Below are 72,089 nucleotides of genomic sequence, written 5' to 3'. Positions count from 1 at the left end.
GGAGCGTCGCGGCGGCTGCGAGCCGACGCTGCAATCCGCCTGCACGTCTTTCATTAAAAAAATCTCCTTTAACAGTGGAATATCCGGATAAAATGCTGAAACCGACTTCTTCTGAAACTTCTCTGTTCTCTCACGACGTCCTGGATCAATAAAGCCTGAAATGTGGAGGTTTTAAGCTTGAAACAGGCTGATGACGCCGCCTGAGAGCGCTGCGCGACGTCTCGCACCGTGAAAAGTCCTTAAAGCGACAGAATCACCTCAAAATCTCTCATCAGCTGTTAAAATTTTCACTGAAGACCAGCTTAATTTTTCGAACCGTGTCCACTTCGATGTGTCTCACAGGTTTAGAAAAAATTTTGATCAAACAAAGCGCCAGTCTCTCAGCAACTTCTCAGACAAAGGAATTCCGACGAGGGGCTGGACGACTCCTCCCACAAGGAGTGCTCACAGGCGAATGACGTCACCGACAGGCGTGGAAAAACTCACGCATGCGCACGAGGGTTCAAGCATGTCTGAAGTAAAAACATATGAATGAAATCCATATAGTTTTTGAAAAAAATAAAAAGGACCTATACTTTACGGACAGACCTCGTACATGCTAAATGGTCACTGACTGACCTCATGTGCTGTCAAGGTGTGTGCTGCCTCTCACTTTAGCGTTCCCGGATTCAATGTCAACTCAACATTTAGCATTTCCTGTTTCAATGTCGACTGTGCATGGAATTCCCGCAAGATCTCCTGTATTCATGCGAGATCTCCTCTTTCTCTTTTTAAAAAAATTCTTTTCTTTTTTAAAAATTGAGACAAACTAAAAAGTTACACAAAAACCTTACAGAGAAAAAACATACCAGCGCAAAAACAACATAATGAAAAACATGTTAATATCCTCTACTGTAGCTCCAGGAAGTGTTCAACATTTGACATTTCCTGTTTCACTGTGGGCTCAAAATTTGGCACTTCCTGTTTCAGTGTCAACTTGACACTGAATTCCCACGAGATTCCATGAGATCTCCTCTATTGTCAATCCAGGAAGTGTCGATCAGGAAGTGTTCAACGTTTGACATTTCTTGTTTCACTGTGGACTCAAAATTTGGCACTTCCTGTTTGGGACTCCCTGTACCATGTCTGATGTCAATATTGGCAAATTCGGCATATACTGTCACCGGCGACAATATATACAAGCATATTCTTTGCCGAATAAATTTCATTTTACTTGCCACTCAGCAATCAGAACAGTCTGGCTTCACACCTAAGAACACTTGTGTGTGTTTGATTTTTGCAGTGTTCATGTGGTTGACCAGGCTGCTCTCTGGGACACTCCAAAGAAGTCACTGGATATCATAGCTAGTCCATGCACAGGTACTATTTGTGTAGCCAGATTCTCTGAATTTTTTTTTTTTTTTCCCCTGGTGGAAACTGGGGTTTGACCAACCCAGTCTCATGACAGTTCGTGGCAACATTACAAAAAGTACATTAATCTATGGGTTCATGAGGGGGGCACGAAAATAGGGCACTTTTTGTTGCGGGGGCACAAATTTATTTTGTAATGGTGATACAAAATGTGGGGTCTGGGGGGGTTATGGTTAGGGTTAGGGGAGAGTAGACACTTTTGCTGTGGTTATGTTAGAGTTAGGAGAAGGGGAGGATTATCAATAGCAAAATTTAAAAAAATATGTCACGAAAATCAGGTGCGTTTCATGATGGGGCATGTAAAAAAACATGAGACTGGGCTGGATTTGATAGGGATGTGTTTTGCCTCCTAAACCGTTCAGTATTTGTATGGGTGTTGGGTTGGGTTGTGGAGACAAACAGCTTGGGTGTATTTGTCAAGGGAAGGTTTACTGAACTTGACTTCATGGACAGATGCTGTGATCATTGTGGAATCAGTGGATACTCTGCAGAGGAATCGGAGAGTTTGGGTTTGTGATTGTCCTGGATCAAGAGTAAAATCCAAGCCTCAGCCATCAGAAGTGTATCTGTATGCGGTTAAACAACATAAATATATATGTGGCGGCCATAAATGGAGGAATACACTTTATTCACAAATGGCAAAATTGAAGCAGCAATTTAGTTGTAAATGCATTCTGTCTTTGATCTTTTATATCTCAACATCCAGAAGAGACATGACAACAACTGAGGTGTCAACAGAAGAAAGTCTCTTTGATTGAGCATAAATATCCCATTTTGTTTCATAGAAACAAACAAAACTGTAGTCTTTGAAGTTTCTTTGTGAACATGAACTTGCACAGAAGGCACGGACACATAATGTATCATTAGCTACGTGAAAATTCAGTAAGGTATATCTTATATATTATATTCCAATTCTAAGGTGGAACTATGCTAGTATATAAAGGTATATCTAAATAACTAAAAAGGAAGAGTAAAATAGGAGAGTAGAAAAGAGTAGAGTAGAGTCACTTTGGTGCCTGGTCTTGAGAACCAGGGATGGTAGGTTGAAAAGGTTTTTTATCCCATGAGAGCTCTCCCTACCCACCCACATGTTACAAACACCTACAATATTGCTATATCTTTTCAATATGGTACGATCAACACATTTGCGGATGACGCCTTGCTTGTTAGAATTGACCAGTTATAAGTTGCCCAACCCCACACCCCCAAAAATTTTAATAATGTGAAAAATTGGGTTGAGGTGTACCCTCTTCCAGGGTACACCCCCTAAATAGAATCAGAACATTTTGTTTATTCCAGTTTATTCACAGGTACCTCTCTCTGTTTCATGTTTCAGAATGGCCAAGGGTTCATTCAGCTCTTTCTAGGCATTTCTCAACCACCACTCATAGTCCAGGGTCCAGGAAGTGTTGGAAAGCCTAGATCTTGATCCAAGATAAACATAACCCCAGACACTCCAACTCCTCTTTTCATTTCGTATAGGATGCAACCATGACATCTACTGACTGACGTCAGGAAAACAATCAAGTGGAGGAAAGAAGGAAGCTCCCTCCTTTGTCATAGAGTAGATCACTTTTGTGTTTCTCTGTGCTTTGGTGACAGACCTGTTAACCTGTTTGTTTTTGTATCTCCAGAACCAATCTTCTGCTGTCTCCTTGCATTTTGAGGCCTTATCCTGTTGCTTGAACTGTTTTAGAACCAAAATTAACAATTACTGCAGCAGATAACTGAAACAATCGTTCAAATGGTGATACAAGCAATACATTTGGCACAAATACTCCTTAGACTTTACTCTTGACCTTATTTTTATTACCTAAATTTTCAATAGGTGACCAGGTAGGGGTCAATTGAAGAATTACACAGGGGTCAAATTTAAAAATGCTCCAATCATATTGAAAGGTATTCCACAGTATTTGTCTGATCATAAAGATTCCACAAAGGTATAGTTTGGGCTTTCTATGACTGAATTCTATGGAGTTATGGGGTAAAAATAGCAAAAATGGTGACAAATGTCAATATCAGTTTATACAGGGGTCAAAAGTGAAAGTTGTTTCAGTTTTGGTAAAAAAAAAAAAAAAATGGATCTAAATTATTGGTTGAGCTAATAGGATTAGTAAATGGAATAGTTTTTACTGTGTTAAATGTTTGGTCTCCAAAGTAAAGGTCAAACAATGTTGACATCCACTGGATTCTATGACATGTGACATATGTCACCCTGTAATATAACTAAGCATGACACATGGTGGAAACTATTCCTTTTTAAAACTCTATTTGCTCAACCAATAAGTTGCATCATGTTTTACCAAAATTGGAGCAACTTTAACTTTTTGACCCCTGTACAAACTGAAATTGACCTTTGTTACCATTTTTGCTGTTTTTACCCCATAACTCCAGAACATTCAGTCATAGATAGTCCAAACTATACCTTTTTGGAATCTTTATGATCAGACAAATACTATGGAATATCTTTTAATTTGATTGGAGCATTTTTAATTTTGACCCCTATGTATATATAAAAAAGTTTAGGTGCTGCTTCTAAAAGTGTAATGTCTAAGGAGTATTTCCACATGTGGATGTACAACCTTGATGATTCCAATGATGCTCAAAAGTTTTGAGAGATGTTTTACTTCCTTTTTAAACCTTCGCACTTCTTCTGCAACTTTAAATTTCAAAATTATCTCCATGCAACACACTCCCCTGAATGCATTTTTGGTTTGTGGCTCTCATTACACAGCAGCCTTTGAAGCGAAGGTGAACAGATGAAATGAGGCGCGTTCTTTTTGAACCGTCGTGTCACGCCTTTGTTTTTAATAGCCATGCTGTCTGCAGACAGCACACATATTTGACCCCATAGCACTCATTCATTATATCTAATGAATTTACACTGCACATGTATAAAAAAAAAAAAAAAGAAAAAAAAATGGCTCTATTCTTAGCCGCGAATCTCGTTAATAGTGATAAATTGCTTGTGGAAGGTGCCCACAACGTGACTCAGAATGTGAGATCATTTATACCCCGAGATGACTTGTTCTTTATGGATATTTTATGTCTTGTTATGAGCACTTTGCCACGACAGACTGGTTACAGAGATGCGCTGTAGTTATTCTGCACCACTCACGAGTGACGCCAGAACAAATCAGGCGAGTTAAAGTAAAGAAGAGGGGGAATGTAAAGAACTGAATCAAACATTCTCTATCCAAGGACACTGGAGCTGGAAGGGATGCGATAAGACACGATAAAGCAATTAATGTCAGACAGAGATTAATCACTGCACTCTATTAGCGACACGCTACCGCTGTGCCATTTGATGAACAAGTCAGGGAGTCCAGATACTGCCAACATCTGGTAAGAACAGCACTTTAAATCATTTAGCTCCAACTGGATGGTCGTGTTTACACACCATCCAGATGTCTCAGAAGTTCTGACACTGAGTATAATTGTGGTGATGGTGTTTAACAGAGGTGGGACGAAATCACCATCAAGTCACTCTCAAGTCATGAAATAGCAAGTCGCAAGTCATAATGACCACCAATTGTTTGCAAGCTGAATAGCTCATAGGCTGTGGGAAACAGGAGCCTGGGAGCCGGATACAACCCTCACTTTTCATATAATAGACCAGAGGCCTTAAAGGGTAAGTTCCTGTTGGCACAGTGCTAGTCCTTCTAAAATGGCGTCTGTATTCAGCAGTGGTGGGCACAGCTAACCAAAAGGTTAGCTTCAATAACCATTAAACCGCTAACTGAAAAGTTATCTTTAATAACGCTAACCCGATACACGGCTAAAAATTTTAGCGGAAGTTCCCGCTAACCACTAACTTTTAGTATTGACTCAGTCGCGTCTACATGGGAACACTGTCGGCTACTGAAAAGCCAGTTTTGAGTTTCGTCCGTACCGCAATTAAAAACCAGAAAACAAATGCACGAAAAATACATAAATAAAAATACAGACTTTTGAGCTACTTACGTACCATTTTTGTCCACAGTGTAACTTCTTTCGGCTCTATGTTGCAACAACAGCAGCACTTGTGTGGTTTGACAACCGGATGTCAACCAGATGTGTTAGCTAGCTCTCTGCGTTCATAAACAGGAACTAACATGTATAATTTTAGGGTTTACACATGTTTTTGACTGTAAAAAGTACTCACTTTACCAGTAAAAAAAAAAAAAAATGTTAGCAGAAGCTAATTAGTCCGCTGATGGTTTTCATAATTAGCTGAAAAGCTAATCTGCTAATGAAAATGTTAGCTTTGCTAATTAGCGGTTAAAGAAACAGCGGAACTGTGCCCACCACTGGTATTCAGGGTATTTGAGAGACTTTCCACTGAGTGTCTCTGATCAGAAAGAGACCCCAGAACCTCAGGTAATCTAACACTAAATTCAGTTGCAGGTGTTGCTTTAATTCATAAATCTGGGTTTAGCTTACTGGCTCTTGGGGGTCTAAAATATAATTTAACATTTGACTCTCCGCTCTGCCCAGGATACTACGTATTGCCAATGTCAGAAGAATTAACAAAAAACATGTTATTTTGTTGACGCATATACTTGTAGGTCCCTGGGCCCATATTCTGAATTTTTAGATGCATTTGGTGAGTTTATCTTGAATTTTGCAACCCACATTACCGATAACATTGTGATTGTTGGTGACTTCAACATTCATATAAATAATTAAGCCTTCTGATCCCCTCTGCATATCACTCAAGGACATTATAGATGTATTTGAATTCCAGCAATGCATTCACGGTTCAACTCACATTGGTGGACACACCCTGGATTTGGTCCTCGTTCGTGGTATCACTGTCACAAATACTGACTCCATGCCTCTTGCGTCAGTGGTTTCAGATCACTCACTTATTAAGTTTACATAGGTTTACCAAAATCTTTAGGTCAAAAACTGTAAAATATATGGAAAAGATTTTCAAACAGTGAATAAGTAAATGTACAAGTGGTTTGTCTGCGTGTTTCTGTAGCAGAAGGTTCCAGTTTCAAGACCACCCCTACCCATTCTCAATGTAATGTTGAGTAACAAAGGGCATCTGGTGTAAAACTTAAAATAATGTTCATATGTTTAAGAAAATTAAATATTTCTGGACAATAGTGAGTTGCTGATCACAGAAACAAATCCAGCGAGGACCGGCTGTGTGGGAAGATGGTAATTGGTCAGGTCAAGGCTTTTAACTTGCACTCACATGTTAAAAAAATACTGAGAAAAATAACATCTGACACAAAGGTAAGACTCTGTCACTTCCATTCACTAAAACTGTGACTCCAATCTGAATCCTAATGATGTTATCATCTGCAGTGAGAGGAGAGAAAATAAATTTGAACATTGGGTGAAAACGGGGGCCTATATGGCAGCCCATTTACGTCACCAATCATATGGTTCATCCCGAGTAGCGGCACTACCGCTGTTAGACTCAGTGCCATTGACGTCTTCCAACACCTTTTAACCAAAATAGAACCTGGGCCTTTAGTTTTGTCTGCTACCAGTTAAGGAAGGAAGGAAAGTTTTAAACACCACAGTCAAGTCTTGTCTCAAAACCTGAGCTGTGGAAGGCATTTTGTCACAGGTAGAAAACTTTTTTGAAAATTTATTACGATTAACATCACAAATTTGGGACAAAACACTCGGGACATTCTCTAATACCGATTAAATTTGTAAGAAAAATCCTCACAAATTTAAACACATCAGCTAAAACAACATCTGAGATTTTAAAAAATCACAAATTTGCAACAAAAATCTGCAATTATTTGTAATTTAACACCATAAATTAACAGCATTTGGGGTTGGGAGGGGGTGGTTCATTAAGAACCCACATCACTTCACACCACAGTCAGACCCCATCACATCCCGAAACTAATAACCATAAATACTGTATATTTTGTTTGTTTTTTTTTAAGATGCTGACACACTGTGAAAATGAATCCGTGGGGAAAAAGATAATTTTGATTGAATTATTCATGGATTATAATATTATGCATCAATTAGTGTCTATGTTGCCATTTGCCAGCGCGAAATGGCAACATAATGTTTTCCATCAGGCTGCCCCAACAAATGACCAGTTATATACCATGCAGAATTCAGGGGCAAACGGATTTCTAAATGCTCTATGTCAGTGTTTAAACAGCTTTAATTATTTTATTACAAACCACAGAGTCATTCAGCATTCTGAGTTTTGAAATATTTATAATTGTAGGTTTCGGAACAGAAAATATGATTTAACACATACAAACTTATTTTTCACCACTAGTATTCAAAATCTTAAAACACCAGTATGATCAAAAATAGTGCAACGCTACCATACCCTCAGCCGTATAAGCGTTGTCTTCTTTATAATTTGCAGTTGTTTAATTATTAAGCTCTTAAGATCTTATTGTCTTACGTACAATTCGCTTTGAGTTAGCGGACGTTAGCGTGCACGCTGATGTTCATGAAATGTCTTGTAAATCACTCCAGAGGTGTTATCAGGTTACAAAAGCAGCATTTTCAGTTTTTAGAAGTGTTTATTTCTCACTAGCTTTTACATAGTATATGATAAAGGCGTTATTTAGCCAAAAACAAAGCAAAGTTAGCAGCTAGCAGCACCAGGAAGTGACATCATCAAGCTAACATCCATGAGATCAAACCATAAAAAAAGGAACAGAATGTGACTTTTTATCCTTTTAAAATAGGTCAAAGTTAGCCATCTAATGGCCTTGGATGAAATTGCTTTGGTTGGGAAAGAAATTTGACGCATATGTGTAAAATTTTCAACACGACACATTGGCCTCAATTTCCCAGCATGCCATTCAAGAGTCAAACAGCACTGCTAGCAACACAAACTAGTGTTGGCTTCATAAAAACAAAGATACACAAACACCAAAAATAAAAATAAAAAAGAGGACTAATTGACACAGCTAATAACATATTACACCTGAATGCCAAACTTGGACATATTTCCCACAAAGTTTTGTTGGATATCTGCTGGACACAACGACAACCCTCACACAGTAATACAATTAACAACATTTTACATCAACATTTTGGCCTCAAACAAGCTGTTATAGTTGTCTGTGACATATGTTACAGAAGTAAGTGCTTGGAGTCTTTCGAAGACAGTCTCTTCACCCAAGGCAATCAAATGGATTAATGAGATTATTAACCATCAGATGATAAAGGTAAAACCTCTTAAATCATTCTAAAGTCAGTTTTAAGCAGAAACGAGGCAAAATTCCACGACACTATGCAATGACCGACACGTAGTGAACGCATCAACTAGCAGCTTGATTAGCCACGGTTCTCTGATTGCTTCATCCGTCTTTTATGATGAAATAATGCTGAATTTATGTGGAAATGATTGTTGTACATAAGCTGAGATAGATGATGACTGAAGTGCAGTTTGAAGCAGAAACAAGGTGTTAATCCGTGAACTGCGACTAATGACGCATGCGCAGTGAAGGCAGGGCAGAATTATTTTTTAGGGGGGACCGTTTGGTCTGCGACACCAGATGCCCTTCCTGATGCAACTCCACATTGCATAGAGAAATGTGTGTATTTTTTGCTAAATTTTCTCTGTTTTTAAAGAAATATGTGCTACTTCAGTTTGGGAGTACCATATTTTTCAGAGTGTAAGTCATATCTTTTTACAGTATTCTCATCTCTTTATTTTTTGTTTTGTTTCTTTTGTGCATGGCTGTCATGTACTTTTTTATTCTTGGCATTAATTATTTTATTATTACAGTTCATTTTGTTTAATGCTTTGATTCCTGGGAAATCCTGATATAAATAGTCATTATAATTAGTATTATTAATAAAGAATGCATTTTTATTTTTATTTATTTATTTTATTTGTATATAAGTTGCTCTGGAGTTTAAGTCACATGACATCCCAAACTAGCAAAAAAAAAAAAAAAAACTTGTATACTTACATTATATACTTATACTTCAGAAACTACAATATGTTAATAATTATATATAAGACCCATAATGAGAAATTCTGGCACACTGGACAAGTTTATCCTATTTTATGCAGTTTCTAGTCAAAATCCAGACTTCCATATTATTGTCGAATTCTCAGTGTTTTACTCCATAATAAGTACTTTTCCAAAGAATATAATAAATGATATCATTACAAGCCATTTAAAAACCTCATTTAAATACGAGGCACGCTGGTCCATCGGTCTTGCTGAACGCTTTCATTAACACAGAATTTTCAGCTGATGACTGGCGGGTGCCTTCTCATTAAAAAACTTTTTACTTGAGCCAAATTTGACCTTTAACCCTTTGGTTGCATCACCTGGATCCGCAATGAGGCTCAGCTTTGTGTTTCCCCGTTTGTTTTCAGTGAATTTTTCATTGAGGTCGTGGAGACGTTCAGCCTGCGCTCTGAATCCACTTTTCGCTAAGCGGAGTGTGCTGATCATCCTGCGCGTGCACGTGCACACACACGTGTAAATCCTTCAATCCACCAGTCTAATGCTTTTTTTTTTAAAGGTCACCTTTAGGGTCGCACATCCAGATGGAGAGTGTGATGTAGGAGGATTTTCCTCGAGTTGCTTATTTGTCACATCCACAGGAAGCGACATGCTAGTCAGCGAGATACCCGGTGTGATCTCCAAAGGATTTTGCTGTCAGTACCCTTGACCTGTGACTGTGAGCATGTGCACACATCAGCTTAGATATGCTCATCCCTGGATACCCAAAAGTGGCATGGGTGAAAGCCTATGACTCCTTCCGAGCAGGACACTAGTCCTTCTTGGGTTACTTCCTCAATCAAGGCTACTTGGCATTATGGACGATGCCAGTCTTCAGCCACAGACTGCTCCTTCCCAAGTGCAGGACCAACAGGCTAAAAAAAACTCCTCTGTCCCTCAGGCCATCAGACTGTGCAACTCCTCACTTGGGGGGAGGAGGAGTAACAGGAAGACAGGGGACGGGAATGAGAGGAACAGTAAAAACCAGTAGTGAACAGTATTTATTTATCTGGTATGTATTCTATGTGCTTCTTACCCTGCGTGCTGCTATACAATGCTGCTGGAACCTCAATTTCCCTGAGGGAGTCTTCCCAAGGGATCAGTAAAGTTCTATTTATGTTTTTTTTTTTTTTTGTGCTTCGTGTTGCGTTTGTGTTCCTGGGAATGCGGGGGTTATGTGACTTGGCCTTGCGGTGCTTAAATTCGAAACTGGCTTATCAGTAGTTGACAGCGTAATCCGATGTGGCCGCAACAGAGTCAAAACTAAAAGTTAGCGGTAACGTCTGCTAAATTTTTTGGGTTTTTTTTTGTTTTTTTGCAGTTTATCGGTTTAGCGTTTATCAAAGTTAACTTTTCAGTTAGCAGATCAATGGTTATCAAAGCTAACTTTTTGGTTAGCTGTGCCCACTACTGTTAGTTACCATGCTGTCACTCAACCATAGTCGGCCATATAACCCAATACTGCCACCTTGTGGCAGACAGGATTAACTTCAATTATGTTGTCACAGCTTCAAAATGTGACAAATGTTTGCTGAGATGAATTAACTGCAATGTTTTGACATCCAATTAGAGAAGCAAGACCCTCTTTAAATGTCTCAGAACAAACAAGGTCGAGTGAAGGACGTTTTAACGAGACACATTAGTCGTTGGAAAATGTCAGCCGGTTGCCCTCGGTTGCCGCCAGGACCGTTGCATTGAAACGGTCCTGGCAGTAATAAACACGACTGTACGTAGAAGATTAATGACATCAATCACACTTTCTCATTAGGCCACATGCACACGTTCACAAACGTGCTGCATGTGTCTGCTTTCAGGTTGTCTTTGCGAGACGTGCTCATTTTTCTTTCCATTTTGGTTATTCCACGAGTGGAATAAACTAGCAGCACTTGGAGCCGCGGCAGTAATTATTTACTGTGACTTATTCTATCTCACGGCTCACGGAAATCCGCCTTATTTTTCCAGAGAGGAGCCAGAGCTGTGGGATGAGGAACGAGGAGGCTTTTCACTGCCGTGCTTTGCTCTGTTACTGAAGGCAAATTCTATTAACAAAAATTAAAAAACTCATTTTATCTCAGAAAGGCTGAAATGAATTTGGATTAAATTGTGCACAGCCTTGGTGGCGAGCCGACCTCGTCTTTCAAGCTGCATTAATTTCAGCAACACCTGCTCCTCGTGCACGTGATAAGATTGTTTCCTGCAGCTTAACCAGCAGGGGGCAGACTTGCTACATGCAAATTCTACTACACCTGCTCCTAATCCATCATCAGTCCAACATCCACATGGTCATGTTCTATGCGATTTGACATAAGCAAAGTAAAATTGCTTTTTAGTTTCGATTACTCTCTTGCTGAACTTGCCAGGGCAATTCTGGAGCCTACCTTAGCGTGAGCCACATTTGAGCTAAATCCACTTGAATTACCAAATTCCTTGACCTTGAATTTTTGCTAATGTGACAGAGGCCAGTAGGAGTCAGTAAACCTCACTCTTCAACAGCTAATCAGATTCTCTGGCCACAGAACCAGAGCCCGGGTTTAAGCCAACTGGTCAGAGTGGCCGCCTCCCATACCGCAAAGATCATGAGTTTAAGTCTGGAGGGCAGCAAGTGGGAGGAGTCAACAATACACAATGCAGAAGAGAGAGAGTGCAGCCACTACACTACGAGTAAAATCAGAATCGAATTTATTGCCAAAAAAGTTCTCACATAAAAGGAATTTAATCTGGTGTCATTGATGTATAAACAACAATAATAATAAAAAATACTTATGTAAGAATGAATCGGTGCATAAACAACAACAAGAGCAATCAGAGATTTCTGACATCCGCCAATCCGGATCTGGATCACCTCCAAAATTTAATGGAGTCTTCCATGCCCAAATATCTATCTGTGGTGTAAATTTGATGAGAATCCATGAAATAGTTTTCAAGAAATCCTTCAAAGCCAATATAAAGGGAAATCATGATCCAGAATCCAGATCTGGATCCGGATCACCTTTAAAAAATTCAGTGGAGTCTTCCATGCCCTAATATGTATCTGTGGTGGAAATTTGGTGAGAATCCGTGAAGTAGTTTTGACGTAATCCTTCAAAGCGTATATAAAGTGAAATTTTGATCCAGAATTCGGATCTGGATCCAGATCACCTCCAAAATTCAGTGGAGTCTTCCATGCCCTAATATGTATCTGTGGTGGAAATTTGGTGAGAATCCGTGAAGTAGTTTTGACGTAATCCTTCAAAGCGTATATAAAGTGAAATTTTGATCCAGAATTCGGATCTGGATCCAGATCACCTCCAAAATTCAGTGGAGTCTTCCATGCCCTAATATGTATCTGTGGTGGAAATTTGGTGAGAATCCGTGAAGTAGTTTTGACGTAATCCTTCAAAGCGTATATAAAGTGAAATTTTGATCCAGAATTCGGATCTGGATCCAGATCACCTCCAAAATTCAGTGGAGTCTTCCATGCCCTAATATCTATCTGTGGTGGAAATTTGGTGAGAATCCGTGAAGTAGTTTTGACGTAATCCTTCAAAGCATATATAAAGTGAAATTTTGATCCAGAATTCGGATTTGGATCACCTCCAAAATTTAATGGAGTCTTCCATGGCCTAATATGTATCTGTGGTGGAAATCTGGTGAGAATCCGTGAAGTAGTTTTGACGTAATCCTTCAAAGCGTATATAAAGTGAAAGTTTGATCCAGAATTCGGATCTGGATCCGGATCACCTCCAAAATTCAGTGGAGTCTTCCATGCCCTAATATCTATCTGTGGTGGAAATTTGGTGAGAATCCGTGAAGTAGTTTTGACGTAATCCTTCAAAGCATATATAAAGTGAAATTTTGATCCAGAATTCGGATCTGGATCACCTCCAAAATTTAATGGAGTCTTCCATGGCCTAATATGTATCCATGGTGGAAAATTTGTGAAAATCCGTGCAGTAGTTTTGATGCAATCGTCCTACAAATCAGACAGACAAATAAACGCTCATGATTTTATTTCATCGTTGGAGGATGTAATAAGAGAAAAGGGAGAAAAGAAAAAAAACTTCCGTAAGACATAAAGCAAATAGACAAATGGGCAAAACTATGTTTCCTGTGCAGGCATACAGATGTACAGTACCTGTCAGTGCAGGGATGATCAGCCTGTATTTTATGGGAGTGTGTGTGGGGGGTAAATGGGGGTTTCTGGCATTATTTATAAGTCCAGCTGCGGATGGAAAGAAGCTGTTTTTGTGTCTTGAGGTTTTAGTCCTGATGGATCTCAGCCGTCTGCCAGAGGGGAGGGTGACAAAAAGTTTGTGTCCTGGGTGAGAGGGATCGGCCACTATCTTCCTTGCTTGCCTCAGGGCCCTGGAGGTGTACAGGTCCTGTAGGGATAGCAGATTGTAGTCTATCACCTTCTCTGCTGCATGGATGATACACTGCAGTCTGCTCCCGTCCTTAGCAGTGGCAGAAGCGTACCAGACGGTGATGGAGGAGGAGATGATGGACTCAATGATGGCAGTGTAGAGGTTCACCAGGAATTCTTCAATTCTTAAAAGGAATTCTTCAAAGGCAATTTTCATGTCAACCATCACTTACATACTCGTGCAACTCCAAAGCAACAAAGAAAGATTTCTGTTTCTGCTCTTCATGGGAATAACCCTGCTGCTGCCTTTTGTTGGAAGGGCATTAGAGTGGTCCATATTTTGCAAAGTTTTGAAATTTAATACTCTCACCCCCTGAACAGGTTTCAACTGATGAAAAAACATGCTGTGAAAAATTTTTAGAGGTAGCTCAAAAGCATTGCAATTTTGGTATTTCCTGCTAAATAATGCTATACAAACTAAAGTTTAATGACTCCCAACCCATCCTAAATAACATATCAAAAGTCCTGATGAGTCCTCCTGGCACTCTGCTCTTTAATTCTTCATCTTTTGTAAAAAACCTTGTAACTATTAGAATGACCTAAGCAGTGGGTCACCCCTCTGAATATGGTCTGCTTGAGGTTTCTTCCTCATTGTCACCAGACTGAGTTTTTTTTCTTACCACTGCCGCCTGTGTGCTTGTTCAGGGGAGTTGGTAAGGTTAGATCTTGCCCGTGTGAATAGGTTTGAGGCAGCATTGTTGTGATATGGCTCTGTATAAATAAAACAAATTGAATTGGACACTCTGTTTGCAACACTTGAGATGGATCAGAGCATCTGGGTTGAAATTATCCTGGATCAAGACTAAGATTCAGAGTCTTTAGGGTCCTGGTGTTGCCTGTCTTGCTGTATGGTTGTGAAACTTGGATGTTAACCAGTGACCTAAAGGTGACAAATGGAATGGTCTTTGGTACTAGGACTCTTTGGAGGATCCTTGGATACTTGGATGTGACTTCATTACGTTGTTCATACTTTTCAAGTAATATCCCAATCAGGTTTAATCTATCTAGGCTTCTTGGTTGTTGAGTTATAGAAAAAAAGGGTTCTTGGACCATGTTTTCTTTTTGCTTTGATTTTTTGGATAAACTATTCCAAATCTATTCACCTCTAGGAAGAAGTGCTTTTTAAAAAAAAACATTTTATCCTTAACCTTTGACCAAACATCTCCAAAATCTACATTATATTTCCACCAGGTTTGATCCATCTAGGATTTTTTGGTTGCTGAGATACACAAAATTTGTTTTTAATGATGTTTTCTTTGACCTTTGATCTCTAACCTTTGCCAAAACTACTTCAAAACCTAACCACCGCTAGATACCCATCCAGGTAATATTCCCACCGAGTTTGAAGGAAATCCATCCAGCTGCTTTTGAGTTATATGCACACACACACACACGCTAGTGAAAAATACACCGTTTTGCTGCTTCTCCGATGTAATAATTCCACCTTCATTTACCTTTTGTGAACACTGACAGCAGACCTGTTATTGTGCAGTGCCATCATGTGGCGCTGACACCACAGCACAGTTACATGTTTGTATCTGTGTCAACACATTGCACCAACAATTCCACTGTCATGACTTCTTCCGTGCACGGCATTTACCTGACATGCAGTTTGGATGTCACATCTGCAGCATTTGCTCTGAAAGTTGCATATTTATAGTCCAGCTGTATGCGTGTATCCTATGAACACTAAGCGGATGTTCTCTGCATATCTCACACAATCACTTGATGATGTTGTGCATGTTGTGCGAGCGCACTTGAAAGTGATTTTCCACGTGCTGAGCAGCTCGGATTGCGTACGCTCTGCTATAATCAGTGCACACCATAAATCAGCTGAAGGGTGCCTGCAGGGCTCCAGGGGCTATTTCTGATGCTCCTTCTGACTTTTAGTACTTCGAATGAGGATGATAGTCACCTCACTGACTCGTACACAGAAGCACGTCATGCACCGTGCACACAAACAAAGCTATTCTGCACAAAAACTGCAGTGTACACCTTATCAACAAAGGCTACTGCTAAAATATGCTTAATTTTGAAGATGAGTGATGTTAATGATTATTTTCAGATTACTGTGGGTTTCTATCCCTCTCACACTACTTGTCTGTGTCCTTGGATAAGACACTTCATCTACATTGTCTTTGTCCACCCAGCTGTAAATAATTACCAGCTTGGCAGGGGAAGTAACCTGCGTCAAACTGGCGTCCTGTCCTGGGGGAGCTGTAGTGGACTCTCATCTATTTAGTCCCTATACAGGACTTACTTCTAAACAGTCACAGCTGAGATCTCTAATCAGAAATAGCTGGTCCCCCTTTCAGTCATCAGCTCTCTACCAGCAAAAAAGGTGGATGTTATTTCAAAAATATCAATTCTTACTCGCCTCTCTGCTGCTTGCAGTCGCTGACCTGAACGCTACCTCCTCCACCTTACTGCCAACAGTTGGTCTCTGTCTGACACGTGTGGTTAGGCACAGCCTCTGCCTTCTTCCAAAGGCAGAAATCGAGATCTATGCACCTTTTAGCCGTTGCAAATGGGGCCTACCCCTAAACTATTTGAACATTCTGTGCAATATCACTATGGATTAAAATCTTAATCTTAAATTCAAAACTTTTTCCTGTCTCATGAGTCTTTGCAGTCGAACTGCCCACTCCAGAGAGCTTTACCATACAGTACCATACTGTTTGTATTTCATAATAATTTACATAAATAAAGTATAAAATGTATTTGGGGATGTGGAAATGTTCATGTATCTATCTCCCTGATTTATGTTTAAAATAAAATAGAAGTAAAGTAATTTTTTGTATTAACAAATACCTATGTTTGTGCAATTACTTGTGGGCTCAGAAAATAGAGGGGCTGTGAAATTTTTGACAATATAATATTTTTGTAAAACCCCTTGAATTAAAACATTAAAGCTGACACTCCAACAGTATCTTGATTATTTCATCTTGTCTCCATTATGATGGAGTGCAGAAGCAAAATGACGAAACTGCCGCTGCCCAAATACGTATGGACCTCAGTGTATGTGCGGAGTAATATTTTCTCACATGTGGCTGAAGTGTCTGAATGCAAAAAGAATAGTTAGAAAACACAACGTGTCTGTTTTTCTCAAAAGATAGTTTTCCGAGAGATTTGTGTACCGAAAATTCAACATAAAGCCACGTAAAGAAATATGTCACCAGTGCTCATGTCTTATTATGCAGTTAGACTTTTATTGATTAATAACAAAACAATCTAGGAATTAAAAAAAAATCTATTACTGCAACATGATGTTATTTGCATCAGCCCAAAGTACATCCATCTGTTCTCGCTCTTCATCGATCATCTCCGGCCGTTGCGGCTCACTGCGCACCGCCACCTGTGTCGAACATCTTCTTGCGGCCCTCCATACCTGACATGGCCTCCACATTCTTACGCCAGTCGCCCACTTCGGTAGTCAGCACCTATAGGAGACATGCAAAACGCAAATGCTAATAAAACACATAAAATTAGATAGAGCTTTATTGATCCCTTGGGAAGACTCCCTCAGGGAAATTGAGGTTCCAGCAGCATTGTATAGCAGCATACAGAGTAAGAAGCACACAGCATCAAAAGTGAAAGTAAAAAAGATATACCAGACATACTGGTTTACTGGCTACTACTGTTCCTCTCATTCCTGTCCTCTGTCTTCCTGTTACTCCTCCTCCCCCTGAGTGAGGAGTAACAACGACTTGCTGGGATTCTCTCTCATGGCATAAATATTAATTTTATACGACAAAGCACAGCTGAGATATTGTCAAAACTGCAAAGTTAAGGTCACCTAGTTGGTATGCTAATTGATGGAAACATCGCAGTAGATTATCAGCTTTCCTTTTCAAAGAATGAGCAGTATTATACTATTATCTGAGCAGTATTTGTCTTTTTGCTCATTTTAATGAGTACAAAATTTGATATGTGGCAATTAACTGCAGATTTGCCCTGCAAAGTTTTGTAAGTGTTCTTATTTCTCCCGACAGTGTTCACCAAACATAGCACGTATACAAACTTTGGTTTTGGAATTGGCGAGATCAAATTTGCCTAATATCCATCTCTGGGGTAAAGGTCACTGTTGGTCAAAGGTCTAAATGTAAGGTTTTCAGTGTAAGTTGCATGAGCCGTGGTGCATATAGAGGTATGTTCTTGAATTGTCCAGGAAAGACAAGTTGTTAATCACAAGGGTTAAGGTCATGTCTGTCTGTCTCTCTGTTGACCTGCTCCTCCCAGGTCATTTTTGCTCCCTTTGACCAAAAAAAGTTGAACCCAAAACTATCCTTTAATCCAAATTATTCATCTTTGATCTTACTCACTGATTTTTGATCCTGATTGTTGACATTTGATCATAATTGCTGTCCTTTCACACAGAATATGATCTTTGATACGAATCACTGAACTTTAACCCTGCTTGCTGAACTTTGATCCTGATTACTCTCCTTTGACACTGAATCTGATCTTTGATCCTAATCGCTGAGCTTTAATCCAAAATACTGAACTTTGCTCCTGATTGCTATCTCTTGACACTGAATGTAATCTTTGAGCCTAATCTTTGACCTTTTATCCTGAACTCTGATTCTAATTGCCATCCTTTGACACTGAATCTGATCTTTGATCCTAACCACTGAGCTTTAATCCAGAATGCTGAACTTTGCTCCTGAGCGCTATCTTTTGATACCGAATGTAATCTTTGATCCTAATGACTGAGCTACTAATTGCTGAATTTTGCTCCTGATTGCCATCTTGGACACTGAATCTGATCTTTGAGCCAAATAACAGAGATTTATTCTTGATTGCAGACTTTTCTCCTGATTGCCGTCCTCTGATACTGAATTTGATCTTTGATCCCAATCGCTACACTTTAATCCTGATTGCTGAACTTTGCTCGTGATTGCCATCCTTTGACACTGGATCAAATCTTTGATCTTAATCAGTAAGATTTGATCCCGACTTTGAAGCCTCTTGTTTGCGCCATCTATTCTACGTGGTGTTCCTGTTTCCTAACCTTCGTGAGAGGAACATTTGACATACCGAGGTAACCAAACTTTGAGCATCAAATGAGTGACGTTTTGTGTGGGATGCGGTACCTTGTCCTGTTTGACATCCTCCTTCTTGACAGACTTGAGGTTGCCTCTGAGGTCCATGGAGCTCTTGTGTTTGGAGCCCAGCAGCGCTCTCATCATTTCGTCGGCCGACACCCTCACCTTCCTCAGCGCAGGCTTTTTGAACTTGCCTCCAAGATCCTGCACCTTCAGCTTCAACTCGTGGATCTGAAAATCATCACAACCGTGGAAAACAAACTTCTCCGATCTTCTGTCAAACACTGAAACAGCTGTTTTAAACCAGAAACCTGCGCGGGTGACAAACACTGATGCATCAGATCAACTAAACGAGTAGCAACTCACATCTTTGTTGTGTTTGTTCACTTTGGATTCGCAGTCGTATCGCTCTTCATCCACAACATCAATTTTTTCGTGAAGCTGCTTGCACAGATTCTGAGGAGAAATGAACAGTTGAAGCTTTAAAAATGTATTTTGCTGCAGAAAAAATGCCGGTTTGTTGCTGTGACACTCACTTGTAGCTCATCCAGAGACATTCCAGAGAGCTGCAATGGAGGCAACTTTTCTCCAAGATAGCGAGCTTTTTCTTCCTCCCTTTCCTGCCTCTCTCGCTCCAGATCCTCACAAGCTCTTGTGAGGAGCAGCATCTGATTGGCCAATGCAGATATAAAACATTAAAAATACTAATGATGTAAACAAGAGCAATCTGAGGTTTCTGACGTCCGCCAAGGATTGGCAAGGACTCAGAATAACAGATCCGAATTCCACAATACAATACAAAAACTGATCCAGAATGATCCGACTGATCAAGATGTTGAAATCTGATATTTAATTCACAAGTTGAAACAAAATAGTGTCTTCCTGATCTTGGTTTTACATTGTGATGTTGTATCTTTCTGTTGCACAACCTGGATATTCATCCAGATCACTCCCAACAAATCCTGAGCCAGAAACCGGATCTGGAACACCTCCAGAATTCAGTGGCGTCTTCCATGCCCTAATATCTATCTGTGGTGCAAATTTGGTTAAAATCCGTGAAGTATTTTTGATATAATCCTTCAAAGCCTATATAAAGTGAAATCTTGATCCAGAATCTGGATCCAGATCACCTCCAAAATTTAGTGGAGTCTTCCATGGCCTAATATATGTTTGTGGTGAAAATTTTGTAAATATCCATGTAGTAGTTTTGACGTAATCCTTAAAAGTCTACAAAGGGAAATCCTGATCTAGAATCCGGATCCGGATCACCTCTAAAATTTAATGCCATCTTCCATGGCCAAACTCTAATGTGTGGTGAAACTTTGGTGAAAATCCATTAAGTAGTTTTGACGTTTTTCTTTCAAAGCTTATATAAAGTGAAATCTTGATCCAGGATCCGCATCCAGATCAACTCCCAAATTTAGTGGAGTATTCCATGGCCTAATTGTTTGTGGTGAAAATTTTGTAAAATATTTGTGCAGTAGTTTTGATGTAATCCTTAATGGTCTACAAAGGGATATCCTGATCCAGAATTCAGATCCAGATCACCTCCCAAATTTAATGGTGTCTTCCATGGCCTAATATCTGTTTGTGGTGAAAAGTTTGTAAAAATCCGTGCAGTAGTTTGACGTAATCCTTAAAAGTCTACAAAGGGAAATCTTGATCTAGAATCCGGATCCGGATCCAGATCACCTCTAAAATTTAATGGCATCTTCCATGGCCTATTATCTATCTATGGTGCAAATTTGGTGAGAATCTGTGAAGTAGTTTTTTAAGTTATCCTTAAAAGTCTACAAAGGGAAATCCTGATCCAGAATCTGGATCCAGATCACCTCCCAAATTTAACGGAGTCTTCCATGGCCTAATATCTATTTGTGGTGAAAATTTCGTAAAAATCCGTGCAGTAGTTTTGATGTAATCCTTAATGGTCTACAAAGGGAAATCCTGATCCAGAATTCAGATCCAGATCATCACATCAGGATCTGGATCCAGATCAGCTCTAAAATTTAATGGAGTCTTCCATGGCCTAACACCAATGTGTGGTGAAAATTAGGTGAAAATCCATTAAGTAGTTTTGACGTTATTATTTCAAAACTTGTATAAAGTGAAATCTTGATCCAGAATCCGGATCAGGATCCAGATCACCTCCAAAATTCAGTGGAGTCTTCCATGGCCTAATATCTATCTGTGGTGCAAATCTGGTGAGAATCTGTGAAGTATTTCTTTTTCTTACTTAATCCTTAAAAGTCTACAAAGGGAAATCCTGATCTAGGATCTGGATTCAGATCCAGATCACCTCCAAAATTCAGTGGAGTCTTCCATGGCCTAATATCTATCTGTGGTGCAAATCTGGTGAGAATCTGTGAAGTATTTCTTTTTCTTACTTAATCCTTAAAAGTCTACAAAGGGAAATCCTGATCTAGGATCTGGATTCAGATCCAGATCACCTCCAAAATTCAGTGGAGTCTTCCATGGCCTAATATCTATCTGTGGTGCAAATCTGGTGAGAATCTGTGAAGTGTTTCTTTTTCTTACTTAATCCTTAAAAGTCTACAAAGGGAAATCCTGATCTAGGATCTGGATTCAGATCCAGATCACCTCCAAAATTCAGTGGAGTCTTCCATGGCCTAATATCTATCTGTGGTGCAAATCTGGTAAAAATCCATGCAGTGGTTTTGACATAATCCTGCTAACAGACAGACGGACATACAGACAAATAAATAAATGCTGATAGTTTCTCTAAGAATATAAATGTAACACTTTTGTTTTCAAAAGTTTCTTGAAATAGACATTCAAAATGAGTTTGACCTTTCATGGTCACCAAAGGTCAAAAGACATGGGACCAATAGAAAATTGTTTTGGGACGCGACATTATCATTTTATAGGACCCACAGAGAGACATTTCAAAAGGATGTTGTGTATCCACAGCGTTGGTTGTCTGCAAATTTGCAATAGTACAACATTGTCCCATAAAGTGTGTTTGTCACAGTTACTCACTTTGAGGGAGAGCTTGCGAGAAGCCGAAATCTTCGACTTCGGCTGTGGGAGAAGACAGCTGTCAGTGGAACTTCAAGATACTTCATTAATGAATTAGCAACAATAATCTAACATTTAACTGGGGTTGGTCATGTGGTACACCTAAAACGATTGTGAAAAATGCTAAGTGAAGTTTGGAGTGGACCGTATCTTCCAGACCTGTCAAAAAATGTCTTGTGAAGAGGGAAAAAAAAAAACTAAAAATTTGGACAAACTGAATGGTCAGATGGCCACGGGTGAAAAACCGAAGAGTGAATTTTTTCAGAAAGTCCTCAGCATGTGGTGTGTACCTCAAGGACTTTTAAGTTCCAAATATATATATATGATAAGATGGACAAATAAACATGTATTGGACATATTGCATGTTATTTGATGCAGATGAACATGCATTCCTGGCCCACTTGGAAAATCTACAACAAAAACATTTTATTTATTTATTTATTTATTTTTCAGCTCTTGAATTTGGATTTTTTTTTTTTTGTGCATTGTTGTTGTGTACTTTTATTAATGACATTTGTTATTTTATGACTGGACTTTATTTTGCTTAATATGTTGATTCCTGCAAAACACTAAATAGTTTTGTATTATTATTTTTATTGTTGTTGTTGAATGTATAATTTTTCACAATACAAGTAGCACCAGACTATAAGTCACAGGACCTTCTGAACCTATCCAAAAAATAAAAAAACAGCTTATACTATGGAAAATATAGTAATGGCCTATGTTCCACCTGATGCAAAGGAGTGCACAGTTTGTAACAATAGATTCCCCTCTGCATAGTTTTTCACACCTAGCACCTCATTCATTCATTCATCTTCAACTTCTTGTCCGGGATCGGATCACGGGGCCAACAGTTCCAGCAGACGACCCCAGACTTCCCTTTGCTGGGCCACATTACCTACCTCTGACTGGGTGATACCAAGATGTTCCCAGGCCAATGTGGAGATATAATCTCTCCTAGTTCTGGGTCTTCCCCGGGGTCTCCTCCCAGATGGACCTACCTAGAACACCTCCCTAGGGAGGCGCCAAGGGGACATCTTTACCAGATGCCTGAACCACCTGAAATGGCTTTCAACGTGAAGGAGAAGTGGTTCTACTCCGAGCTCCCCACGGATGACTGAGCTTCTCACCTTATCTCTAAGGGAGACACCAGCCATCCTCCTGAGGAAGCCCATTTCGGCCGCTTGTACCCGCGATCTAGTTCTTTCAGTCATGACCCAACCCTCATGACCATAAGTGAGAGCAGGAACGAAGACTGACCAGTAGATCAAGAGCTTCACCTTTTTGGCTCAGCTCCCTTTTCATCACAACAGTACGGTAGAACAAATGCAACATTATTGGTTGGGTTTTACAAAGGAAGAGTTTGCACCATCTGTCATGCTTAGTTATCATGTTACAGGGTAACATATGTCACAAGTCATAGAATCCAATGGACATCAACATAGTTTGACCTTTACTTTGGAGACCAAACATTCAACATGGTCAAAACTATTCCATTTATTCATCCTATTAGCTCAATCAGTAATTTGCATCAATTTTTACCAAAATTAGAGCAACTTTAACTTTGCCCCCCTGTACAAACTGAAATTGACCTTTGTCACAGTTTTTGTTGTTTTTACCCCATAACTCCAGAACATTCAGTCGCAGATAGTCCAAACTATACCTTTTTGGAATCGTTGCGATCAGACGAATAATGTGGTGTAGCTTTCAATATGATCAGAGCATGTTTTAATTTTGACCCCTGTGTAAATCTGCAATTGACCCCTATCTGGCTGCCGACTGAAAAATCAAGTGGATAGTCTGCTTTTTCAAAAGAGCAATGTCTACAGAGTATTTGTGCCTAATTTGGTGCTTGTATCACCATTTGAAAGATTCCTCTGTAAATATTCTGTTACCTGTTGCACTATATGGACGGACGAAAGGACAGCAATGTCTCTGGAAAAGCACAACTTACAGTTGTGGAAAAACTTCTTTGTTGCAACTATTACTAAACAAATTTTTGACAGAATGCATGAAATTTAAATATGATTTTTTTATTCTAAATAATAAAATCTTGTTAAAATGTCTGTTCAAAGTTACTGTGCTTGTATTATCAGTAAAGGAAAAAAAGATTAACATCACCATGTGCTCATATCACGGTCCACAAGACGATAAAACTTTATTCTTAGGACAAAGTAAAGGTGGAAAATTCTCAGTGATGCAGCTGATAGCTACTGTGACACATCACCACTGCCAGGTCCTCGCCACGAGGACATCGCGTGCATGACAGCAATGTGTCCCCTTTCCTTTGAGACAGGATTAACACGGCGGAATATAGCTTGGCTCACCTTATCCCCCTTCGGATTCATCACTCAGGTTATGTTCGGCTCCTGCAACCAACAAAATTGGACAAAATGGGATGATGATGATGTCATAAAGGGAAATCACTTGAGGAATACAGGATAACTTACAAAAAAATATCTTTCTTCAGTTTACAAAAAGAAAAGAAAGCTGCAATAATGGTTCCAAACTTAAGACATTATGAGGGAAATTCATTGGCAGCACTGGGGTGGTGGGGGTTTAACAGAGCTTTAACAACACTATGGGTTTTTGTTAGTCCCACCATAACCCCCACCAGAACATTAACATTTTCTATTTGAAATAGTGTTTTCAATCTCAGTTTCTTCAAGAGGTGGACCAGTACTTCAATCTGGATCAATGAAGGAATCAACAAGTAAGTCCTTTCCGCTTCTTCCTTGTTTTCCACTTGTCGTGGATCTGCAGGTTGATTTTTGGCACAGGTTTTACACCACGTGCCCTTCTGAACACAACTTCATGTTGGAGAATGGGCAGGGGCGAGGGTTTGAACTGAGAACCTCCCACACTGGGAACAAGCGCACTGAACCGTTTGGCCACCACCCTTTGACTTAAAGACATGGAGCCATATCATCATGCTTTTATTTTGAAATTATAATTGGATCATCTATGACATTTATGTCCAGGCATCTTTTCCAAGCATTCTGACTGTGGTACTAGCCTAGCACCAGACAGGTACTAGTCATGTCCGAAGACTACTGGATGTATCCAATGTAGCATCACCCATAGGTCATCTGTAGAGACCCAGAAGAGCCACTCTGAAGCTTATAAAGAGGCGGAGCTTAGACGAGACCCTGCCTGATCTGTGTGAGATGAATGAAGCCTGAACACGCCCCATTTCAGAGTTAGCAGATTGTTAGCTAACAGGCTAACTTTAGCTCAGGTGTTTTATAAAAGTATATTTTTGGGGACTGGGGGTAGTTTTCATGGAGGGTGGTTTTAGTGTGGGTATAAAAAATTGCTTCCTCAGTAATCACGGATTAACTAAACCTACTGTTGCTAAAAGTAAGAATAGCGCTAACATAACTGATTAAATAACTCGATGGAAATACTGGCGCACAGATTTCGTAGATGATCTGCGAGGACAATTAACTGCACAGCAAGCCACATTATTACAGAAATTTAGAATAAAATGCCAGGGACAGACACAGTGCACCACAGCAGCTAGCAGCCACAGCTAGTAGCCTGTGGCAGCAGAGCGCTAACTCTCTGCTCGACAACACACACTAGTTGTCACTCAAATTGACATGCTCCTAGCTGTCTATAAAGTTATAGCTTAAAAATGTCTTAAATGAAATTTGGACATTTTAACATAAGCTTCTGTGGGAATCTGCCCTCATTTGGAGTCAGCCTCAAGTGGCCATTTAAGGAAGTGCAACTTCCAGGTAGATTCACTGTTGATAGCTGGAGGTTGGGGTTTGGGCATATCACACAAGCAACCTTCTTCAGGTTTACTACTGTGCTCCTTTTGTTCAACACTGGGGGGCAGCACCACAAAAGGAGCAGAAAGCGCAGTATAAAAAATCCCAGCCTGTTAGCATGAATTTCTGTGCCCATTCAAACCTGTTATGAAGCAGAGTGGACACTGGACCTTCTTGTTTTGATTCTACAAGAGTCTCGTACTGATCTTTGAACATTTACTAGAGATGCTGAAATAGTAGCATAGCAATCACTCAACTGATTTATAACATTAACCATCGACCAGTTCTTAGTGTATTTAGATGAAAGCAGTTATCCGTGAATCAGCGCCTGTTATATAATTTACATTAAGCCTGATTTCTGATTTACGCATATCAATGAAATATTACTGTGAGAATTTTTTTTTATCATTATGTGGTTGTCAGAAATGTCAGAAAAGTGTGTGTCATATTTTTTGTGTGATTTATAAGTTGTTCGAATATATTGTGTTTTATGCTTTAACCATAAACTAAACTGTTTATGGTTAAAGCTTGTGTGAGAATATACACTTATCATCCAAAAGGCCAAAACCGACCTTGGTTTTCTAAAAGTTCGGCAGCTGCGTTTGGGACGGCGGTTGAGAGTTATGACTGGGGAAACTGTTGCTAGGTAACCCCGTCCATGTGATCAGCGGGCTGTATATTATTTAGAGTTTTAACATGTGTGAGTGTTAACATGCCTTCAGTGAAAATGACGTATTAATATCACCATTTCACTCCTGCGCTAATAAAGACTTCAGTTGAAGCAAGAAGTCTGTCTCGCTCTTTCTCCGGCCGTAGTCAAGACGGTGATAAGTTTTCTGATATTTTTGCTCCTCAAAAACATAATTTTGTTCACCAAAGAATTGATATAATATAGTTTTGCAATGAAACATAATGTACACCCTTAGTTTCCTTCCACCACCAAAGTCTGACTGATCCCGTCTCTTGGTTTCCATAGCACCCACAAGATGTTATTTCTGCACTGCAGTCGGATCAACTGAGCAAGTTCACATAACTCACATCATGCAAAATGTGTTTTTTGATTATTTAATTAGCTTAGTTTTTGTATTCTGTGTCCTACATAGGCGCTAATGTCTAAAGATGCTTAAATGAAATTTGGACATTTTAACATAGGCTTCTGTGAGAATAAACTCACTTAGTTGACTAATTTTTTGACATTAGTCGTTGCAGAAAGGGCTTAGTCAGCTAAAGTTTCACGTTACCCGGCTAAAGTTTTTAGCCTGGTACAGAGGAGGCTAATATTATTTTAGTTGACAAATCTTCAGTGTCTTACCTCAAAAATGGCAGCTATCATGTACCACCACTTGATGGAACGCTCAAGAGCAACGCTACATCGCTCATATTCCTCCAAAAGAATTGTTTCCTCTGCTTTTGCCCGTGGTTGCAGCAGATGATGACTGTCATGATGTGTTTGTGACAGTTCTCACATTAGCCACCGGGCATTGCTGTTGCACCCAGCAGTGTTGTGTACACAAAAAGGCTCAACAAAAGTGTAGAAGAAGAAACTGAAGAGTGAAATTGCTAGGCTAAGTGCTAAGCACGTTGTTCTGCAGTTCATATGTGTCCGTAAATGTTGATAAAGTCAGTTAACGAAACAAAGGCTGGATAGTTCATGACAACAACCAACCCGGAAGTAAACAAAACTCACGCATTGGAGCCTTCTCCTGGCAACGGCACACACAAGGCTATTATGCCTTTGAAAACCATTGACTGACATAATACAGCCAATCTACAAGTTTAGCCATCAATGTGAAATGGAGATTAGATGAATAATGTTGGACGGCTAACTGTAGTGGACTAAGTAAGTTTAGTAGACTGAAAGATTAGACTGCTTTATGAAACCGGGCCGAAGTGTCTTGTCCAACAACACAAACAAATAGTGTGAGGATTTGATCCTTATCTCCTGAGCTTGCTGTTCTATGTGCTAGCATGACTAAAAATCACTCAAGGAAACAGTATGATGGGTCTTTTACTTTGTTTCCACATACGTCTATGTAACGTGTCCTTGACAACCACTTACTTCTACGGGACCCTCTGTGATGTCTGTTCTGTTTTGTATCATTTTCTCTGGTGTTGAATTTACCTCAAGTATATTGAAAAAAGTTTTTACTTTAGCGAATTTTACAAGGACGGGTATTCTCTATGTGCCAGGAAGCTAGCTTTGGTAAGCTAGCAAGCTTTGGAAAGCTAACAAGCTTTGGAAAGCTAACAAGCTTTAGAAAGCTAAAAAGCTAGCACCTTCAGTTCCATTGCTTGACTGTCAATAATCAAACTGTATAGTTGTACACGTGCAAAGAAACTAGTTTAGCAAGGTTCCACATTGTGAATATGTGTTATGTTTTACAGCTATACCATGAGGATCAAAGAAAACGTGAGTGACCAATAATCTAAACAAATGGATGTTGAGAACCAGAAAAAAAATAGCTACTGACGACTGTGCCCACTGTGAAGAAATGCATTTCTTTACATTGAACAGTAGAGGGCATATCGCGTATTTTGCGGACATTACAGAAATGGTATGTGAAAACAAGAAGAACAAACAGAGAGAGCAAGTGAAAATAGCACCACCTAAAAGAGAGCAGCATTGATCCTGACTGTCATTCGTAATTAACTAGTCAGTTTTGTTTTTTGTTTTGTTGTTGTTGTTGTGTCCTTGCCCTATTTAAAACAAATACTTTTTGTTTTAATTTAAAAATGAAGTTATAGTGTGCAGGTTACCTTAAAATGTTGAGAATATGGAATGAAAAAAGAAGTCAGACATGAACGAGATCCCACACAGCTGAGTTTGTGTTACCTTGGACTTGTCTGCAGAGGCACAGGACGTCAAACGGCAGCAGTTGGACACAGTGAAATGCTTTTTATGGACACTGAGAGGACAGTAGATATAACGTTGGGCTGTAAGAATGCACGGGCATGAGGCCAGTCGTGACAACCTGCCCACTCTGACACTGAGACAACAAAAGGATATGTATTAATAAGTCAGAAGGGTTACCATAATGGATGGTATTACCACTGTGTCATTTAAGACAATTAATCACAGGTGGCCATGTACGGAATATTCACAGTGCCCCAATTTTTATATATATATATATATAGAGAGAGAGAGAGAGAGAGAGAGAGAGAGAGAGAGAGAGAGAGAGAGAGAGAGAGAGAGAGAGAGAGAGAGAGAGAGAGAGAGAGAGATAGATAGACATTAAATCATCAACAAAAGTAACTCTTTGTGATTCAGTGACACTAGAATATATGTTCTGTATGACATTTAAGCAAGTGTTAAAGTTATAAGAGTTATGTATGTAAGTTAAGATAAGTTATATTCGAGTTTTATCCAAATTTAAAGGTCATGTGACCAATAGAATGGTGACATTTGACTTTATATTATATTTTTAATATCCCCTACATATGGACATGGAAACACAGAGGCAGCAAAATGTGGCCATATTTTGGCTCCGCATCAATTTGCAGCAGTTGTCATTCTGTTGTAATCCACCCCCATCCCCATCTACACACCTGCTTTTGGTTTCTGCTATTTTTATTTTATTTATTTATTTATTGTTTGTTTTTTGTTGTTTTTTTTTTTTTTTTCAAAGGAGCTGAAAAAACATGGATGAAGACATGGGGGCAACAAATGTGCCACTTTTTTTTTCTTTTTTTTTTTTTGATCCTCAGCAGGTGTGGGTGCTATTCCTGGAGCAACCTAATTCCTGTTTGTCTCTGTATCGACACACAAAGACAGGAGGATCAAGCCTCAGAGAGCTGCTTGTGAAGCACTTTATTCTGTGTCAGACAGTACACATTTATTATTCTACAGGAAACATGAATTTTACCGTCAATGTCGCCACTGTAGAAACATGAACATGTTCAGAAGCAAATCATTCTTTTATTGATTTTTTTCCCCATTTCAAACAGCAAAGGTTTTGAAGCATTTCAAGAGTGACTTGTTTTCTGAACCATTTGTTTCATTTGGCTCAAAAAGGAAAAAGAAGTAAACAAACTGGTTGTTTTTGTTGTTTCATCACAGTGAGTCATTTTTCTGAATAAAAAATAATTTATAGTGTGTGAAAAGTTTCAAAGCAGTAAATAATTTGTAAGGCAACTGGTTCATTCAGTGTTTTAACTGTTTCAAGACAGTGAATCGTTTTTCTGAATAAAATTATTTTATAGTGTATGAAAGGTTTCAAAGCAGTAAGTGATTTGTCAGACAACTGGTTCATTTAGTGCTTTTACTGTTTCAAGACACTGAATCTTTTCTGAATAAACATAAATTTGTAATGTTTCAAAGGTCTCAAAACAGTAATTAATTTCTAGGGCAAGTGATTAATTTAGTGTTTTTACTGTTTCAAGACAGTCAATCATTTTTTCTGAACAAACATTAATTTGTATTTTTTCAAAGGTTTCAAAGCAGTAAGTCATTTGTAAGGCAACTGTTTCATTTTGTGTTTTTATAGTTTCAAGAGAGTGAATCATTTTTTTTCTGAATAAACATTAATTTGTAGTGTTTCATCCATCCATCCATCCATCCATCCATTTTCTTCCGCTTTATCCAGAGTTGGGTCGCGGGGGCAGCAGCTCAAGCAAAGCCGCCCAGACCTCCCAATCCACACACACCTCCCCCAGCTCCTCCAGGGGAACCCCAAGGCGTTCCCAAGCCAGCCGAGAGATGCAGTCCCTCCGGCGTGTCCTGGGTCTTCCCCGGGGTCTCCTCCCAATGGGACGTGCCCGAACACCTCTCCAGCAAGGCGTCCAGGGAGCATCCGGAAAAGATGCCCGAGCCACCTCAACTGACTCCTTTCAATGTGGAGGAGCAGCGGCTCGACTCCGAGCTCCTCCCGAGTGACCAAGCTCCTCACCCTATCTCTAAGGGAGCGCCCAGCCACACTGCGGAGGAAACTCATCTCGGCCACTTGTACTCGCAATCTCATTCTTTCGATCATGAGACAAATCTCATGACCATAGGTGAGGATCAGAACGTAGATCGTAAATCGAGAGCTTTGCCCCCCTACTCAGCTCTCTCTTCACCACGACGGTCTGATACAGCGACCGCATCACTGCAGATCCTGCACCGATCCGTCTATCGATCTCACACTCCATCCGTCCCTCACTCGTGAACAAGACCCCGAGATACTTAAACTCCTCCACTTGAGGCAAGGACACTCCACCGATCTGAAGAGGGCAGAGCACCTTTTTCCGGTCGAGAACCATGGCCTCGGATTTGGAGGTGCTGATTTTCATCCCGGATGCTTCACACTCGGCTGCAAACCGCCCCAGTGCACGCTGAAGGTCCTGATTTGACGAAGCCAACAGAACCACATCGTCTGCAAACAGCAGAGACGAGATTCTGTAGTTCCCAAACCAGACCCCCTCTACACCCTGGCTGCGCCTAGAAATTCTGTCCATAAAAATAATGACAGAACCGGTGACAAAGGGCAGCCCTGGCGGAGGCCGACGTGCACTGGAAACAGGTTTGACTTACTACCAGCAATGCGAACCAAGGGCCTGCTGCGGTCGTACAGGGACCAGATAGCCCTTAGCAAAGGACCTCGGACCCCGTACTCCCGAAGCACCCCCCACAGGGTGCCCCGAAGGACACGGTCAAACGCCTTCTCCAGATCCACAAAACACATGTGGACTGGTTGGGCGAACTCCCATGAACCCTCGAGCACCCGATGGAGCGTGTAGAGATGGACCAGTGTGCTGCGACCAGGACGAAAACCACACTGCTCCTCCTGAATCCGAGGTTCGACCATCGGTCGAATTCTCCTCTCCAGTTCTCTAAAATAGACCTTAGCGGGGAGGCTGAGGAGTGTGATCCCCCTATAGTTGGAACACACCCTCCGGTCCCCCTTCTTAAACAGAGGGACCACCACCCCAGTCTGCCAATCCAGAGGCACTGTCCCCGATCGCCATCCGATGTTGCAGAGGCGTGTCAACCAAGACAGTCCCACAACATCCAGAGACTTAAGGTACTCAGGACGGATTTCATCCACCCCAGGAGCCTTGCCACCGAGGAGCTTTCTAACCACCTCGGTGACTTCAGCCTGGGTAATGGATGAGTCCGCCTCTGAGTCCCCAGTCTCTGCTTCCTCTTCGGAAGACGTGACGATGGGATTGAGGAGATCCTTGAAGTATTCCTTCCACCGCCCGACAACATCCCCAAACAGGGTCAACAGCTCTCCACCCGCACCGTAAACAGTGCGGGTGGAGAGCTGCTTCCGCCTCCTGAGGCGTCGGATGGTTTGCCAGAATCTCTTTGAGGCCGACCGATAGTCCTCCTCCATGGCCTCCTTGGCCTTGGAGGCCAGGGAGGCCTTTTTCAAAGGTTTCAAAACTGTAAATATTTTGTAAGGCAACTGGTTAATTTCTTTTTGCTGTCTCAAGACAGTGAACCACTGTTCTGAAGAAACATTGATTTGTAGTGTTTCAAAGGTTTCAAAACTGTAAATATTTTGTAAGGCAACTGGTTAATTTATTTTTGCTGTTTCAAGACAGTGAATCATTTTTCTGAAGAAACATTAATTTGTAGTGTTTCAAAGGTTTCAAAACTGTAAATATTTCGTAAGGCAACTGGTTAATTTCTTTTTGCTGTTTCAAGACAGTGAACCATTTTTCGGAAGAAACATTAATTTGTAGTGTTTCAAGGTTTCAAAACAGTGAATATTTTGTAAGGCAACTGGTTAATTTCTTTTTGCTGTTTCAAGACAGTGAATCATTTTTCTGAAGAAACATTCATTTGTAGTGTTTCAAAGGTTTCAAAACTGTAAATAATTTGTAAGGCAACTGGTTCATTTGTTTGCATTGTTTCAACACAGTGAGTCATTTATGTGAATAAAAATTAATTTATAGTGTGAAATGATTCAAAGCAGTAAAAAAAAAATTGTAAGGCAACTGGTGTGTCTACAAGCACATGTGGGACTTGAAGGGTGTCTAACACAGAATCTCACCTGAGGTTATGTATAAGAGTTGGAGGGGTTTTTTTTCAGAATATGACTCCTTTTAAACCTCGTGATAAAAGCTAATATATTTTGAAATTGTGAGTTATAGAATATACAAATGAAGACATATTTAAAGGAAAATTGGTATTCATGTATTCATGATTAGATGTTTAGTTTGCCTCACCCCCTCCCTGCTTCCACACTTTGACACACCCACAGCAGCTGACATATGACCTCAGCCCTGTGGCTGCTGGTCTAACACTCTAACCTTAACACAGCCTGATTCCCAACTCGGAATCAGAGTGCAGCAGGTGGTTCACGTTTCTCAGCTGAGCATTTATCCTCCAACAGATCCACAGACAAACGCATTTAGTGAAAAGGTTTGGGGAGGGGAGGTGACAAGTGGATGTCAACGACACTCCGTACAGCACACAGCTCTATCTGATCTTTGATCTGAATCACTGAATTTTGATTTGATCACTTAACTTTGATCCTGATTGTGACATTAATCCTGATAAAACTTTTACCATGATCACTGACATTTGATACAATCACAGAACTTTGAGCCTGGTCACTGAACTTTGATCCCACTCACTGAACTTTGATCCAGATCACTTAACTCTGATCCAACTCACTCAGTTTTGATCCCACTCACTGAACTGTGGTCCTGATTGTACCATTAGTCATGGTAGTCATGATCATTGACATTTGATCCTGTTCACTGAACTTTGATCCAAATCACTGAACTTTGATTCTGATTGCAACATTGATTCTGATATAACTTTGATCACTGAGTTTTTCCCTAATCACTGAATTTTGATCGTGATATAACTTTGATCATGATCATTGACCTTTGATCTCTGTCACTGAACATTTATCCTATCACTGAACTTTGATCCCATCACTGAACTTTGATCATGAGATAACTTTAATCACAATTATTGATATTTTATCACAATCATTGTTATCTGATCCATATCACTGAACTTTGATCCCCATCGCTCACCTTTGATCATATAACTGAACTTTGATCATGATATAACTTTGATCCTATCAATGAACTTTGATCATGATATAACTTTAATCACGATTATTGATGTTTTATCACAGTTACTGTTATTTGATCTATATCACTGAACTTTGATCCCCATCATTGAACTTGGATCCCATCTCTCACCATTGATCCCATCACTGAACTTTGATCCCCATCACTCAACTTGGATAATACAACTTTGATCATGATTACTGATGCTTTATCACAGTCACTTATATTTGATCCATATCAATCCATAACTTTGATTTTGATCACTTACCTTTGATCATGATACGTATAACAATGATTATTGACCTTTTACACTGATCACTAATCAGTGTGTCCATAAAAATGGGCTACGATATTTCCTTTTCTCATATACTCATAATTTCACATACTTGACCAATTTGAATGTCTCATCATACGTTTTCAAGAATGTTGGATACATTTTTTCCTACATTCTTTTGCCTTGTAATGACAATAAAGACACAAATGGACTCTTTAAATAAAATAAAATAATAAAGACGACACACCTCATCAAATCTTAAAAACTTTTATTGAACACATGCAGTTAAAAGGATTAATAAATGGAGTAGTTTTGATTGTGTTTAATGTTTGGTCTCCAAAGCAAAGGTCAAACAAGGTCACCGTCCATTGGATTCTATGACACGTGACATATGTTACCTGTAAGTTACATAACAGATGGTGCAAACTATAGTTTTTAAAACCCTATTCACTCAACCAATATTTTTTTTTTTACCAAACTTGGAGCAACTTTAACTTTTGACCCCTGCAAAAAACTGAAACTGACCTTTGCCACCATTTTTGCTGTTTTACCCCATAACTCCCGAACATTCAGTTATAGATAGTCCAAACTATACCTTTTGGAATCATTATGATCAGACAAAACATGTGATATAGTTTTCAACATGACTGCGGCATTTTTACATTTTGACCTCTGTGGTTGACCCCTACCTGGCTGTAGCTGCCACCCTGAGATGACGATCATACATTTCTGTTTGGGACGTGATACATTGAGGCTGGATTTTATTTACGTGTCAGTTTGCTGCCTTAAGCAAATGGACTGCATTTATATAGCGCTTTTCCATCTGCATCAGACGCTCAAAGCGCTTTACAATTATGCCTCACATTCACCCCGATGTCAGGGTGCTGCCATACAAGGTGCTCACTACACACCAGGAGCAATAGGGGATTAAAGGCCTTGCGCAAGGGCCCTTAGTGATTTTCCAGTCAGGCGGAGATTTGAACCCATGATCTTCTGGACTAAAGCCCAACACCTTAACCACTAGACCATCACCTCCCCTTAAGTGAACCTTAAGTGGTTCCAAAAACCTGTTTGTCCCATGGACTAACACCTCCAGAGGAACGTGGAGTTGGACTGGTGCATGTTCAAGGCTGATATTGTTGAGGCATCTACTTTGAGTTATGAACAAACAGTTGTTGGTGTTTGTTGGAGTGGCACCCCAAGAACCCACTGGTGAGAATCTCCATTGAGGGAAGCCTTCAGGCTGAAGAAAGAGACCTTTCATGTCTGGTTGACCGGCAGGTCTCCAGACTCAGCGGATGGAGTCCTGCTGCTGGAGTCTAGGTGTGGTCGGACGCTGAGAACCTGAATCTGTCAATTCACACAACAACCACCAGGGGGTGGCAACACATCAGAACAGAAAGCCTGCAGGACATCTGAGGCACTCAGTGTCAAGTTACTGGGAATGAGAAGGAAACTGATGTGAAGATTTTCAAAATAATGTCCAACACAATTTTAATATTTGGAGGTATCTTTTAAAAAAATATTCTCTGTCACCCCATCGTCAAGGTGTGTCAGGGCTGTTGTCTGCTGTGCTACCTGCATGGACCTATTTGGGAACACGTGAAAATTTCTGACAATTAAGATGTTTGAAAGGTTAAAGATTAGATTAGATTAGATATAACTTTATTGATCCCTTGGGAAAACTCCCTCAGGGAAATTGAGGTTCCAGCAGCATTGTATAGCAGCACACAGGGTAAGAAGCACACAGGGTATCAAAAGTGAAAATAAAAAAATATTCCAAAAACATTAGACCACCAAATGCATTGTGATTTGCTGAAATATACATGGGGAATGGAAAATGCATTCTGGGAAATGTGGTTTCTTAGAATTATTATCATTGTAAGGCCACAGGAACCTTTTTTTTAAATAAACAGTGACGGAAAAAGTCAGTGAAGGAAGTAGATTAATGCTGCATGTAACCATTGTAACCATATTTTAGAAATCACTCACGATGCAACCAGACCTGTTTACCTGCACACGTATGTCCATAGTAGGTGCACACCACGTTGTAAAGTGTTGTTTAGCAGTTAGTCAAAGTAAAACGGCTTGTACCCCCAGATATACCCTTGAGAACTGATTACTCCATACAGATTTACCATGTGGTACTATAATTCTTGTATTTCTTAATGACTGGTGTAAACTGGGTCTAAACCACCTTGACACTTGCATGAATTTGATCCCCGCACTGCTGCGTAATTCGTCACGCCAGTGCAACTCACTTTGTCCTGCTGGATGCCGCGCTTTTCCCGTTTGACACCCCATTATATAAAATAATCACTTCGTAGCCAATGATGCTTTTGCTCTTAGAACTTGGCTGATTAAACCATCGCTCATCGCTCCCAGAATCACAGAGAAATTATCTACAGCTGCAGGTTATCTCATGCACGTCGTGCAGTGGGAAACGCATTTGGAATCATCTCAAAAGTAATTATTTACAATATTTATATTGTAATGGTTTGGTAAAACTGTTGCATTGTCATTCCTTCTTATGTGTTAGATAATGTATATGGAAAATTATGTTTATTATAGATGTAACAATGCGTTCAGATGCGCTGCGTGCAATGAGACGCATTGACTCGTAGTGACACAGTGTTTTTGAATAGGTTGCGTAATGTTCACATTGAGTTCACAAAATTAATGCGTGCCAGAAGTTTTGAACATTTCAACCATTTGTTTGCACACTTGCACGCACAGCTAACGCACAGTTTACAACAGCTTTACGTGTGCGGTAATCAAATTTGTGCAAGTGTCAAGGTACCTTAAGACATGTTGAGTAGCACAGGAATGTTCATGTATCCATCCCCTGCCTTGACTAAAGAAAACTGGCTGTAAAATAGCACATTTGTATAAATCTAATCCTTATATTTACGTTTTATGATTACGTGTGGCCTCTGAAAATGGAGGGACTATGTTTAAAAATAGCTTCATTCCTGGATGGTTAATGTGACACAGGTTATCTTGTGAACGTCGTGCAGTGGAGAACGCATTTGGAATCATCTCAAAGGTAGTTACTTAAAATATTTATATTGTAATGGCTTGGTAAAGCAGTTGCACTGTCATTCCTTCTCATGTGTTACATAATGTGTATGTAAAATTATGTTTATTCTAGATGTAACATCGCGTTCAGATGCGCTGCGTGCAATAAGACGCATTGACTCATAGTGACACAGTATTTTCGAATAGGTTGCGTAATGTTCACGTCTAGTTCACAAAATGAATGCGTGCCAGATGTTTTGAACATTTCAAAATTTTCTTTACACATTTGCACGCGCAACTAATGCACAGTTTACAACAGCTTTACGTGTGCGGTAATCAAATTTGTGCCACTGTCAAGGTACCTTAAGACATGTTGAGTAGCACCGGAATGTTCATGTATCCATCCCCTGCCTTGACTAAAGAAAACTGGCCGTAAAATAGCACAGTTGTATTAAAGCTAATCCTTATATTTATGTTTTATGATTACGTGTGGCCTCTAAAAATGGAGGGACTATGTCTAAAAATGTCTTTAATTCCTGAATGGTTAATGTGACACATTTGTTGATCCTCTTAAAAAGTCTGCACGACAGGGAATTTTATTTTGATGCCGAATGTACCAACTTCCGTTTTCTATTTGTTGTTTTGTCGAACTTGACGCACCTCCCACCGCACAAGAAGCACTTTGTCCGCGCGGAGGGGGCGATGGGGGAGGAGAAGAGGAAGGAGGGGGTGTGTGTGACAGACGAAAGGTGGAGGGGGAGGTGGGAGGAGGCCGGTCCGGTTACTCCTGCACTACGGACCGAGGAGGCCCAAACCACAGGAGCAGCGATGCGGGTCGGGGAGCAGCGGATCGGGCGCACTGGGATGCACCGGGTCACCGGGAGGAGATGATTCTGCAGGCGGGAGTGATGGCGATGATGCACCGACACCGGAGCGGCGGATTCCTGCAGACACCGACAAAGTGCATCAAAAACCCGCAACCGACGGCGAGCCGCTGCGATCAGCGCCTCCTCACCGACGCGCAACCGGATTTCCACACCGATCCGTGATCCAAAGCAGCCTCCAGTCACACTCCAACTCGTCCCCGGGATGAGGGCCGCCAGCTTCGAACCGAGCCTGCGTCTTCTTTGTGCACGTCCGCCGGTTCCGACGTGAACGCGCAGCGTGTTGTGCGCAGCGGACCACGCGCGATCGGGGACGATGGTGGTCCGGTGTTACCGGAGCAAGCTGCCGGTGTGGGCCGCGCTGTGCGTGCTGGTACTCGGCTGGTTCTACATCTTCCCCGTCTACAGGCTCCCACGCGACAAAGAGATCGTGGACGAGGTGCTGAGGCAGGGACACGGGTGGGAGAAGAACCAGACTGGCATCGATCTGTACAGGTTCGTCTGGTGGTGACCTTGTTAAGAATTTACAAGGAACTAATCACGAGAGTCTGGTATCAAAGCGGGTTTAAAAGCCTTTGAAGGTGCGTGTTTTGTGGGTGTTTTTGCGTGGAAGCTAGACCTGATTGAGATTCCCTTTTTCCTCTTGTTTGGCATCTCAAGAATTGTCTTTCTGACTTCACACTGGTGTCACTCATAAGTTTTCTTTTAAATGCAGTCTTCCTTATGATGTCATAAAGAACTGTAAGATCAAAGGAAAAACTCACCTTTTGCCAGAAGGTGGAGGATCACAGTCTACTTGGAGCTCCACCATATGGATTTTTTGGGGTCCGATACTGATACTAATATTGGGAAGGAAAAAAAAAAAACATCGATATATCTGCCGATATGTACGTAAAAAATAGACGTTTCATTATCAAACTCTTATGTCAAAGAAATGTAATGTAATTAAAGCTTGATGTTTTAGTTTCAACATGAACTTTATTATAAATAACTACACACATAACCAACAATCACCCAATGTATGTAAACCTGGCCTTCCAGGGGTACTGAAAAGGGGAGAATAAGGAGAAGGATTCTAGGGGCCCATGATTGACAGAGGCCCAGAGAGGCTCCTATTACAATTATAATATTGACAAAATAATATTTGGGGGGGGAGCAGTAAGATTTCTTTTCATGGGGCCCAGAATCCCTGGCGCTTTTGGGCCCCGGGATTTTTGCTGCCTTCAATCAGATTGGCAGTCGCTATTTTATTGCCATTTGACTAAAATAATTTTTTTATCACAATATCAATCCCCCCAAGGTGCTTCAAAAGGTTCAGGTCCTACGTTGGCAACAGTGGTAAAACAGACTTCTTGTCTATTTTGGCCCTGCCAAAAGGTCTTCAAAGGTCTCAAAACAGTAATTAATTTCTAGGGCAAGTGATTAATTTAGTGTTTTTACTGTTTCAAGACAGTCAATCATTTTTTCTGAACAAACATTAATTTGTATTTTTCAAAGGTTTCAAAGCAGTAAGTCATTTGTAAGGCAACTGTTTCATTTTGTGTTTTTATAGTTTCAAGAGAGTGAATCATTTTTTTTCTGAATAAACATTAATTTGTAGTGTTTCATCCATCCATCCATCCATCCATCCATTTTCTTCCGCTTTATCCAGAGTTGGGTCGCGGGGGCAGCAGCTCAAGCAAAGCCGCCCAGACCTCCCAATCCACACACACCTCCCCCAGCTCCTCCAGGGGAACCCCAAGGCGTTCCCAAGCCAGCCGAGAGATGCAGTCCCTCCGGCGTGTCCTGGGTCTTCCCCGGGGTCTCCTCCCAATGGGACGTGCCCGAACACCTCTCCAGCAAGGCGTCCAGGGAGCATCCGGAAAAGATGCCCGAGCCACCTCAACTGACTCCTTTCAATGTGGAGGAGCAGCGGCTCGACTCCGAGCTCCTCCCGAGTGACCAAGCTCCTCACCCTATCTCTAAGGGAGCGCCCAGCCACACTGCGGAGGAAACTCATCTCGGCCACTTGTACTCGCAATCTCATTCTTTCGATCATGAGACAAATCTCATGACCATAGGTGAGGATCAGAACGTAGATCGTAAATCGAGAGCTTTGCCCCCCTACTCAGCTCTCTCTTCACCACGACGGTCTGATACAGCGACCGCATCACTGCAGATCCTGCACCGATCCGTCTATCGATCTCACACTCCATCCGTCCCTCACTCGTGAACAAGACCCCGAGATACTTAAACTCCTCCACTTGAGGCAAGGACACTCCACCGATCTGAAGAGGGCAGAGCACCTTTTTCCGGTCGAGAACCATGGCCTCGGATTTGGAGGTGCTGATTTTCATCCCGGATGCTTCACACTCGGCTGCAAACCGCCCCAGTGCACGCTGAAGGTCCTGATTTGACGAAGCCAACAGAACCACATCGTCTGCAAACAGCAGAGACGAGATTCTGTAGTTCCCAAACCAGACCCCCTCTACACCCTGGCTGCGCCTAGAAATTCTGTCCATAAAAATAATGAACAGAACCGGTGACAAAGGGCAGCCCTGGCGGAGGCCGACGTGCACTGGAAACAGGTTTGACTTACTACCAGCAATGCGAACCAAGGGCCTGCTGCGGTCGTACAGGGACCAGATAGCCCTTAGCAAAGGACCTCGGACCCCGTACTCCCGAAGCACCCCCCACAGGGTGCCCCGAAGGACACGGTCAAACGCCTTCTCCAGATCCACAAAACACATGTGGACTGGTTGGGCGAACTCCCATGAACCCTCGAGCACCCGATGGAGCGTGTAGAGATGGACCAGTGTGCTGCGACCAGGACGAAAACCACACTGCTCCTCCTGAATCCGAGGTTCGACCATCGGTCGAATTCTCCTCTCCAGTTCTCTAAAATAGACCTTAGCGGGGAGGCTGAGGAGTGTGATCCCCCTATAGTTGGAACACACCCTCCGGTCCCCCTTCTTAAACAGAGGGACCACCACCCCAGTCTGCCAATCCAGAGGCACTGTCCCCGATCGCCATCCGATGTTGCAGAGGCGTGTCAACCAAGACAGTCCCACAACATCCAGAGACTTAAGGTACTCAGGACGGATTTCATCCACCCCAGGAGCCTTGCCACCGAGGAGCTTTCTAACCACCTCGGTGACTTCAGCCTGGGTAATGGATGAGTCCGCCTCTGAGTCCCCAGTCTCTGCTTCCTCTTCGGAAGACGTGACGATGGGATTGAGGAGATCCTTGAAGTATTCCTTCCACCGCCCGACAACATCCCCAAACAGGGTCAACAGCTCTCCACCCGCACCGTAAACAGTGCGGGTGGAGAGCTGCTTCCGCCTCCTGAGGCGTCGGATGGTTTGCCAGAATCTCTTTGAGGCCGACCGATAGTCCTCCTCCATGGCCTCCTTGGCCTTGGAGGCCAGGGAGGCCTTTTTCAAAGGTTTCAAAACTGTAAATATTTTGTAAGGCAACTGGTTAATTTATTTTTGCTGTTTCAAGACAGTGAATCATTTTTCTGAAGAAACATTAATTTGTAGTGTTTCAAAGGTTTCAAAACTGTAAATATTTCGTAAGGCAACTGGTTAATTTCTTTTTGCTGTTTCAAGACAGTGAACCATTTTTCGGAAGAAACATTAATTTGTAGTGTTTCAAGGTTTCAAAACAGTGAATATTTTGTAAGGCAACTGGTTAATTTCTTTTTGCTGTTTCAAGACAGTGAATCATTTTTCTGAAGAAACATTCATTTGTAGTGTTTCAAAGGTTTCAAAACTGTAAATAATTTGTAAGGCAACTGGTTCATTTGTTTGCATTGTTTCAACACAGTGAGTCATTTATGTGAATAAAAATTAATTTATAGTGTGAAATGATTCAAAGCAGTAAAAAAAAAATTGTAAGGCAACTGGTGTGTCTACAAGCACATGTGGGACTTGAAGGGTGTCTAACACAGAATCTCACCTGAGGTTATGTATAAGAGTTGGAGGGGTTTTTTTTCAGAATATGACTCCTTTTAAACCTCGTGATAAAAGCTAATATATTTTGAAATTGTGAGTTATAGAATATACAAATGAAGACATATTTAAAGGAAAATTGGTATTCATGTATTCATGATTAGATGTTTAGTTTGCCTCACCCCCTCCCTGCTTCCACACTTTGACACACCCACAGCAGCTGACATATGACCTCAGCCCTGTGGCTGCTGGTCTAACACTCTAACCTTAACACAGCCTGATTCCCAACTCGGAATCAGAGTGCAGCAGGTGGTTCACGTTTCTCAGCTGAGCATTTATCCTCCAACAGATCCACAGACAAACGCATTTAGTGAAAAGGTTTGGGGAGGGGAGGTGACAAGTGGATGTCAACGACACTCCGTACAGCACACAGCTCTATCTGATCTTTGATCTGAATCACTGAATTTTGATTTGATCACTTAACTTTGATCCTGATTGTGACATTAATCCTGATAAAACTTTTACCATGATCACTGACATTTGATACAATCACAGAACTTTGAGCCTGGTCACTGAACTTTGATCCCACTCACTGAACTTTGATCCAGATCACTTAACTCTGATCCAACTCACTCAGTTTTGATCCCACTCACTGAACTGTGGTCCTGATTGTACCATTAGTCATGGTAGTCATGATCATTGACATTTGATCCTGTTCACTGAACTTTGATCCAAATCACTGAACTTTGATTCTGATTGCAACATTGATTCTGATATAACTTTGATCACTGAGTTTTTCCCTAATCACTGAATTTTGATCGTGATATAACTTTGATCATGATCATTGACCTTTGATCTCTGTCACTGAACATTTATCCTATCACTGAACTTTGATCCCATCACTGAACTTTGATCATGAGATAACTTTAATCACAATTATTGATATTTTATCACAATCATTGTTATCTGATCCATATCACTGAACTTTGATCCCCATCGCTCACCTTTGATCATATAACTGAACTTTGATCATGATATAACTTTGATCCTATCAATGAACTTTGATCATGATATAACTTTAATCACGATTATTGATGTTTTATCACAGTTACTGTTATTTGATCTATATCACTGAACTTTGATCCCCATCATTGAACTTGGATCCCATCTCTCACCATTGATCCCATCACTGAACTTTGATCCCCATCACTCAACTTGGATAATACAACTTTGATCATGATTACTGATGCTTTATCACAGTCACTTATATTTGATCCATATCAATCCATAACTTTGATTTTGATCACTTACCTTTGATCATGATACGTATAACAATGATTATTGACCTTTTACACTGATCACTAATCAGTGTGTCCATAAAAATGGGCTACGATATTTCCTTTTCTCATATACTCATAATTTCACATACTTGACCAATTTGAATGTCTCATCATACGTTTTCAAGAATGTTGGATACATTTTTTCCTACATTCTTTTGCCTTGTAATGACAATAAAGACACAAATGGACTCTTTAAATAAAATAAAATAATAAAGACGACACACCTCATCAAATCTTAAAAACTTTTATTGAACACATGCAGTTAAAAGGATTAATAAATGGAGTAGTTTTGATTGTGTTTAATGTTTGGTCTCCAAAGCAAAGGTCAAACAAGGTCACCGTCCATTGGATTCTATGACACGTGACATATGTTACCTGTAAGTTACATAACAGATGGTGCAAACTATAGTTTTTAAAACCCTATTCACTCAACCAATATTTTTTTTTTTACCAAACTTGGAGCAACTTTAACTTTTGACCCCTGCAAAAAACTGAAACTGACCTTTGCCACCATTTTTGCTGTTTTTACCCCATAACTCCCGAACATTCAGTTATAGATAGTCCAAACTATACCTTTTTGGAATCATTATGATCAGACAAAACATGTGATATAGTTTTCAACATGACTGCGGCATTTTTACATTTTGACCTCTGTGGTTGACCCCTACCTGGCTGTAGCTGCCACCCTGAGATGACGATCATACATTTCTGTTTGGGACGTGATACATTGAGGCTGGATTTTATTTACGTGTCAGTTTGCTGCCTTAAGCAAATGGACTGCATTTATATAGCGCTTTTCCATCTGCATCAGACGCTCAAAGCGCTTTACAATTATGCCTCACATTCACCCCGATGTCAGGGTGCTGCCATACAAGGTGCTCACTACACACCAGGAGCAATAGGGGATTAAAGGCCTTGCGCAAGGGCCCTTAGTGATTTTCCAGTCAGGCGGAGATTTGAACCCATGATCTTCTGGACTAAAGCCCAACACCTTAACCACTAGACCATCACCTCCCCTTAAGTGAACCTTAAGTGGTTCCAAAAACCTGTTTGTCCCATGGACTAACACCTCCAGAGGAACGTGGAGTTGGACTGGTGCATGTTCAAGGCTGATATTGTTGAGGCATCTACTTTGAGTTATGAACAAACAGTTGTTGGTGTTTGTTGGAGTGGCACCCCAAGAACCCACTGGTGAGAATCTCCATTGAGGGAAGCCTTCAGGCTGAAGAAAGAGACCTTTCATGTCTGGTTGACCGGCAGGTCTCCAGACTCAGCGGATGGAGTCCTGCTGCTGGAGTCTAGGTGTGGTCGGACGCTGAGAACCTGAATCTGTCAATTCACACAACAACCACCAGGGGGTGGCAACACATCAGAACAGAAAGCCTGCAGGACATCTGAGGCACTCAGTGTCAAGTTACTGGGAATGAGAAGGAAACTGATGTGAAGATTTTCAAAATAATGTCCAACACAATTTTAATATTTGGAGGTATCTTTTAAAAAAATATTCTCTGTCACCCCATCGTCAAGGTGTGTCAGGGCTGTTGTCTGCTGTGCTACCTGCATGGACCTATTTGGGAACACGTGAAAATTTCTGACAATTAAGATGTTTGAAAGGTTAAAGATTAGATTAGATTAGATATAACTTTATTGATCCCTTGGGAAAACTCCCTCAGGGAAATTGAGGTTCCAGCAGCATTGTATAGCAGCACACAGGGTAAGAAGCACACAGGGTATCAAAAGTGAAAATAAAAAAATATTCCAAAAACATTAGACCACCAAATGCATTGTGATTTGCTGAAATATACATGGGGAATGGAAAATGCATTCTGGGAAATGTGGTTTCTTAGAATTATTATCATTGTAAGGCCACAGGAACCTTTTTTTTAAATAAACAGTGACGGAAAAAGTCAGTGAAGGAAGTAGATTAATGCTGCATGTAACCATTGTAACCATATTTTAGAAATCACTCACGATGCAACCAGACCTGTTTACCTGCACACGTATGTCCATAGTAGGTGCACACCACGTTGTAAAGTGTTGTTTAGCAGTTAGTCAAAGTAAAACGGCTTGTACCCCCAGATATACCCTTGAGAACTGATTACTCCATACAGATTTACCATGTGGTACTATAATTCTTGTATTTCTTAATGACTGGTGTAAACTGGGTCTAAACCACCTTGACACTTGCATGAATTTGATCCCCGCACTGCTGCGTAATTCGTCACGCCAGTGCAACTCACTTTGTCCTGCTGGATGCCGCGCTTTTCCCGTTTGACACCCCATTATATAAAATAATCACTTCGTAGCCAATGATGCTTTTGCTCTTAGAACTTGGCTGATTAAACCATCGCTCATCGCTCCCAGAATCACAGAGAAATTATCTACAGCTGCAGGTTATCTCATGCACGTCGTGCAGTGGGAAACGCATTTGGAATCATCTCAAAAGTAATTATTTACAATATTTATATTGTAATGGTTTGGTAAAACTGTTGCATTGTCATTCCTTCTTATGTGTTAGATAATGTATATGGAAAATTATGTTTATTATAGATGTAACAATGCGTTCAGATGCGCTGCGTGCAATGAGACGCATTGACTCGTAGTGACACAGTGTTTTTGAATAGGTTGCGTAATGTTCACATTGAGTTCACAAAATTAATGCGTGCCAGAAGTTTTGAACATTTCAACCATTTGTTTGCACACTTGCACGCACAGCTAACGCACAGTTTACAACAGCTTTACGTGTGCGGTAATCAAATTTGTGCAAGTGTCAAGGTACCTTAAGACATGTTGAGTAGCACAGGAATGTTCATGTATCCATCCCCTGCCTTGACTAAAGAAAACTGGCTGTAAAATAGCACATTTGTATAAATCTAATCCTTATATTTACGTTTTATGATTACGTGTGGCCTCTGAAAATGGAGGGACTATGTTTAAAAATAGCTTCATTCCTGGATGGTTAATGTGACACAGGTTATCTTGTGAACGTCGTGCAGTGGAGAACGCATTTGGAATCATCTCAAAGGTAGTTACTTAAAATATTTATATTGTAATGGCTTGGTAAAGCAGTTGCACTGTCATTCCTTCTCATGTGTTACATAATGTGTATGTAAAATTATGTTTATTCTAGATGTAACATCGCGTTCAGATGCGCTGCGTGCAATAAGACGCATTGACTCATAGTGACACAGTATTTTCGAATAGGTTGCGTAATGTTCACGTCTAGTTCACAAAATGAATGCGTGCCAGATGTTTTGAACATTTCAAAATTTTCTTTACACATTTGCACGCGCAACTAATGCACAGTTTACAACAGCTTTACGTGTGCGGTAATCAAATTTGTGCCACTGTCAAGGTACCTTAAGACATGTTGAGTAGCACCGGAATGTTCATGTATCCATCCCCTGCCTTGACTAAAGAAAACTGGCCGTAAAATAGCACAGTTGTATTAAAGCTAATCCTTATATTTATGTTTTATGATTACGTGTGGCCTCTAAAAATGGAGGGACTATGTCTAAAAATGTCTTTAATTCCTGAATGGTTAATGTGACACATTTGTTGATCCTCTTAAAAAGTCTGCACGACAGGGAATTTTATTTTGATGCCGAATGTACCAACTTCCGTTTTCTATTTGTTGTTTTGTCGAACTTGACGCACCTCCCACCGCACAAGAAGCACTTTGTCCGCGCGGAGGGGGCGATGGGGGAGGAGAAGAGGAAGGAGGGGGTGTGTGTGACAGACGAAAGGTGGAGGGGGAGGTGGGAGGAGGCCGGTCCGGTTACTCCTGCACTACGGACCGAGGAGGCCCAAACCACAGGAGCAGCGATGCGGGTCGGGGAGCAGCGGATCGGGCGCACTGGGATGCACCGGGTCACCGGGAGGAGATGATTCTGCAGGCGGGAGTGATGGCGATGATGCACCGACACCGGAGCGGCGGATTCCTGCAGACACCGACAAAGTGCATCAAAAACCCGCAACCGACGGCGAGCCGCTGCGATCAGCGCCTCCTCACCGACGCGCAACCGGATTTCCACACCGATCCGTGATCCAAAGCAGCCTCCAGTCACACTCCAACTCGTCCCCGGGATGAGGGCCGCCAGCTTCGAACCGAGCCTGCGTCTTCTTTGTGCACGTCCGCCGGTTCCGACGTGAACGCGCAGCGTGTTGTGCGCAGCGGACCACGCGCGATCGGGGACGATGGTGGTCCGGTGTTACCGGAGCAAGCTGCCGGTGTGGGCCGCGCTGTGCGTGCTGGTACTCGGCTGGTTCTACATCTTCCCCGTCTACAGGCTCCCACGCGACAAAGAGATCGTGGACGAGGTGCTGAGGCAGGGACACGGGTGGGAGAAGAACCAGACTGGCATCGATCTGTACAGGTTCGTCTGGTGGTGACCTTGTTAAGAATTTACAAGGAACTAATCACGAGAGTCTGGTATCAAAGCGGGTTTAAAAGCCTTTGAAGGTGCGTGTTTTGTGGGTGTTTTTGCGTGGAAGCTAGACCTGATTGAGATTCCCTTTTTCCTCTTGTTTGGCATCTCAAGAATTGTCTTTCTGACTTCACACTGGTGTCACTCATAAGTTTTCTTTTAAATGCAGTCTTCCTTATGATGTCATAAAGAACTGTAAGATCAAAGGAAAAACTCACCTTTTGCCAGAAGGTGGAGGATCACAGTCTACTTGGAGCTCCACCATATGGATTTTTTGGGGTCCGATACTGATACTAATATTGGGAAGGAAAAAAAAAAACATCGATATATCTGCCGATATGTACGTAAAAAATAGACGTTTCATTATCAAACTCTTATGTCAAAGAAATGTAATGTAATTAAAGCTTGATGTTTTAGTTTCAACATGAACTTTATTATAAATAACTACACACATAACCAACAATCACCCAATGTATGTAAACCTGGCCTTCCAGGGGTACTGAAAAGGGGAGAATAAGGAGAAGGATTCTAGGGGCCCATGATTGACAGAGGCCCAGAGAGGCTCCTATTACAATTATAATATTGACAAAATAATATTTGGGGGGGGAGCAGTAAGATTTCTTTTCATGGGGCCCAGAATCCCTGGCGCTTTTGGGCCCCGGGATTTTTGCTGCCTTCAATCAGATTGGCAGTCGCTATTTTATTGCCATTTGACTAAAATAATTTTTTTATCACAATATCAATCCCCCCAAGGTGCTTCAAAAGGTTCAGGTCCTACGTTGGCAACAGTGGTAAAACAGACTTCTTGTCTATTTTGGCCCTGCCTAGCTGGTAACATAGGGACCACTTACCTCTTGTTGCTGTAAAACGCCCACTCTGATTGAAAATGAGTGGCTTCTGGTTGCTTCTTCCTCTTATAGCTCATGTGACCAAGGGGTGAGGGGGTCCCAGGCATGCTTAACAGCATTCTAAACAACATAGTCAGAGCACTCTCTTCTGTACAAACTGTAATGACAACATTTCCAAGAGCCAAAGTGTTTTTCTGCATAGTGTATGTCGGTAAAAATAATGCAGATACCAATATTTATCTAGAAAGCAAGATGTGTGTGTGTGTGTGTGTGTGTGTGTGTGTGTGTGTGTGTGTGTGTGTGTGTGTGTGTGTGTGTGTGTGTGTGTGTGTGTGTGTGTGTATGTTTCTGTTTGTCAGATCGGCCTCAGCTTTCGGATATGGCTTGAGCATGGCATGATGATGTGCATCCTTTATTATGAAAATATTTGGGATTAATTTTCAAAACCTTTATTTTGAAGTCATCATCATTGTTGTCACAAGGCGGAACGTTCTCAGGCGCCAGTTTCAACAAAGATCGTCAACAAAGCTACCACTTTTCTATAGGAATACTTCCTACGGGCACTAGTGTTTGTAAAAAGCTCATATCGGCCAGTATTTTTGGCCAACCAATATATAGGTCACAGGATCTTATTCTTCTTGTATATGTGAGACAAAGTAGTTCCCCGAGGTAACGTCAGTTGCGTTCATTCTGAATGGGTGACACCTGCAGATGGTTCAAGGAGGTGATACGGGTTCAGTCTAGGAGCTAGGTGTACTCCACTTTTTCATGCCTTGAACCCTGGCAGATCTGTTGGTTGAGCTCTTTGTTTTCTTGGGAAGTTTCCTCAAAAGTGGCAAGACTTGAGTTTTCTTTGAGATATTTCACCAAGTGGCTTCGTCAGTTGACGTAAATTGACTTGTATCCCCTTCAGATTTGGAATATCTCTGGATAACCAATTCAGGTGACCAGTTGGAGGCAATGTTGATGTTGATGTGAAAGATGCTAGGATCAAGGTATAGGTCCCCTTGATGGAAAGGAAGGTATAGATGGAAATTATTAGAATTTATTCAAAGATTGAAAAAGTTTCTCGCCCTCTTTTGTAGCTAATCTGACTTGAGGCTAAAGAAACCACTTAGATGATTCATGGCAAATCTTGATGGCTACAGAAGAAATATCAAGATCAGCCATTCCCAAATGTAACCACAGAGCCCACTTTGAAATTTGAAAATCGTCTGATTCCCACCGAAAATCACAATTTTGATCGACACGAGACAAAGAAAAAGTATTTTCATTTAGATAGTCTGGTTACATTTTAAAAACAACCAATGGTTTGAAGGTCATTTCAATTTATTTATTTCAAGTTATTTTCATTTATATAGCACCAAATCACAACAAAGTTGCCTCAAGGCGCTTCACATAAGTAAGGTCTAACCTTACCAACCCCTAGAGTAAGCACACAGGTGACAGTGGTAAGGAAAAACTCCCTCTGATGATATTGAGGAAGAAACCTCAAGCAGACCAGACTCAAAGGGGCGACCCTCTGGTACTTTCAGGGGGTACTTTAAAATTTTATTACAAAATTGGTGTCCTGTCCAGGGTGTATGCTGCTTTTCACGCTATGACTGCTGGGATAGGCTCCAGCCCCGCCGTAACCCTTAACTGGAGTAAGTGGGTATCGAAAATGAATGAATGAATGAATTGACAATCAAAGATGTCTTTTTAATTTAGATTTAATGACCTCTCACAGCCAAGCTGCAGTACTCTCATACCCTACTAGGGGGCTGCAACCCACTTGGAGGTACTACAGGTGAGCCATGGTTCCGTTACTGAGCCAACACCTGCCTGGATGGGATTTGATAATGGACTATGAAGTCATATAATGAGATCGTTTCCTGTTGCATGCTGTATTTGACCTCGCACTGGCGTTCTACAGATTGCCAGATATTGCACCGGCTCTCCGAGCACGGAATTAAATAACGTCGCACCTTAGTTGGCAGCAGCCCACCTGACCCGCTCTATGTAATTAGTGTCAAACTGTTTGGAGATCACAGAGGCCAAATTGAATTACGCTTCCCGTCTGCACAGAAAGCTGCTGTCTGAATGCTGCGAGCCGCGGAGGATGTTTGCAGTGACCAAGGAGAACTCTCCCGTGGGGAAAGTCCTCTGGTACGATGGGGAATTCTACCACTCCCACACCGTCAACAACGAGACCTACTCCCTCTTTGTACAGGTAAGATATTGTTTATCTTTCATGCCGTTGTGGTTTTTGGCGGTTTTGTAATTTATTTGTCGACAGAAGAGACATCCACAGAGTTCCCCAGTCCAGACATGGCTACGGTCCTTCAATGTATCAGTTGATGGAAAATGTTTTTTCTGCTACTCAGTGGAATATGACACTGCTGCAGAGGCTGTTGGCTTCAAGACGGAGCCTTGTTGATTGGTAATGGAAGGTGGGAGGGGCATAGAGAGGCACTCTCAGAATAGAGGGATGAATGGTCAAGCTTTTAGCGAGCAGTGAAGTCAGTGATGGGGTAGAAACAGGTCTATCTCACCCAACGTGTGTTCGAATAGGGTATTACGAAACAATTTCAGCATTTTCTTGTGTCTGTATTAGTGTTAGAGGTCTCAAGGCCAGGTTTGTAATGCCTTGGCCTCACTATGTAATGACTCGGTCTTGGCCTTGGCCTCTAGAAAAATTAGCCAGGAAAGTTCGAGGCCACTTGTGTTTACTTATTTTTCACACTCTTTACTTGCCACTAACCAAAAAAGTGCCCATCACATTAACTTTACGCATATGATTGTCTATGCACGCAATGCTTGAATGCATTGTTTTCTGGTCACCACAGTACTACACACACAGACACAAGCTACGCTATGTTACGTCCACAAATACTAATGTGTAGAAATTGTGTCACTACCCAAGCATTCTTATATTCCTATGCCTGGGTAATGTACTAATGTCTGTGTTCCAAACACATTGCATCACAACAGTACACTAAAGATTATGTAAGGACATATCCAACTCACTTGGTTGTGGCTTGAAATTATATGTGAGTCGATGGGAACATTCTGCAGAAACTACGATAGACTTTGCGTTTTTACAAAGTGAAAATATCAGCTATATCCAAGACAAGTCCAAGACAAATTTCCCTTTAGGGACAATAAAGTATGTCGTATCGTATATGTTTCAGTTTTAAAGTAATGCACTAATTTTGAAGGTTATAGCGTTTACAGACACACATGCCAAAAGGCATTATGGGAAAATGGAGCTTCCTGTCATCAGTGGTTGGTCGGTTTATAAAAACCAACACACACATTACAGTAACTTGTGTGTTGGTTTTTATAAACCGATCAACCACTGAGGCCTTGGGGAGGTGGACTCAACTAGAATACTGGTGTGACGTACCCAACCTACTAATGGCAATAGTTGAAAAGTGAACTCCCATATTTTCAGGATTATAAGACAGTTTTCTCCAATCCAGTATGTGGTATTCACAGACAGGAGTACAATGTGCAGTCAAGGACTAGAGGGTGTCCAGTTTGATGACCTCAGAACTACATCTCTGCTTTTTTGCAGATGATGTGGCTTTGTTGGCTTCATCAGTGACCTCTGACGTGGTCACAAAATTTCAATAAATTTCAAGAAGAGCCTTTCTGCTTTTCAAACAACTAAACAAACTAAATGATCAGTACCTTTTCTCTATGATGCAGTGGATGGCTGAACTCATGACAGAAAATAATCAACTGAAATTTTGTGTGGGTTCGGATTAGGGATGGGCGATATTGCCTAAAATCCATATTGCGATATACATTGCAGCCTCTTCTGATAACGATATATATCACAATATATAAATTATAATAGAATGGAAAATGCTAAATAAATGAATTAATTAATGAATACATGAACATTTCCAAGTCAGTGAATATGTATTGGACTTCAATTACATCAATCATTAAGAAATATAAACTGTATGATACTGTACAGTAAATCTAATTCAAGTATGCAGTCCTCAATTATTGAGTGATCATGCTAGAAGGATACAAGTGAGGGAAGCCACTAACACATGCATGACAGCTCCGGTAGAATTATAGGCTCCTGTGGATATGAGTGGAGAAACTGAGAACGGTGCATTTGTCTGTTGCATTCCTGTTCAAAAACAGATCAAATCTAGGCTCAGTGTTCATATGTGTATTCTGGGAAAGAGCAGCTGAAATTTTGCAAGGGATATCACCAGGTGGTGGAAGGAACACTTTGAGGATCTCCTCTTCTCCTCTGACATGCCCTCCTTTGAGCAGGCAGGGAAGTCTAATGGAAGTCCCTGACGTAGTCAAAAAAACTCCTCAGTGGCAAATCGCTGGGAGCAGATGGAATTCCCACTGAGATGCTGAAGTCTTTGGATGTTGTTGGGCTGTCATGCTGTACCATGTACATGCCTGTACCATGTTGTGTGGACAATACCTCTGGACTGACAAACTGGGGTGGTGTTTCCCATCTTTTAAAAAAGTGTTCCAGTTATAGAGGAATTACACGACTCAGCCTCCTTGGGAAAGCCAATGCCAGGGTACTAGAGAGGAGTCTTCGACCGATAGTCGAAATTCAGGTTCAGGATGAGCAAAGTACGTTCTGTCATGGTCATGGAACGGAACCTAGGAGGGCCCACATGATCTAGGATCCAGATAGTGACTGTTGGACTATTTTTACTGGGTTTGATGCTCGTGTTTGGGTGAGGGTGGTCGTGTCTGGAAACACGACCCAATGAGAAATGCTGTTGCTGTGGTTTTTGTATCCAGGGAATCACATCTATAATAATAATCAAGATTGATTCCTCATTACTCTTGTCAATACTCCGGCGGCCTAAATTCTCAGATGGTGCATGGGAGGAATATCAAACTGTAATCTGAAAGCACGAGCTGTGGATGCTCATTTATTGGAGATGTAAGAATAAAGTGCACAATTTAACCTCTTTTACACATCATTTGCTGTAAGTTATGCTCTAAAATCTAAATAGTGATGTGCAGATGGAATAAAATATGAGTGTTTGACAGTTTAATGAAGGCAGTTTGGTTTGTGGTGTTTACGCTTTGAAGCAAACAGAGCAGCACCATGGTCTTCCAGGAACAACATACTGGTTTCTCTGGATAAGCTGTAAGTGTTGTGTTTTGGCAGAAATTCCACAAGTTGGAATCTCATCAAACAAATTAGCAGTGAGAGATTACAGACCCCCGAAGCCCTGGTGGTCAGCTCTCCACATGTGGAGAGTGATCCGGGTTTCATATCCTCTTGATACATCAGGAAAGCTCAGCTGCTTTCCAGATTTAATCATTTACCGTAACCAGTTTGGGAGGGACAGAGTATGTGGTTCCATAGCTGTCCTAGTACGCAGGGAACCCATTAGTGATGGTTCTGCATTCTCTGAATGACCGTTAATCAATAGGAATATCACTGGAGGCAAAGGTCAAAGGGCCCTATCTTGACAATCTTTACCACAGAGTCTAAAGTGCATAACACAAACGTATGTGGTGTGCGTCCAGTCCAGTGTTTGGTGCCAATGCCGTCCACACTGATTTCTGTTTAAATATTTTAGAATACATCCAATGTGTATTAATATGTTTGTTGCAACAGTTATTAAACATTCCGTAGTCAAATTCAACTTTTGGTGGCTTCCCTCACTAGTCCCCTTCCAGCATGGTAGAGCTACCTACGAAGTTAACTAACATGACAAGAGAGCTAATGTTAGTTGTGCAGCTAACGTTAACCTGTGTTGGCTGTCTCAAGGTGAGCATACCAACAAAAATAATTAAAGCAATGGAATAATATTACTGGAAATGTTCAACAACTGCCTTAAGGATCAACAGTTTTCACTAGTGACACGTGGGTCAGGGCTTTTTTTTAACACTGGCACCAACCCGACGCATCATGAGAGCTAATCCACACCACCCATCATCCAAAAATATATCCTGTAGAATATGTCTCTTCTTTAATCCAAATTTTAAAAACAATAGGCACTAATACAAACAACAAGAATTTGCACCGTGGGATACAACAAAGCAACTACACCATAGCAAAGTCACAGAACAAAAGCAAAGAAAACACTCATCATGGAGGAAAAAAATGGAAAAACTCAGAGGGATAAACTAAATAAAAGAACACAACCAGGAAACAGAAAACAGGATAATAAACTAAACCAAACCACATGACCGTGCACTATGACAGTGTCTCTATAGCTTATTTTTATGTTGGAAAATAGCTTAGCAAGCCACCAGAAATACTTTGTCTCAGTGGTTTCGTTGTTTTCAGTGGGACCGATGTGCATGGTATGGGTTTTAGTGACAACAATAGAGGTAATGACTAACTTATAATGTACAGTGAATAAAAGTACTCACCCTCAGCAGGAACATTGTACATTGCATTAAACTTTTTGACCAATCTAAAATTATGTGTATAAGACAATATGACAATAATATTACAAGAATAATCAGTAAATGCTCAGCTTTTGAGAAATTGCCCCCAAATCTGTGCAAGTTTTGGATGGATGTACCCCTTAAATTAGAAATGTGCATTCATATTGTACCATTTTGTTTGAAATGATTGTATGCTGGTTTCCTGAGCCTGACATTCCTGCACAGCCTGCTGCTGCCTTCTACAAATGGAAATTTGTGTGTCGGTATCTAATGTTGACTTTGGATATTTTTAGAATTAAGGTAACTAGTAGTTTAGTGGGATGGGTGAAGTACCAACTCACACAGGCTCAACGATTGCAGGTTTGACCAACCAGCTACACAACACAGAACTGATGACGGCTATCTGGGCGTCTAGCCAAAGAATGTGCCAATTAGAGCTTTGTTTTGAAATTACTGGTTAGATAACGGCCCAAACACAGCATTTATGTGTCGTATGCTTTCTGTTAACATTTATTATATTAGAGTCGCTGTTAAATTTCAGTTTGATGAACTCATCCTGTACAAAATCATAAAAATTAAATTGATATTGTTTTTTTTTACCTCCGCCAAGGAGGTTATGTTTTCGGTCGAGTTTGTTTGCTTGTTTGTTTGTCTGTCTGTTTGTCAGCAGGATAACTCAAAAAGTTTTGAACGGATTTTGATGAAATTTTGTGGAGTGGTTGGAAATGACAAGAGGAACAAGTGATTAAATTTTAGTGGTGATCCGGATCACGATCTGGATCCAGGAATTTTTTAAAGGATTCTTCACCATTGCTGGATAGGGGGAATTTTGACATTCTAGTTTCTAACTCCACAAAAACAAGGCAGAAAGGCTTGAAAAAAAATTAGGGTGTAACATAGTCAAATGTTCTATCAAACAACAAAGTTTGGTGATGATCGGATCCGGATTCCGGATCTGGTGATCCAGAATATGTAAAAATATAGGGAAAATGGAAAATGTGTCAGTGTGAGGTGACAAATGAAGCTAGAGATGCACAACTAACACCAAATCTGTACTGATTCAGTAAGGTGTCATCAGATTTGATGTAGCTTCAAATGTTATGGAGCTAGATCCAGAAGAAAACCGCCATTACCGAAAAATCGTTTTTATACAATAACTTTTGAACTAATAAAGACATAAAAGTGATTCCAAGTTCTAGTGGTATGTTTTCATGGTCAAGGATGTCAAATATACAGGAAAGAAAAGTGTATGTATCATAGTTTTGGTTGTAACACTGAATTGTTGAATGTGGCAAGGAGGGAATCTCTTTAGGGTCAGTGACCCTATGGCCTTGTGTAGCACATGCACCACTTAAAAAATAGTTCTATTTCAGAATTTACTGTTATTTATTTAGAGAAGTGTTTCATAAATGTTAAAAATTCATATATTTGCAGTTTAGTTGAATAATAAATTGAATTTTGTCTCTTATTTGTTTTTGTCTATAAGCACATACAATTTCAATATCAGTGCTCAGATGACAGTAGCTTCTGGGAAAGATGCAAGTTGCAATAAACTGCGATGCCAAGCGCTAAGGATACATGCTATCCAGTCACAGCAGATGAAACGTTTTTTACTAGCAAACATCATTGTTAGACTTTTTTAGGTTCAATGATTCCACGGCGTGTAGATGTTGTGGCGTCAGTGACCCCATGGCCTTGGCGGAGGTTTGCACTCTCAGAGTGCTTCTAGTTTTGGTTTCTTTTTTGTTGGTGGTGATTTTGTTTGTTTTTTTACTTGTTTGTTTTTTGTTTTGTTTTTTTGTTTGTTTTTGTAAGACCATCCTGGATACAAGTAGCTGTGGCCTTGGTTGTGATCAAACATTGGCTTTGGAAATTAAAAAAATAAAAATAACTGACAAAGGCAACCACACCTGCTCCTAATTTGCGTTGTGCATATGATGATGATTCCCTGCAACAAGTCTAGACATGTCCAGCAGGTGGCAGCATTCATCAATCCATCTGATGCATCCATCAAAGTTAATAAAATTCTAATCAATTTATTGTCGTTATTTCAATTTCAATTTATTTTCATTCATATAGCGCCAAATCACAACAGAGTTGCCTCAAAGTGTTTCACACAGGTAAGGTCTAACCTTACCAACCCCCAGAGCAACAGTGGTAAGGAAAAACTCCCTCTAAGGAAGAAACCTCAAGCAGACCAGACTCAACTTGGTGACCCTCTGCTTGGGCCATGCTACAAACATTTTTTTTCATTCCCATGGCAACAACGTGTGAGGGATGGTGTCATTTATGTATTTAATAGCAGTGTGAGATTCTGCAGACATTTGTGATCTACACCAAACTCCAATCTCTGCTCCTCAAAACTTTTAACATGAATATCCCAGTAAGTGCACAATAAAACACATTTTAAATATGCCCATACTGACTCAAGCTCCCAGCACAACAAATGAAGTCTTAACAGCAGTGATCCCCAGTGGATTTAATCATTCACATCTTGAAAATGATGCCATCTTTTTGAACTCACTAGCATCACATACCGCAATGCTAACGGATTAACATTAGCATGTGCTGAGTGTCTCTTTTCTGAGGATTTTATGGCAAATATCTGTAATAATATGACTTACTGTGCTTTTAACTGTCTTATCGGATAATCTAAGAAGTGTGTACTCCAGTAATTTTCACTCTATTTAATTTGTTATGTAGTGTGGTTAGTCTGTTAGCAGGTATCACAGCTTAGCTTATGTTAGCATGGTTACAGAGGCAATAAGCTGGCCATAATTTTTAAACCTTAGAGCCCAAAGGGTATTTTCTTTATTTTATCATACGTTAAGAAATTCCCCTTCTGAAGTGCTTATTTTTCATATAATGACCATTTGTTGCATATCAAAATGTTCAGAACAGTCTCATCTTTCTAAATGTCAATGTATAAAGATATAATCTATTAACTGAATTATGATGAAACCATGTCCAGGATGGAGGAGAGCATCACTGGTGCTCTAAGGGTTAATACTCACACCCAAACCATTCAAACCGCCATCATGAACCACACGTCAGAAATACCCGAAAAAAACTGCCAGCTTTTTACTCCAGCTCTGCATGCCTTTATGAGTAGGTGGAATAAGTATGGCCAAGCTATTTATAGCCACAAGCATGGCTGCCCATTGACTAATCGGAAATTGAAGAAAAAATATGAATATTCTGTTAAATGGACAACAAAACATAGATTAAATATGTTCATGCAACCCTTAGCATTCAGCACACCAAATCTGGTGTAGATAGACTCAAAACTGAAGATTTCTATAAGCATCACACACACACACACACTTTCGTCTTTATTTGCATAGATTCCGTCACTGCAGGCACGCGTTGGCTTTTCCTAAGAGACACATGATTAACTGTGCATGCGGTTGCCTGGATACAAAGCCCGTCACTTCAAGGCAGCGTTTGAGCAGCAACGGATTTAAAGGTCGGCTACAATGACCGGATATGGAGTAATGTTTCTGCCATCGTGGTGCAGGTGAGGAGTTAAACATAACGCAGCAATGCCCAAATTTTGCGTGGATTAACAGCTGATATACCAATAAAATCATAACGAAAAATTATTGCGTATATGCGTGTGATTGCCCAGACAAAAATTGTGTCAAACCATTTTTCACTCAAAAAACAAAGAAATAAAATTGTCTGAATCATACAATTCTCTTATTTTTATCTATTTTGTTGCGAGCGCATTCCAGTCGTCGCGGCGGCAGCCGGAAATCAAACTCCCAGTTGTCCAAATTACAAATCAGTGGATTTGGTTTTCTGATTTTATTGTGAAAGTTCTGGCCGGAAGTGGTGATTTATTTATTTATTTGCCATTTTGACACTGCCATTCTTCAGATGCCATGTTCACAAAATAACTTCCACCTCTAAGATGTGTAGTTTTGCTTCCAATCGGCATCGCCCTCATTGCATCACAACCAATCAGTTATGCTCAGTTTGTGTGGGTTCAAAAACAACATTGTTTGTCTATTTATTGATGCACGCCAGATTAGGATAGTTCTTGATAAAAGACCATAAGGTTGCCCAAACCTAAGCAAATAGTACAAATACATTCCCTTCATGCTACATTATTACACTGAAAAAAGAGAATGTTTGAACCAACTTAAAAAAGTGTTACAATTTGTAAAAACCTGAATGAATTAAGTTGTTTCAACTTACGTTTGTAAGTTAGAGTTGATTTAACTTTCAAACGTGAGTTCAAACAACTTAATTCATTCAGGATTTTACAAATTGTAACACTTTTTAAGTTGGTTCAAACATTCTCTTTTTTCAGTGTACTGGCTAATACCAGCCGACATCATTTTGGCCCCAACTTTTGTCCTTATTTGAAAATTGAAAAAATCAAGCCCGATAAGTAGTTATGTATGATTCCCATTACACAAATGTTCTTCTGCAAAACACAACTTCTGCATTTTTCCCAACACTTTCCAAAAAGCTAAAATGTCTCCATTAACATCTCAAAATTGTCTTCTGCTGAAGAGAGCAGCATGCTTTTCATTTTGAGGAATAGGATCAGAAGACGCCTTCTGCTCAGAGAACAGTCAGTCGTGATTACGACATATTGAACCCGCTCATCCAATTTCATCTACCTTTACACAAGAATATCCAGATCGGCGCTTAAATTATTCACATTTTGTGGATCACTATTTAATCCAATATCACAACTTTTTTTTAAAGATGGCTAAAACTTTCCAGATTGTTCAATATGTTCAATAATACTACTTTTTACTGCAGATTACACCTGTTTCCAGCCCCAACTGGGTATCCTGTTTGTTTTTGGTTGGTTGGTTTGTTGGGTGATCAGTTGAGTTTTTTGCACCAGAACATGCACAACTGGGTACCAAAAATCAGCAATAGGAGACCACCTCAAGACCATATTTGTCTCAGGTTAGGTCTGGGAGGATGTGCTTGGACCATGCATCTACATGTCCACCATATGATGGATCTGTCCTGGGTGTCGATGCCCATATCTGGATTGTAGCCATCTCACAATACAAGTACTATACCTCTTCTGGGTCTTCTTAACCGGCAAGCGACCAGGCTATTTTAGTGACTAATATGACCGAGTGGGGTTATTTATGACCTCATTGACTTTATATTGGAATACATCTACATAAATGATCTGTCTTAGGGTTCTTCATATTTATTTCACTTTCTACTATAGTTGTCCATCATCCTTTTCATCCTCACTCTGGGCACCGAGAATCGATCTCAATGCTTGTGCAGCTATAAATCTTGCTAATCTAGGTCTGTTTTCATGCTTCCTTGCTAAAAAGTGAAATATAATGACTAGAGTTGGTAAATTACAATACGATCTGAATTTATAATGTCAAAAATCTCATAGATCTTCCTGGGGTCATAAGTGACCCTGCACAAGTTTGGATTATACTTGCCACACGGATCAGCTGATCTTTGCAAAATTATCTGAACAAATGCAGGACAAATAGATTAACAAATTCATGGTAGGAAACCTTTTTTTCTGATTAAAATGAGAAAAATGGTGCACAAAAATATATGCCTTGAGGGTTAAGTAAATGTATTGGACACAGAGATGTTCCAACTGTAACCAAGGATGCTCTGACAAGACTGAGAACCAGAGACATCCAATCATGGCCTTGGGTTACTAGTTAGCATTCACATCATACAGTAAGATGCAGTGGACCCTAAAGACTCTGACCTACATACTCCTACAAAAGTATCACCATCACCAACCTCCATCCAATGACCTCATGGCTCCATCAACTCTTCCCACAAGTCTCTTGATCTCATGAATGTCTCCATCACAGACAGACGGTCTTTGTGGTTGACTCCAGGAATGTATTGCAAGTTTAGATTCAGTACAATTGCACTGACTCATTACTCAGCTTTTCAAGTGTCACGCTCGGGGCATCAAGGGGTCCCAAAAAGATCGGCGAGCTTTTCCTCGATGTCAAAGGCATAATTATTGTCCCGGCCACTAACTACCAGCTTAGCCTTTAAGCTTGACAGGCTGAGTTAAGGGGAAAATGATACATTTTGATAATGTGTTCATCAGGAAAGAACAAAATATTTTCAACCAGCTATTCCAAAAGGAAAAGGGATCCTCATAGTTTCCGGAATGAGTTTGAGTACTTTCCGCTGTAATAAAAGTTTCTGTCCTCAAATTGTAGCCGAGTTTGTTGGGTCCCTCTTTCGTGATGTGCTGTTAGAAGGGTATTGTTCTCATTGACACTGACCCTCGTCACGGTCCAAAAGAGACCCCGAGGCAAAAAGAAGTGTGCGTGTGTGCTCCAAGGCGCATAATGGACACAGTTGTTTCTGTTGTGGTGCTTCAGTCATGGTTGTCTTTTAAACGCTGATCAAGTTGTGTCTCATGTCTGCCTCAGCATTTCCATTCTGCTAAAAGTCGGGGGGAACTCGTCAAGTAATAAAATGTCTCTTCTGTCCAGGACAACCCTCTGCACCTGCTGCTGAAGAAATGCGCAGTGGTGGGAAATGGTGGCATCCTCAGGCACAGCGGATGCGGGCGGGACATCGACCAGGCCGACTTCATCATGCGGTGAGAGACAAAGAAGCCTTTGCGTGAGAGTGTGTGTGTGTGTGTGTGTGTGTGTGTGTGTGTGTGTGTGTGTGTGTGCGCGCGTGTATGTGGACTCCGATCACTGCTTCACTGCTCCTCCTGACTTGATGTGAACTGATGTTGACTCCGGCCCGGAAACAAACAGGGGGCTGCAGTGATGCCACAAGGAAACCGTAGGAAAGAACAAAAAAAAATGCATCATATCAAAGGGGAAAAAAAGGAATTTGCAGCTTGATTACACCCACAAGCAGGAGCCTATGTGGCCGTAGCATCTTTAGTCCCGACTTTGTGTCCGAATATGTAGAAAATGTCAGTTTTGATCTCATTTAGAACAAAGATCGAGGGTAAGCCAAGGACAACGGGATTTGATTGTGGGAATAATTGGCTAAAACTCTAAGACATGGGGCCAAAATCAAACCAGAATTCAATCATTCGTTCATTCATTATCCAGGTCCAGGTTGCAGTGGCAGTAGACCAGGTAGACCAGCCAAGTTCTCTAACTCTTGCTGGTGGAACCTGAGTTGTTCCCAAACCACCTGGGAGATATAATCCCTGGTCTTCCCCGGGAACTCCCAATTGGACATGCCTGGAATACCTCAATAGGGAGACCCCCTTCCCCCCCTCACAGGACACCTCAGAGGACCCAGTCATATGCCTTTTCCAAGTCCATGGAAGGGTAAAGTGCTCGTCCATTGTTCCAAGACTAGGATGGAACCCACATTGCTCCTCCTCAACTCGAATTTTGGGTATTGTTTGAAGTCTGGCTTCGGCTTTCCTAGGGACATTGAGAAGTGTCATTCCCCTATAACTGGAAGACACTCACGTGTCCCCTTTTTTAAAGATGGGAACCGCCACTCCAGTTTGCCCATCCAGAGGTAATGTCCATGTAATTACTTAGTTAGTGTTCCATATCAAAAATCCGAACCCAGACAAAATTTCACTTGATAATTTTCGGGAATGAGATATGTTTGACTGACAGGTTTCATTAAGACCGTTGAATTAACTTTTGGGGAATTAAATGACTTGTGTCTAAAGAACGAAAAATTTATCCAGAATTCCCGATCTTCGGATTGCCACCAAATTTAAACAATTGTTCTTCTTGATAAAATTAACAATTCTACCAACATTTGGGGGAAGAAGCTGAACGGTTTTTAATATGCATTCTCTTCATGTAGGTGTAATCTTCCACCACTTTCAAAGGAATATGTGGACGATGTGGGAACCAGAACTCACATGGTGACAGCCAACCCCAGCATCATAGAGAAAAGGTACTGAGCATTTTGTTTGTTTGTTTGAAAAAGTAGAATGGCTCTTCTTGATATTGTTGCCCCGTTCAAAATTTATCAGTGCAAAATTGCCTAAAGTTTTTTTTTTTTTTTTTTTTTTTAATTGTTGAATTGTAATTATGTTATTTATTGGACACTTGCAATATACTGAAGTCACTTTATTTGCAAATGCACTTTACTTGGGATTGTGCAATATCATGACATGGTCATATTCCTTTTGTTGAAATCGTGCAGACCAGCTGACTGTTGTAATGTTGTCTTTGTGTTCGGATGTTAAATGTTGTGAATGTTGTTTATGTGTTAAACAACACTGTGAGCCCAAGACAAATTTCCCCTGTGGGGACAATAAAGTTTAACCTAACCTAACCTAAATGAATCCAACATGGAAGTGCCAAAACCTGCAGTTCCTTGAGTGGCCACTTGAGGCAGGCTTCAAAAGTCAGGCACCCTCCATAGAACCCTATGGTAAAATGAATCAGTCTGTTCATGACAACTGTACAGGGATTGAACTTTTATACAAGTAATCAGTTTATGCTATAAAAAAAAGTTCTGAAGAGTTAGCGGTGAGGTCACTCTGAGTGACAGCTCGTGTGGGCAAATGGGTCTTGGGCCCGGCGAGCTGAACTCAGTAATTCTTTCTCAGCATTTCATGACAAATATTGCAAATATAAATATTAATCCACAAATATACATACCAGAAATATTGCTTGCTACTGGTTTACTGGCTAATACTGTTCCTCTCCTTCCCGTCCTCTGTCTTCCCGTTACTCCTCCTCCCCCCGAGTGAGGAGGTGTACAGTCTGAGGGATTAATATAAAGCTTGCTGTGCAGTTAATTTTACTATTGTTCCATCAAAGAAGTCTGTACTCCAGTATTTCTGTTGGAGTAACATTTTAGTCATACTTAATTTATATATTTGCAACATTTGCAGTAATTAGCAGGTATAAAGACCCCTTTCATTGTGATTTCTCCTGTTCTGCTGAGGCAGTTTGCATGCTTTGCCCAATAATATGCATGAAGGAAACACTCAAACCAAGGTTAGCTTGTTAGCTTTAGCTTGTCTTCTAACTCTAAGATGGGCTGGCATGTTTGGATTGTATTTGTCCCGCCTATGCCATGTCAGTCCTGTCCACACTCCACCTCTTTACCCATTTGTGGATTGGATAGTTGGTAGGAGGAGTCACGCACTGCCAAAATAGCGATATTTGGGACCGCCCCTTTTGAGCTTCATGCCAGGTCATAGGTCAGAAAACCTATGGGTGATGTCACTCACCCATAGGTTATGCTGCTTTAGACGTAGACTGTGGGGGGGTTCCCATGATGCACTGTTTCTTTCTCTTTTTGCTCCGTATGCATCACTCTGCATTTAATCATTAGTGATCGATCTCTGCCCCCCTCCACAGCATGTCTTTTTCCTGGTTCTCTCCCTCAGCCCCAACCAGTCTCAGCAGAAGACTGCCCCTCCCTGAGCCTGGTTCTGCTGGAGGTTTCTTCCTGTTAAAAGGGAGTTTTTCCTTCCCACTGTAGCCAAGTGCTTGCTCATAGGGGGTCGTTTTGACCGTTGGGGTTTTTCATAATTATTGTATGGCCTTGCCTTACAATATAGAGCGCCTTGGGGCAACTGTTTGTTGTGATTTGGCGCTATATAAAAAAAAAGTTGATTGATTGATTGACTCACTGGGTTTCCAGTACAAATTTGCGAAAAAAAATTTGCGATATTGAATGTCGATAAAGCAGAATATCAAAGTGGCAGCGTTTCTGCTAATTGATAGAATGTAAATGCTGTTTTCGGTGTTATCGCGATAACTAGTCATTCTAGCGATGGTTTCACAAGAACTGTGTAGTCGTGGTATAGCATCTACTTTTTAAAAATAAGGCTTTTTCAAACCACGTCATGCGAGTGTAAAAACGTTATTGCAATAATTGGAAGGTTTTTTCTCGAAAATCACGTTTCCATTAAGCATATTTTCAATTTGCTACTTAAATTTGCACAATCTGGAGGGTAACAGAAACCCAATTAGTGTTTCTCCATGAATAATTTACAGTCCCAATGGTACTCTAAAAAAAAAAAAATTTTGAATTGCGAAGTGCAATTGAAGTCCTTTGAAAAATCCAAATTAAAGTACTGTACTTCCACAAACAGACAATTCCTCTTAGTCGCTTAAATTTCACCATTGAAGTAAGTTTGTTTTCACCTGTTCCTTTATCCTTTCTGAATTTATCGCTCTTTTTTTAGATTCCAGAACCTTCTGTGGTCGAGAAAAGCCTTCGTGGACAGCGTGAAGGTTTACGGTTCCAGCTACATGTACATGCCCGCCTTCTCCATGAAGCCGGGCACGGACCCATCACTGCGGGCATATTACGCTCTGGCCGACACCTCCTCCAACCTCACCGTGCTCTTTGCCAACCCGGAATTCCTGCGCTCGGTGGGAAAATTCTGGAAGGCCAGCGGCGTGCACGCCAAACGCCTCTCCACGGGGCTCTTCCTGGTGAGCCTGGCATTGGCGCTGTGCGAAGAAGTGACGGCCTACGGCTTCTGGCCGTTTTCCGTTGGCCTGGACGAGAAACCGGTCAGCCATCATTACTATGACAACATCCTGCCCTACAAGTGGTTCCACGCCATGCCGGAGGAGTTTGTGCAGCTTTGGCACCTGCACAAAAGCGGTACGCTGCGCGTGCGCGTGGGACGGTGCTCCCCTCAGGATGGGAGGAGTTAGAGCGCACCAAGCAGCAGTCCGTCGGAGCCAAACATGCTGCTGGAAGCAAATAAAGATGCAGGATACTTGTTGTCCTGACGAACGCGTGTGCACGTGTATGCACCCTGCTGTCCCTGCTTCTAATCCCTAATTACCATGAGAATGTCCTGCACTCAGACCAGCAGCATCAGGGACGTAACCAACGGCACTCAAAGAAAAACATTCACTCTTTCCCAATTTGCCATATCGCCATTCCAGATTTCCAATGATGTATATGCACTGATCTTATTTTTTTATGCCTCAACTGGGACTAACAGCTATAAAAGTATCAGGGGTCTTATGGGTAGGGGGTTTTTTTGTCTTTCTTGTGCTGAATACTGTATCTGACTGACATATGGGGCAGCTGGACCAAACCTCCCCCTCCGAGTCTTTTGTGAAGCAGATAGAAGGAGCGGTGGACAGGGGGTGGGGAAAAATAAAATGCACTGAAAGTGCTCAGCAATACGAGGAACAAGAGCCCCATAATGGTGTCCTGGTCTCTGCTTTGAATAGGATTGAAATTTACTAGCGAAGAACGGTGACACAGAACACTGGCTGCAATGAAACGCTGCTTTTCCGCAACAAAAGCACTTGATTGGCATTTTTTAGTGCCAAATACAGCTTTAGTTCAAAAATGGGAAATGTTAGAAATGGCATTTCAAGTATTATAGCTCTAGAACATTCAGCGGAATAGCTGGGAATTTTGTTAAAAAGAGGGAAAATGAGCCCATCCTGGTGTTTGGAGAAATGCGCTTTTTTGTGCTTTTGCCAAATTTGAGTTTTAATAAGCGCAATTCCTTTCCGAATAAGTACTGAATATGTACAGAAACTAACCACAAGTTTGCGCAATAAATTTGCTTTATCCACCTTGGTGGCTTCTTAACAGCGACTATTAGTTGTGCTAAATTTGCGAAGTGCCAAGCGAAAAGTGCAGCAATCTGATTTGCACCGTGCTCACGCTCAGTGATATGAACAGTGACATTTTACTAAACTTTAATGTGTTGATTTTTTTTTCTTTAATGTACAGTTATTTATGTCATTCTTCTTTTTAAAACTGAACCGTGGAGCGGCCGAGCCTCCGTCCTTTTTTCCGTTTTTTCTGGCAGTGGTATTTATTTTTGTGCACAAGATGGTACGCCCGTGTACAAATATATTTGTTTATATTTACAAAGTGGCTTGCAGACTGATTTTAGCTTTTTCTTATAAGTGGAAGCAATGCGAAATTCAGTGAGATTGTTTTGTGCTTGTTTGCTGGATTTTTTTTTTTTTTTTTGGTAAAAAGCAAAACACCAGAAGTATATATATAATTTCAACGATAAATGTGACAGTGCCATAGTGTCAGTACTGTAACAATGGATGCGTGTGCATGGAAAGTGCATGGATAAGATTCCCGTAATCCTTTAACGCACTCCTGTTCCCAATCCCATCAACATATCCCATCAGACGTCCCATGATATCACATGAAAAGTAAAATGCAATATTTTGTGCATATTTTAATGAATTTCTGCACATATGTGCAATACACACTTCACATTTGTGTTTTAGATCAGATTCGTGATGGCATTAGAATAACCACAGGGTTCCCATGGATCCTTAAAAGTCTTAAGGCATTGAATTTGTTCAAATAAAAATAAGGCCTTAATTGGTATTACCATGTCATTAATCAGATTTTCAAAAGTTATAAAAATGCCAAGACATGGTAGTAGTGCAGATAGAAGAAAAATCCAACAAATTGTGATTCAAGCACTAACTTTGACATGAAGATTTCTCTACGGGATTCTTGTCAAATCTGCCGATTGGCCATTTTGGAAATCAAAGATGGCAGCCATATTTTCAATATGGCTGCCATCTTTGATTTCCAAAATTAGCTATGAACGTCCCTTTTCCCCTCATATAAATGCACATACTTGACTGATTTGAATAATCTTGCTGTCTGTTTATCAATCAATCAATCAACTTTTTTCTTATATAGCGCCAAATCACAACAAACAGTTGCCCCAAGGCGCTCCAGGCGTTTATATGTTTTCAAGGATGCTGGATTCATTTGTCCTACATTCATTAGCCTCGTAATGATGCTAATGATCCAAATGAACACTTTAAACAATGAGGACAACACTCCTCATCAAACAATGAAAACCTTTATTGAATATAGTCAAATCAGCACATTAGCACTAGCAATATTTAGCACTTAGAACAAATTATCCTGGAGGGCAACAATATTGTCAATTCCACAGAACATAAAAAAGATACACAGCCTAATAATACTGCAGGAATTTGCTTTTTAAAACATCCCAGAATGACTGCACACAAACCAAATACTTACATACTGCAGTAAAAAAGAAACTATTTATATAGCTAAGATTGTCCTGAAGTAATAATGTGAAGAATATTATGCAGATCAATGAATGTAGTTGATTGTCTTTGTCATAATTATGATTCTGTTCATCAGTGTCGACCAATGAAGCTAAAACTAGCATCGAACATGAATCGGCAATTTCAGTAAATTTGCATAATCGACCAAATGTATGAAATTCTACGAGCAAAACCATTTTTGGCAGAGGAATTTGGCAAACATCTTTAAAAATGGTCATCATCTTGGATGATGGCCATTTGGGCAGATTTGTTTACTCGCCCATTGTGAACCACCATCCCAAATTTGGTGCTTGTATCATATCGCATTTTGCACAATTCCTGTGCAAATTTGCTTTTGCCCCTCTATGGAAAGTAGGATTTTATTAATTTTCTTCTGACATTGAATTTAAAAATATCCAAATAATAAATAATTGTCAATATATATATAAAATTCATTGAATTCATTGAATAGATTTGCCATCTATTTTCAGCGAAGTCGGCGTATATGTGGAATATGTACGAATTTTTGTGCCTTACTTTTCATACATTTTACTGCAAGTTTTTTCGTGAGTTTAACCTGTTTTCCGATCCGTCCACTCCTTGTCTCTTGGACTGAATACAGTTCAGCGCTTTGAAGGTGCATTAAGGTAAAATGAAGGGTATTTGTAATTGTGAATACACATCGCTGATATCTGTGTTTGAATTATGATTTTTTTTTTTTTTTACAACCCTGCACTTGATTCTTTGGGCCATTAATCTGTTGTTCCCACATTGATTTATTTGTGGCACCTGACATCGGTGCTCTCGGACCACGTTAAAGAAGTGAAACAAAACTCTGCAGAATGTGTCTCCGACTGCATTTCAGGCCATATGCGCATGTGGTTGTTTGGAAATGAAGACTGACGGTGATGAATCCTATATGTGATGTGTCTTACTCGCACCTTTATTAGTTTTTCTCCTTTCCAGTATTGTGAACAAAAGAGCTGTGACACGCGACGTTTACATTGCCAGGTAAAGTGACCTAAATCTGATATTTGTGTGTGCAGGTGTGTCGTATTTGTGAGTCATCCACACATCACAGATCTGAATCAGATTTAGCATCGATTTGGTGCATTCACACTACGCAGAAAGATCATATCTGTCACATCCTGTGATTTGGGTCACTTTATACAGTATTGTGAACATAGCCAGTTTGAATTTAAGAATGCATGAATGTTTATGGTGTATGTTGACATTTGACCTGAGTAGATTTTTCTCTCTTGCTGACTAATTCCCTCATTCCATCCTATCTTACCAAGTGGGGAAAAAACAGCAATTATGAGAATTTTTTTTTAATTGAGAAAATTATGTAAATATTGGTCTGCAGCGTAATGGCCAAGGATTTCTCATTACTGGTGCAAATAAACAGCTGTTGGCAAAACAATGCGCCAGTCTGTGGCACTGCGCTTTTTATGTGTTCATTTATTCACATTTCTTGTGCTGCTTGTGTTGATTGTGAGATCATGAATTCATGCTGCTTTCTCTTAGGAACTCAGCCACAAGAGGTGTGCAGCCAGTACACTCTGAGTTCTGGTCCAAATCCCGGATAAATGAGTTAGGTTGTTTCAGGAAGGGCATCCGGCGTAAAACAAGCCAAAATAAAGATGCAGAGTACAAATCAAATTTCCATACCAGATTGTTTGATGCTCCAGGTTAGCAACAACCACCACTGGTGCGATTGTCCAACAGGACTCTGGGGAAAATTGGACTACTTCTGGGCAAAGAAGAAGACGAGGAGGAGAATGTGTCCAGAGACAGCAGGAGAAGAGGAAAACTAGAAGGTTGGAAGTGAGAGTTGGGACTTTGAATGTTGGCAGTATGACTGGTAAAAGGAGCGAGCTAGCTGATATGATGGAGAGGAGAAAGGCAGACATTGTGTGTGCAAGAGACCAAGTGGAAGAAAAGTAAGCGCAAGAGCATAGACGGTGGGTTCAAGTTGTATCATGTGTGGATAGGAAGAGAAATGGTGTTGGGGTCATAAAGAAAGAGTGTGTTGGAGATTAAGCGAGTGTCTTACAGGATGATGAGTGTGAAGTTGGAAATTGAAGGGGTGATAATGAATGTCATCAGTGCATATGTCCCACAGGTTGGTAATGAAATGGAGAAAGAAGATTTCTTAAGTGAGTTAAATGAGGTGGTGGAGAGTGTGCCCAAACACTGGTGATAGGAGCGGACTTCAATGGGCATGTTGGTGAAAGGAACAGAGGTAACGAGGAACTAATGGGTAGATATGGTATCAAGGATAGGAATGTGAAAGGGCAGATGGTAGTTGATTTTGCAAAAAGAATGGAAATGGCTGTGATGAATATGTACTTTTAAAAAAGGGAGGAGCACAGCGTGACATAAGAGTGGAGGCATGTGCACACAGGTGGGATACATTCTATGTAGGAGATGCAAGCTAAAAGAAATTGGAGAATGTAAGGTGATGGCAGGAGAGAGTGTAGCTAGATAGCATCAGAGGGTGGTTTGTAGGGTGACTTTAGAGGTGAGGAACAGAATGAGAGTTCAACAAGTGGATGGATGACAAGCAGACTGGTGGAATGAAGATGTTTAGGAAAGTATAAAGAGAAAGAAGTTGGCTAAAAAGAATCGGGATAGGTAAGGTGAAAAGAGAAGTGGCAAAAGCTAAGGAAAAGGCATATAGCAAGCTGTACAAGAAGTTGGAACAGTAAGGAACGTGAAAAGGACTTGTACCAACTGGCCAGACAAAGGGACAGAGCTGGAAAGGATGTGTAGCAGATTAGGATGGTAAAAGATGCAGATGGTAATGTGCTGGCAAGCAAGGAGAGTGTGCTGCGAAGGTGGAGGTAAAATTTTGAGGAGCTGACGAATGAAGAAAATGATAAAGAGAAAAGACTGGATGATGTGGAGAGAGCAAATCAGAAAGTGTAAGAGATAAGTAAGGGCAGCTATGAAGAGGATGAAGAGTAGAAAGGCAGTTGGTCCTGGTGACATTAAGTGGAAATGTTGAGAGATGGCACTAGAATTTCTTGGAAAGTGAGAGGATGCCTAAGGAGTGGAGAGGAAGTGTGCTGGTTCCTATTTTTAAGAACAAGGGTGATGTGCAGAGCTGGAGTAAATACAGAGGTATAAGGTTGATCAGCCGCATAGGAAAGAGTAGAAGCTAGGCTTAGAAAACATGATCTTTGAGCAGAAATATGGTTTCATGCCGAGAAAGAGCACTACAGATGCAATGTTTGCTCTGAGAATACTGATGAAGTATAGAGGAGGCAAGAAGGAGTTAGACTGTGTGTTTGTGGATTTAGAGAAAGCTTATGACAGGGTGCCAAGAGATGAGTTGTGGTATTGTAGGAAGTCTGGAGTGGCAGAGAAGTATGTGAGGGTAGTGCAGGACATGTACAATGATAGTGTGCTAGTGGTGAGATGCACCATAGTAATGATGTTTCATTCAAGGCGGAGGTGGGATTACACCAAGAATCAGCTTTGAGTCCTTTCTTGTTCGCAATGGTGATGGACAGGTTGACGGATGAGATCAGACAAATGAGTCAAGACTCAGTGTCATTGCCCTCCAAGATTCAATGCTCAGTAAACCCAGATTGCTTAATCTCTCACCATTTATGGCGGATCTGAGGTATATTTTCACAAGTATTGACATAGAAAAACTCCATTCACAAGAAGCAGTACTCACTGGGATCACAACTGCTATTTTACAGAGTCTGTAGAGTTTAAAAACACTTCTTTATATGGCTCAATGAACTGTACTAGCTCTTCTGTACTGGAGGGTCTCTGCATCCCAGTCTGTATTTTCCTGTCTAACATCCTTCTGAACCAGATCATCAATATTTGTTAACACTCATTATGAACCCATCCATGAATTTTAAATAGCAGAAAAACTGGCTTTAGACCAGGGTCCGTATCCACGAAGCAGCCTCAGGCTAAAAAATAGCTCCTAGTGACGTTAAGAAAATTCTTAGAATTCCTAAAATTCGGCGCACGCTGCTGCTAGCTAAACAACAGCAAACATTTTTCTCCCTTCAAGTTTTTATTCTCCTCTTTTCATCCGATCCTGTGCCATTTTACACAAACTGGATTACAATACAGGACTAAAGCACCTGCAGGATTACATTGACGAACATTTCAATAAACTCTGCATCATGGGACCACTCAAAAGGCTAAAAAACCATGCACGGTAGAATCCGCTTCATCATCATCTGATATTTCACCTCAGTGTTCTCCTGCTAAACCATCGCACAGCCCAGAAATGACGAACCTTTACTATCTATAAAGGAGCGATTATCTTCTCTGGACTCAAGAGTCGCGCTGATTGAACTCCTGGATAAAGAATTCCAAGAACTCCGCCGCAGTTTAGAATACAGT

The 72,089-nt window shown here is 40.8% G+C and overlaps 2 protein-coding genes across 2 annotated transcripts; one reads left to right on the top strand and one right to left on the bottom strand.

The window, feature by feature from the left end:
• Window positions 1-16,929: 16,929 nt before the first annotated feature.
• Window positions 16,930-28,516, bottom strand: LOC117503977 (troponin I, slow skeletal muscle-like). Its single transcript, XM_034163303.1, has 7 exons — window positions 28,452-28,516; window positions 24,170-24,211; window positions 21,804-21,845; window positions 19,343-19,474; window positions 19,173-19,262; window positions 18,855-19,037; window positions 16,930-17,201 (listed from the first exon to the last, which is right to left on the bottom strand). Exons 2-7 carry the CDS (start codon window positions 24,188-24,190, stop codon window positions 17,100-17,102), a joined length of 570 nt encoding a protein of 189 aa, XP_034019194.1. The 5' UTR covers window positions 24,191-24,211; window positions 28,452-28,516; the 3' UTR covers window positions 16,930-17,099.
• Window positions 28,517-46,949: 18,433 nt separating this feature from the next.
• On the top strand, window positions 46,950-65,998 carry st8sia1 (ST8 alpha-N-acetyl-neuraminide alpha-2,8-sialyltransferase 1). Its single transcript, XM_034163347.1, has 5 exons — window positions 46,950-47,455; window positions 50,422-50,566; window positions 61,209-61,318; window positions 62,515-62,607; window positions 64,862-65,998. Exons 1-5 carry the CDS (start codon window positions 47,277-47,279, stop codon window positions 65,340-65,342), a joined length of 1,008 nt encoding a protein of 335 aa, XP_034019238.1. The 5' UTR covers window positions 46,950-47,276; the 3' UTR covers window positions 65,343-65,998.
• The last annotated feature ends 6,091 nt before the right edge of the window (window positions 65,999-72,089 follow it).

The sequence above is a fragment of the Thalassophryne amazonica genome, chromosome 22, assembly GCF_902500255.1.
Source record: "Thalassophryne amazonica chromosome 22, fThaAma1.1, whole genome shotgun sequence".
NCBI classification, from domain to species: Eukaryota; Metazoa; Chordata; class Actinopteri; order Batrachoidiformes; family Batrachoididae; genus Thalassophryne; species Thalassophryne amazonica.
Note: the sequence above shows the minus strand (reverse complement) of the source record. Positions and strands in the feature narration are given on the sequence as shown.

Bases quoted from the DNA above. Each gene is read 5' to 3' on its own strand.
- LOC117503977 (XM_034163303.1), bottom strand. From the start codon at position 24,190: ATGAATCCGAAGGGGGATAAG. The intron at 19,038-19,172 runs GTGAGTTGCTAC...GATGATTTTCAG, and splicing joins TGAACAAACACAACAAAGAT to ATCCACGAGTTGAAGCTGAA. The intron at 17,202-18,854 runs GTACCGCATCCC...TGTCTCCTATAG, and splicing joins AGGATGTCAAACAGGACAAG to GTGCTGACTACCGAAGTGGG.
- st8sia1 (XM_034163347.1), top strand. From the start codon at position 47,277: ATGGTGGTCCGGTGTTACCGGAGCAAGCTGCCGGTGTGGGCCGCGCTG. The intron at 47,456-50,421 runs GTTCGTCTGGTG...CCGTCTGCACAG, and splicing joins ACTGGCATCGATCTGTACAG to AAAGCTGCTGTCTGAATGCT. The intron at 62,608-64,861 runs GTACTGAGCATT...CTCTTTTTTTAG, and splicing joins CCCAGCATCATAGAGAAAAG to ATTCCAGAACCTTCTGTGGT.